Source organism: Nestor notabilis, unplaced genomic scaffold, assembly GCF_000696875.1.
Source record: "Nestor notabilis isolate BGI_N333 unplaced genomic scaffold, ASM69687v1 scaffold15103, whole genome shotgun sequence".
In the NCBI taxonomy this organism is placed as follows: Eukaryota; Metazoa; Chordata; class Aves; order Psittaciformes; family Psittacidae; genus Nestor; species Nestor notabilis.
Window position 1 is genome coordinate 4771 of NW_009923421.1, and position 72089 is coordinate 76859.

Below are 72089 nucleotides of genomic sequence, written 5' to 3' on the forward strand. Positions count from 1 at the left end.
TTCTCATTGCTTTAGCTGTACGAGACTTAAGATCAATGGGAAATCAAAGGGCATTTCCATGGTACAGGCTGAACTGGTAAACTGTGGGTGTAAATCAAAGAAACCTTTGTTTTTACAAATCCCCCTCAATAGTTTTCTCTGTCTGGCAGCATCACTTCTTTTTCAGTTGGAGCCAACAAGCTGTTTTTCAGGCATTAATTAGTTGCATTCACGTACTGAACTATCCTGGCAGTAGTAGTTTGTGGTGTTTGCATTAAATAGCCTACACTTTACCTGCTGTTTATTGCTGGCCTTATAGACATACTATAGATGCTTACACAGCAGCACCAGAGAGCTGTAGGGCCTTAAAAGCAAATTTTTTTTTCCATTGTGTTTACATGGTTCACCTGGTGGTGGAACCAAAGAATAAGAGAACTCTGATGAACACCTCCAGCATCAAATTCAGCATAGTGCACTTATTTCTGCTTGCAAGTGTTGAAAAGTCTCTCAGGTCCCTTCCTAAGAACCTTCAAGCAAGTTGTGCTGTAATGGAGGTTTGCTGTGACACAGAATAGATTCATTTACAGAATGGGTTTGAAGCCTAGTTTAGTGTGCTTGGGTTTGCTTGCTTGTGTTTGGGTTGGGGTTTTTTTCCTAGAATCATGGATACCATAATTTTAGAGATCAGTCACTCTGCAGAAACATTACCCTGACACTTCTGTGTGTTTCACTTCAGCCTACGGTTTGGCAATCACCTCCTCTTGTAAAAGTCAGTCAGACCAGTTCCCAAATTCCCTTTAAAGACTGTTGGAGGGGGCTGGGGGAAAAAGGACTGTCTGTAAGTAGTTGTAAGGTGTTATACACATGTCTACGTTCCTACTTCAGGTATGGATTTTCTGTTAGCTGCCACAGAGTGCCTTTAGCAATTACTTTGCCGTTGATGTTAATTCTCTCAGAGAAACATTTGTTGACAGATTGTAAGCTCATAAAAGCAGCACTGAGGGTAATATATGTATCAATAAATATTTTTAAATGTTTATGTAATTTGCAGCTTTTTTGACTCATATTGATCTGAAAAGCTAAAAGTGTATCTATTATAGGAGTATAATCAATTTAGAATGTATAGTGAGTTAAGTTGCAGTGAATCCTTTTTTTTTTTTTCCCCTGAAATATGTAGTGACAAAATTAATGGTTTAGTGTTAAAAGGTTCTAGATGTTCTTCTATTCCTTCAAATACAGCTTAAGAAAGAAACCAACAGTTTATAATGGTGGCTATGGAGCTTTAAATAGGAAGTACTATACATCCTATCCTTTTGCGATAGTGACACCTGTCTGTGCCAAACACAGTAATGATGCCAAGAAGTTTTCTAAGGAAAGTGGCCCAGGAATTCAAGGCATGTGTTCACTCTTCCACATACTGTCAAAAGTCAAACAGATGAAACTGAGAATCAAAGTGTAACAAGGACTTCCAATGTGTTTGTCCAGCAGGAAAAAGTGATTACTTACATTTAAGGCTGTAGTCTCATTCCTTTGGCTCAACTGAAACAATATTGCCATGTACTTTCCTTGTTCTGTCTCAGACTTTCTTTTCCCCCATTCTTGTTTTTACCTTGGATTACTCAGTCCCCTGCTTACTTTGCTTGATTTTGTCCTTGCTTTACTATAAAATAAGCAATTACTACTTGTCTAAAACTGTGAGTCAAAAGTGAAACAATAGAGATATACTTAAATATTTAAAATTCAAGCAATAATTAAGGATTTCTAAATAGCATAAAGATTTTAGCTTATTAAATTTCTGCCCTAGAATCGTGACAACACAGACCAACAACAATGCATCTTAGATTATATTAGGTGCTGCTGGATACTCATTGTAGTTTGTTTCTGAAATGCTTTTTAACTTCCTAATGGGGAAAAAAACCCTTATATATATATACATATATATATATATATAAAAGTAACGTGTGAGGCTTGACTATTACAAAGCTTTCCTTAAACTGTGCCTGTTCACTATCATTTATATATGTTTGGTAGCATGTGGGTCTTACATTCAGGGAAATGCCAACATATGGTATATCAAGTGTTAAATATTTTGTCCTGAGGCAGACTGTCAGGTTTTATGTTGCCTTAATGGGATATGCGTATTTATCTTATTAGTCTTTTAAAACAAGGCCGCTAGGTGGAGTCAAAACATTGAGATTCTGTGAACGTTGATGTCCGGTAGCGATGAATATGGTCTTCACGCGGTGCTGGCTTTCAGCATACGGCGCTGGTTCTCCTGCAGCCTGTGGACTAGGAAGTGTTGTTTAACTAAGATCTGCTGCTTCGAAAGCTAGAAAGACGAGCAATGTTTTTACTGTTGTTCTTAACTGTAAATTGGCAGCTTTTACAAAGCTTCATACAGTAAATTACTGATTGAAAAATGTTCTATGTTTGTTGTGATTTGCAAATTTTCTCTTACTTATACCGATGGGAATGTCCTCTGAAGTATACATAAGGCATAGCAAGAAAAACTTAGTTGTATTTATTTGCCGTTAGAGTATTAAAAAACTAGAAGAGGACTAAAGTATCTGAATTAGATACCCTTCTCTTTCTCTTTCTCTTTTCTTTTTAAAATCTTGGCTCACACTTCACCCATGAAGCTGTTATCCCAGCTCTTCTGTCAGCAAAGAACAGTTTTTCCATCCTGCATGAAGCTGATATACTGATTTTTGTACATCAAAATAGATCTGTCATATCTATTATCAAGTACAATAAACTGGTCTGTATATATGTTTGCCAGAAATACATTTGTTAACATACTTTATTCTGTAAAATTATACTTGTCATTGTAACTAATGCTGTTTACTTGGAGATTAATTTGAAAACTGCAAGTACTGTAAAAGACTCTTGGATGGAGTTACAGCTATCCATGTGCAAACAGAGTTAAATTAGGCAGAAGGCTTAAATCTTGACCATATTATAAAGTGATTGTCAGTAATAGGAGCATATTGTGCACAATTTTGCAGGGTTTTGTGTTTGTATTTTCTAAAGCTGGTCCTACCGTTTGCTGCTTCTGCTTCACAGAGTGTGGCTTTCTTGATTTATTTTAATAGAGTTGATGGAACATGCCAACAAAGGGCCACAAAATGATCAGAGGGATGGAGCACCTTTTCTATGAGGAAAGGCTGAAAGAGTTGGGGTTGATCAGCCTGGAGAAGAGAAGACTTTGGGGAGACCTTATCACTGCCTTTCAGTTCTTAAAAGGGGTCTATAAGAAAGATGGGAATAGGCTTTTTAGCAGGGCCTGTTGCAATAGGATGAGGGGCGATGGCTTTAAACTAAAAGAGGGGAGATTCAGGCTGGATGTGAGGAAGAATATTTTTACAGTGAGGGTGGTAAAACACTGAACAAGTTGCCCAGAGAGGTGGTGGATGCACCATCCCTGGAGACATTCAAGGCCAGGCTGGATGTGGTTCTGAGCAACCTGATCTAGTTGAAGATGTCCCTACTCATTCCAGGAGGGCTGGACTAGATGACCTTTGAAGGTCCCTTCCAATCCTAATCATTCTCTGATTTTATGTTCCACTCATGGAAAATGTTTCTAAGCAAAAACAGGCTTACTAAATGTTTAATATGTTTAAAATACTTACTGCACAAGTTGAAAACCAGTCTGTAAATTCACATGCTTTGTTTGTCTTTTCAGGAGCTATGTTAGCCACTGTATCACTGTAATTAGTATAAAAGTTCTTCTCCTCTCTAAAATAAACCAAAGTTGTATTTTCCAGAAGCAGCAAGTAGTCAAACTAGATTTGTTGGTAAAACAGATTACCTGACATTCTAGCAAAAGTAGCAATCAATGTAGTCTGTGACTTAAAAGCTTTCTCTTTCCTTCTTTTAAATGCTCTTTTAGAAGTAGCTACTAAGCTTTCAAGTTGTTATTCAGTTTACACTGCTTCTGGTAAAAATTACCGTTCTTGCTGCTTTTGGGAATGGCAGATTACTATCATAATTCGTGAAAACAGCTGCGTCTGTAGTAGTCTTTGTTGTAACTGGAAGCCCAAACCAAAGCTTGTGTGCCTCTCCTCCTGCACTTCTCATAGGTGGATGAAGCAGTACACAAATGCATAATATATTCCAACCTGCCCTGAATGTCATTCCACCGACATTATTGCAATGCCGTAGGACTCACCCATGAAAAAGGCTGGTGCAAACTGTCAACAGAGGCCATTTAGATACTCATAGTAAAACTGTAATGTAAATAAAGGTACTTTAATTTTGAAGGACCTCACAGGAACATAGGGTCTGAAAGGGACAGTTGTGGTGATCAAGTCTAGTCTTGATTACCTTAGGTAACTAAGTACTATAATCCATTTTATAAACTGGTCAAGCTCCATATTATAAATAGAGGTGTTTCCACTTCCTGGTGCTTATTGGGAAGCTGTTTCAAAATCTCACTGCCCTGATGGTTACAAACATCTGTTAAAAATCTAGCTCACACATATTCCTGACCAGTTTAGTCTAATTTGTTCTTATGTCAGTATTGCCTCTTAGGCATCAATAGCTCTTTTCACTTTGAGGCATTTCAATGGTATGCCTAATGACAGTAATCATCTTGAGACTTCTTTTGCTAGACCAAATCTATGCATTTCATATATGTTTCTAGCAGTAGTGTAGGCTTAAGTGGCTATTGACACTTTTGATCCTTCATTTATGCCAGCAGTTTTTAAGTCACGCATAAAATAGATGATGGAACTGATTAGCTGAAAAAAAAAAAGAAAAAAGATATACCCCCTGCATTTTTTTGGTCCACTTTATTTTTTACCTGTGTGCTGCCCTGACTCTTTTGCTGCTGTCACTGATGGCATGGTGTACAGGGGCAGAAATGAGCAGCAGAGGGAGGAATGGGAAAGAAGAACGTCTTAAGGTGATACTGCTGCTGAACATGAACCTTATCCTTAACCCAGGCTTGTTTAGATACACCTAGTGTTCTACACTGCACTGCAGGAAATTGAGTGTAATATCTGATACAGTTTGAACTAGTAATTTCAGGCATTAGCAACAGCTTGCCCATGGTCACACAGTATAATTGCAGTATACATGTAACTTTATTTACAGACCTACATTTGCTCATCCTTCTGTCTGATTTAAACTGGAGCAACTTCGGATTGCTCAGACCAAGCAATGGTTGCTACCATTTACCAAAAGCAAGCTTAAAGTAATAATTGCCTCCTGCTGGTCCAGTTGCTGTTTGAAGAAAGCTGTTTGCTGTTGCATCTGTTCCTACCATTTTTAATAGAATTTGTTTTCCTGCTCATATCTGGGAAGTTAATGTTTCTCTCACTGATACAATTTACTGTAATGTTTTCTTTCTAATAACATGGCAAGTGTTGTTGCAGAGCATTTTTGAAACAGTCACAATATTTTAGCTATACTCTTGTTTGTAGTCTATTCAGTCTTTAATTTTGGCATTGTTTCTTTGTTTCTTTCTTGAACAAATAAGATTAAGTTAGTAAATTACTGGTTTTATTGCAGTATGATACATGGAGTCGGGGAATTTATTTATTGTTTTATGTAGACAAAGAGTATGAAATGCTAAGCCTTGAAAGAAATGCCCAAGATTTGACCTGTATGTGTATTTTTGCTTTCAATTGTATTTTATTAATCTGATGTCAGCTACGTTGGCCCTAAGCACAATGTAATTGACTCTAGCAAGGTAACAACACATGTCTGTAAATGGTTATTTGAAGAGATGCATGTAGTGATTGCTTTTGTGTGTAATGTTATGTTACAGTTTTTGAAGGCCCATCTTTATTAGCCAATTAGAAAGACTTACAGGTCTTTCTGAGTTTGTACTGCCTTTGTTAATCTACATATATGAGTGTGTCCTCCTGTCAGCAGGAGGAGACAAGGCATCCGAATTTCAAAACCAAGCAGTTCTGTATTTTCTTGTCTCTAACAGCTAGACAACCACTTGCTGGATTTATGGCAGTCATTTATGTAGCTGCCAAATCTGTTTGTGTATACCTCAGTGCAACTAGCTAACCTACTAAAAAAATCAGGTTGCATCTTTTCTTTTGTATTTAAAATTAGTGCTCTGCACTAATCAGGGACCCTACATTCAAGTTCATTAAATCAGTTCAACTTTACTTATTAATTAAACTTGTTACACAGGCTGAACTTAATATCATCTGTTGGTGTTGCAACTGTTTTAGTCTTTGTTTCTGATAAAATAGTTGGTCAGTGACAGGGCTATGTTTTCTACATCTCTGTGTGAAGATTATGAATGACAGAAAGCTGTAAGCCCTTTAAGAGAGAGTATTTATTTCATATCGTGCACTTCCGCATAGTTGTCAGCTCTAACATTGTTCATGCTGTTGTTTTCCTTTGATTCTATTTTGCTTTTATTTTGACCATAATTTGGCACATTTCATATTCTTTCTGATTTTCTCGAGAGATGGGGGAGTGGGGTGGTGTTAGAGTTTATAGCTTTGAATCTACTTTTGAGGAGGTTCCCCTTCAGCTCCCACAAGGTTGTGCCAGAGATGTACTAGCAGCATGTGAAAAACTAGACATAGGGCAGTCCAGAGGGAAACTGTTCATGACTTAATGAAGGACTGTTCTTTGATGCATCTGTAGATTCAGGGTAGAATTCGGTGGTCTGGGGGGATGGGAAACCACTGCATTCTGGAATGCTAATACTTAACCTCTTGCTGTCATGAAAGCAGCTTCACTTATCATAAACTTCTAACTGCCATTCAAAATTTCAGAAGTCCAGTGGAGAAGCTACTGGGGCATTAATGTCATAACTGAATTGGTACCGGAGAGATAGAACAGAGGTGGAAGGAATATTCTTTATTCAGGCTTCATTTTCAAAGTTAAATCATCAGCATGCTGGACATTGATGTTTCTACACCCGTAGAAGGGAAAAGTAAACATCTTGCCTACACTGGTGTGGGAGGATTTGAAGAAACTGGTAAGAAGGAAAAAAAATCTCAACACAAAGATTAAACATAAATGTTGTCTTTCATTTTTGTCTTGCATAAAAATAGGTTTGTCTAGGCTATTTCTAGAGAATGCCTCTTATAGATGAGTGAGACTTTAACAAAAAGTCTTGCCTTCAAACAGAGCAGGCGGCTCTTTTCAGATTGTTGGCATTTCACTCTTCTGCTATGTTTTTCCCTCAGGCTAAAATTGCCTATCCTTTTATGCATGCTCCCTGCATTGTATGCCAAAACCTATATGAGCACTTACGCACATACTAGACTGGTTTTGCAATAAAATTAATACAGATACAGTGACTAGTGTTAAGAAAAAAGGATATTTGAGAAAAAAACATATTTAATTTAAAAATAGTGTTACGCAAACATCCCTTTCAGTAGCAAGCTCGGTGTTGCCCGAGTCTTGATCCTTCTCCTTCATACAACCAAGTTGAATGTTGGTTTGTTGGGGTGGGAGCAGATGCCTGTATTTCTGTAGCCAGTGTCTCCATAACTTGTATTTGGATTTGTTGCTCCAGATTCATGAGGTTTTTTTAAATATTATTAAAAAGATTAGTGAAAAAATTCATTGCTCAGCACAGTAAGATCAGCTACATATATAAGCTTTTCTGCTAGCTAAAGCTGAAAATATACTTCATTTATATAATAAGAATTAATAGTACATAAATTACAGTAAATTTATGTAGCTCTTCTGGCAATAGAATGAAACTGTATATTTAAAATCCACAAAAATGAATAAATTTTCAAGTGAGTAACAACTAGAATTTTTCCTCCTATGGCTGATTATGTGGCAGACATCCTGTATAAATGTAAAATTATTTGTTGTAATGAATCTACAAACACTAGGTGGGTTTTATTCCTTATTTCAAAAATGCAAATACTGTCTGCTTCTGTAGAGTTTCAGTAACTGTTACTATGTTTTTCTTAAAAGATTGAATAGTAATTTGATCTGTCTGGTTTTGCTAGTACCGAAGCTTTTATCCCTGTCTGTACTTAGTTATCCTGTAGATGGAAAAGGTAGAAGACAGACCTCTGGTTTATTTAAAATTAGACATAATTGTTAAGGGCAACAGCTGTGTATGATCCTGCTGGACAAGTTATGGCTCTAAAAAGGACTTTATTCTTTCTTCTAAAAATATTCTGTAATTATTAAAGATCTGTTTTCTTTTTTTTTTGATGTTTGCTATAAACCTCCTCTTGAACTAGAATCCTGCTGTGCAAAGATCATTTTTATACTTTCAGGTCCTTTGGGCCACGGCTTGTGTTGAGAATGACATTAGGAGCAGAAATTACTAGCCAGCTCAAGGCTTCTTCATACATAGCATCAGGCCGAAACCTTCTGAGATGGGACCTGTCACCAGAGCAAATTAGAACAAGAACAGAAGAACTAATTAGGAAGGCAAAGCATGTATATGACAGTGTCGGGATGCTTGATGTTGAAGAAGTAACACATGAAAATACTGTACGGGCTTTGGCAGATATAGAAGTGGAATATGCAGGTTAGTGTATATTTTATGTCATTCTTTCCATAGGGCATTCCATATGCACCTAAAGAAACATTGAGAAATGATAGTTGTTGCTTACCATTCTGATCTGTGCTGTTGTTGTGTAGAATGTGTAGAAGCCTCTCAAGGGTCCTCTGGTCACAATAACCTTTCAGGATCTCTGAATATGTAAACGTGATCAGCTAATGAAATTCTGCTGCCTTATTCTAGAGACAAAAATAAGCATTAGCAAAACTGTGCTGTGGTTCTCTTTGACACAACCAGGAAACTGTTCCACAGTCAGCTGATGTTGGTCACCTGTTTTCTTTTGACATGTGAAGCTCCACACAGTTACATTTTCTTTTCCAGCTGTGTACAACTGCCTGGGGACAGTGTGTAGCAGCGTAGATTACAGTGTCTGTAGTATGCATGGGTAAATTCAAACGTGCTCAGCAGTGCTTTTCGCAGACACTGCAGAATCTGAGACAAGCAAGTTAAATGGAATGCTTGAAAGCTCCTAGTGGAGAAAATGTGATGAAAATGGGGGCATTTTTGAATGCTTTTTTTGAAAGAAGACTGCTCTACTTGCTCATTTTTATGTTTAGCCTGCAAGGCGTTGAAGAATCCATGAAGAGGTGTTGGTCATGCAGTCACCTCTAGGCTGTTCTGAATGGATTATGGAGACATGCCAGTACATGGATGGAGTTTAATAGTCAAACACGGATAATTTAGTTGATTTGTTAATAATTATCAATCAGAGAACATGGGAAAATAAAAATGTGCCTTGGATGGCTTTGTTTTGAAAAACCTATCAGATGGTAGCTGTATGACTCTCAAAAAATAGTCAGTGTAATAAAATGTCAAGTTCTCTTCAGTCCTCTAAAAAAATCTGCAGTAGTAACTGAAGTGCTAAAACCAGCTACCTTAGCTTGGAGCAAAATCTCCACCTAGCAAGAAGAGCAGCCTCCAGCTCAAATAGTTGTACTGTAATATTAGTCTGGCTTTCACTGTGCTTAAAATTACAGTTCAGCCACATCTGGTGGATTGACTGGGATTGATGCTAGAAGAAAGATTGAGTAGTCTTCATCGAAACAGCTTCTTGTCAGATTCAGTTTTAATTGTACCAACATATTTGGTATAATTATTGTAAGCCTTTTCACCAAGGTATAAAACCCTCTGCTTTAAATTAAGTTAGAAAGAAAATCTGTTTGATTCAGAAAATAGTGACCATCAGCTTCTCAGCATAGCCACCAAGCCTTGCATCTTCCAAGATTTTTGGTTTTTTTTTCTTTACATGCTATTGCAGTAGTGGATCATATTTAAGCTTTTACTGCTTACCTTCAAAGCTGTATGTGAAATTATCATGATTATCCTGCTGGGGAGGGACTCTTCATTAGGGACTCTAGTGGTAGGACAAGGGGTAATGGGTTTAAACTTAAACAGGGGAACTTTAGGCTAGATATAAGGAAGAAGTTCTTCACAGTGAGGGTGGTGAGGCACTGCAATAGGTTGCCCAAGGAAGTTGTGAATGCTCCAACCCTGGAGGTGTTTAAGGAGGTGTTTAAGGCCAGGTTGGACAGAGCCTTGGGCGACATAGTTTAGTGTGTGGTATCCCTGCTCATGGCAGGGGGGTTGGAACTAGATGTTCTTAAGGTCCTTTCCAACCCTAACTATTCTATGATTCTACCTGGAGTACCATGGCATATGGTAAAGATGTATTAGCACAGCAATATTACCATTAGAACCTTCCATTTTTAGGGACTGTTTGTCCCTGTCACGTGTGCATGAAAGACCTATCTCAATAACTGGAATTTAGCCATCTGAAAAGACATAGATGACAACAGGCTGTACATTTCACTTGGAAGCCGCCAAAACTCACTTCATCGTTTTGGAACATCTTGGTATGACAACAGGAGTGGGGAAGGGAGTTTCCTGTGGACCTCAAGAAGAATTATATGCCCATGTTTGCATTCCAAGGGTTTCTGAAGAGTTAAGAGTATCTCAGGGTTTAATAAAACAACTTCAGATTACATAAAATTACAAAGCTTTATATCATTCTAAAATGTTGTTACATTAAAATATGCTTTTGGGGAGGTGAATGGGAGTGAAATTATAATTGGTTTTGAATTAAATTGATTCAGCTGGTCATAACAATTCGTTTCTATTTTAGGAGTTTCTATTTAATGTCTTTATAAGATGCAGTATTCCTTTAATAAGCAAGGATTTATTTAATCTCAAAAGTGTATTCTAAAAAACTAGTATTATTCTAGAAGTGCAAAATACACAGCATCTTTTATGTTTGCCTTATTGTTTCTCTTTAAACACAGAAGAGAAGATGGGAATTTGGGGCTGTTCTCGTAACATTGTAAAAATAACTTCAAGGTAGATGAATCTTTCTGTTTGAAAGGTTCAGAGCTTTTCATTTTGAATGCTAACATGGAAGCATCTGTGCCAGCTATGAAGCAACATCAGTCCACTTACAAATAGTTCATCTTTCAAAAATCACATATATTTATACATCTTTCAGTTGACTTTGTAGAAGAAAGAAGATGAGATAATTAGGTTTGGGTAATAGATAGTTTCTGTAAAATGTTTATTTATTATAATAGTGTGCAGTTCTGTCCTTTCACCTATTCATTTTTACGTTATCTGTAATCACTTTATTTGTTTCGAGCCTGACTTGAGATGTCAGGTTGCTTTGGGTTCCTGTTTCTTATGTCTTCTATAAGTATCAGAAGAGGGGAATTTCTTTATCCTTAATGCACCCTTAAAGTGTTTCTAGCCTTCTGTGTAAGTGTTCATTGCCTTTTATTTAAACAGTGGAAAGAAGCATGTTGGATTTTCCCCAGCATGTCTCACCTGACAAAGAGGTACGCTTAGCAAGTACAGAAGCTGACAAAAAACTTTCCAGTTTTGATGTGGAGATGAGCATGAGAGAAGATGTGTTTCAGAAGATTGTTTATTTGCAGGTAAATCACAGTGATATCTGCATAAATTATGGAAATGTAGATAAAATTCTAGCAGTGAAAAACTTCTCTAAAGAAGTTAGTAACCACAGTGCTTTTCAAGTGTTTTCAAACCCACTACTGTGTGTTTCCCCTGTGTCCATACCAGCTATATCTTTCCAGTGGAACACAACTGCACAAAAAAGCTATGGTTCCACAAAAACTTAAGCCAGTGTAACCTAGTGCTCCCGTTCTTTGCCTCTCATAGTCTATGTGTGTGTATTTCTCTCTCTCCATTGCAATAGCTTTGACTTTTGTCTAATATTCTAATGAACTGGTACAGGGAAACCCATCAGGAAAAATAAAAGAGATGGTTTTCTGCTGGTGGAGCTCCCTGAACTGTTTGCCTAGAGCATCACTAAGGGAGAGGAGGAAAAGAAAGAGGCCATATAGCAATGTATTTAGTGCTCAATTAGTATTTAGGAATGTATTTAGTGTATTTAATGCTTTATATTGCTTTTGAATTTGTGTCCAAAATTGTGCTTTATTGAAATTGTTATGAATTTTGAAGTTGAGTTTTAAGTTATGAAAGTTAATGAGAACATATAACTGGGAGTGACCTCTGAAACTGCCTCTTTTGATCTGCTAATTATAGGCGGCTACACTGCATACTCCTCCTCGAATGTTGCCTAAGCCTCAAAACTAAGTCAAAAGTTACATTTACTGTTGAACTAGTTTCTATCTCTTTTGTGGTTCTTTTCAGTTTCCCTTCTAATTGTATCTTGTGTTCTTCACTTGCACTGTTTAATTTGTAGCTGGAACAGAAAGAATGTTCAGTTTTGTTTAAATGCATCTAGTGACAGTAATAGTTTTCCAAAAGTCTAATTTAAAGATAATACAAGGAAGCTATCTAATTGAAAAATTTATGCATGCTTCAGATGTGAATCTTCCCTTTCAACCCCACTGATTTTTAACCTTCCTGAGATGCTGATAATATATTGGAACCGTATTTCTTGGAATCATTTGTTCTTTTTTTCAGTGTTGATTGGGAACCAGAATAGTATTTGTAGCACCTAATAAAGTGCCTTCCAGTACTGTTCTCTTCTGTTGCTGTGTTTTCTAGGCACATTTTCAAGTGTTATCCTCTAGCTGGGTATTGTTGTTTATGGGATGTGAAGGTATTTAATAGCTCCATTTTAAGGACCTTCTGTTGTGTGTTGGCAGATAGTGCCTTATGTTGATTCCCCCCCCTCCCCCCCCCCTTACTATTAATTAAATGGTTTGGTATGTATTTATTACTTGCTGTGATTTTCCCCACTCTCCATTTAGATACATTTAGGGTTAATCTGCTGTATCTATGTGTTTTTAATATACAGAAATTTCTGATAGTAGGTACTGAAAACTGATTGCTATAATTCACTACTATTACTTTCTTATAATTTTTTTTTAGTCTTTTTCATTTGGTGCTTTCCTACTTCATTTTCCTTTGCAGCAGTAGTTGGCTTTTGTAACAGTTAAAATTGTTGCTTAAATCTCCATTTAATTTTTTTAGAGATTTTTCCTGGCTTTACTGCAGCATATAAGCTTGATTTAGTATTAGTTTTCCAGAGATGCAGCCTCTGAGCATATATCAACTTCATAACAACTCTGAAAGTAGTAGCAGTTTTTGTTATAGAACATATGTGAAATTGCCAGTAGGGTCAGATTGGTCAAGTGTTGCTATTTCCAAATCACATATTTCTTGTTATTTTTTGTTACATTTCTAGTGCCTTCTGCTGTTACAAGAAGAAGGCATTAGAAGAAGTCTTCAACCTGACTTGGTTGAAAAGTCAGGTTGCAGGACCACATTAAAAAAAGGACTTCCACCAACAGAAATGGTATCCTTAAATCATTTTATCAGTTTAAATGAGCCAGTAAATCATTTTGATTGAATCAGTTTTTTCATGGCCTTAGTGAGGATTTAATAGTTCAGGTATATGAACTCAGTTTCATGATCCTGCACAGGGGCTGGTCTAAGACACATTGAGAGCAAGAGCCCTCACACTCCCATATTTTTCATAATACAGTCAGTCTGCTAAAAGATGAGTAAATCTGCTTGGTCTCAGTGACATCCTGAATGTTTTTCCTCCCTTTAAAAAGACTAAACTTTTCTACGTTAACAACTGTTTAATATTCTTTCTAAATTCTGCTTAATTTAAGAACTGTTGATGATGGAAAATGTGTGATGTTTTTGTATTTAATTAAAAAAAACCAAAACAACAACAAAGCCCAACTTAAAATAATCCAATCTCTTTTTCTTACACATTATGGAAAAGAATTCCTGCATAAATTTATATTTTTGAATATGCTTGTTAGAAAACTTTTATTTTGGGGTCTGAAACTTGGAATAAAGGTGAATTTAGTACTCAAACTGTGATTTTACTTTTTATTACTCCTAACATCTGCACATGTTGGCTAGCAGAGGCATGCTTAAGAATGTTGCCAATCTTCTCCAGCTACACACCCTCAGGAAACACAGCCCAATGTAAAGAGCTGCTGCAGTTTTTGTTCATGATATTCTAAGTATGTTTTGTTTCTTACTCTGCCTGAAGATTTCATGGAATAAGGTGGCATTGTTGAAAGCAAGTATTAAATGGTATACAAAATCATCAATGATGACCACTCTAAAACTTCTGAAAAGTTCCAAAATTTCATGTGTGTGGTACATTCTAAATAAGCACTTCTGTTGTGGAAATTCTTCATCAAAGAAACATAGGATGACATAGACCATCCTGACCAGACTGAAGTTCAGAGATGACCACAGAGCACCCTTCATTCCTGTGTCTCTGAGGGTGTCTACACTTCCTTATCCTTAAAAACCTGAAAGATCTTTTTGAATGTGTATCATCCTTATCATAAACATGTCTGTGATGCAGATAAAATTCATAAAGGCTAATATTAAGACTAGAAGCTATTTAACGTATATTTCTTCTGAAGTGTATGGAGAGATTTATAGTCATCAAGGATGAACACTAACTTAGTTTCTCCTTCTTTTTCCCCCAAAAGAATTTTTGTATTTCGTAGCTTTAGAAGGAGCCTTATTCACTGGCCTAAAGGGCTTAAATTTAGTGTTTGTGAATTCCCTTCTTCTGTCAAAAATCTTGGCAGTTTGGGACCAGGAGATTTTAAGGAGCATGACAGTTCCATATGCCCAACGGAGGGTCTGGGAGATCCCTCATAATGCCTAAATAACTCAGACTGAGTTATTCACAGTCCTCTGTCCTTAACTGTTACTGTGATAGAAGTAGTATCTTTTTGTAGAGACTGGAGTGCTCAATTTTTTTCTCAACCTTTCTGTTTTTGAGCCTGCAGCACAGATAACGCAATATAAATGTTAGTGTAGGGACAGCATCGGCATCTTTCACCTCTGTCATTTTGAAGTTGTGCTTTTTCTGTCACACAGTCTTGGGTCTGAAAAAAGAACCCTCAAATTTTGGGTTGTCCAGTGGAAAAACAGTATGGGAAAATTCTGATTGTAACAAATACTTTTGTACTCAATATCACAACATTGACACTCCTAGATGTAGTGCTTGACAGCATAAATATCTTCATAAAGCTGCAGACTTTCAGGGAGTATTCTTTGCCAGAAGCAGAGCAAGAAGCCCAAGTGTTGCAGGGAGTAGAGTAGTGGCATTCTTCTTATCTTTGTGTTGGGAAATACTCAAGTGTTGCTTGCCTTATGCTTTTATCACAAATGAGGATGGAGATGTGAGGCTTGACTTGGAGAGGACAGAGGGCATGATTTTCTTCACTTTCTTTCCTCTCAAAAGGGAGAATTCCACAATTTACATCCTTTTATTTAAAAACAAAGTATCAACAGCTGAAGGCTGAAAAAATATCGTAGCCATAGCGAATCCATGCACATGGATTAATTATCGTTGACTTCAGATGTGTGGTGACCTATAGTAGTTAGATCATCCTGTCGTGAGTCTATGGATTATTTGTTAAATTACCTGGAAAGAAGTAATAATAAAAAGAAAAAATATTCATCATTCATCATGTGACAGTATCAGTAAACTAAGTTCAATTTGCCTATTGCTTTAGAAAAGTTAGTTTATCATCAAGTGAAGTGATTGTTAGAATTGTTTTTCACTGAACGTAGAAATCCTTGCAGTTAGACTATTAGGAAGACTTTTAGGCACAACTGTACTAATGCCTGGCAGTCCTGCTGTAGCATAATGCTACTGGGACTTGATACTCTTTTCAGAGTGCAAACAAAGCTAAACCATTCTGAGCTCCTTCATGGTTCTAAAAACAATTTTCCATTAATTGTTTAATCTGACATGGAGGGCACTTGTATTTATGTGGTGTGTCGTGGGCTATTTTTAAATGACAGTTGGGAAAATATCTGTTTCAGAGTTTAGTACTTTATTTGTCTTCTCTTGGAATACAAATAGGTTCCTGTCTTACATTTTCTCTGTTTAAGGAAGAGAGGTAATTTGTGCTGGCCAGTCATTAGTTAACAGCTGTACACAGTTGTGTAACTCTTTCATAAAATCTGCATGTTTCAACATCCTTACTTTTCAGAGGTGCTAGTCAGGAATTAATTGTATGTAGTTAAGCTGATGAGAGGGTTGTTAAGACAAGTCAGAGCTAATTCCAACAGCTTCATATTCAAAGGTGAACTTAAATAGAATATGTGTCTTTAACAAGAACTATAAGTTAATACCTTTTTTAAAATGTTCACTTTTAGGTGAGGCAAGATAAATTTAAAACGTGTACAGCATTGTTTTCAACTTTGGGAAAAAAGTCAAAGTTCTGGATTAAACAGTTATGCTGCAGTCAGTTTTAAGGAAGACCCTCGTAGGGCCAATCCATCTTGTGTAATCTTTTGGGGATTTTTTAAATCCCCCTAAGTTTTAAGGTACAATGTTATCTTACAGCACTGATTTTCTTCAAGTACACATTTTTCTGCCTCTACAGAAAAAGCTTAATTGCACTGTACTATATGCTAAAAGGGCTTGCCATTATGACAGCATGTAAATATGTTGAGATAGTAAAAAATATTTCTAAAACATGCTACATTACTGTAAGAGTACTCTTGTATAAGGTAACTGTTTTTGGAAGGTCCTTCACACTAAAATCTGGAATATTCCTTTTTTACTATGGTGGCGTTCTAAAGAACAGCTCTGTTCAGACTCTTCTAATGCTTGGTATGTTTCTTACATGTTATAAATTCAATTAATTCTATACTGTCATTTCAGCAAACCTGTGATCTTCAAAACATAAAGCCTGAAACAAAGCGGTATCTAGAGAAATCAGTTCAAGTGGGAAAAAGAAACGGACTCCATCTTCCTAAAGAAGTGCAGAATGTAAATATGGACTATTAGTTTATAAAGTGAAGGTGACAAATTGTTGAAGAGATGAAATTGTGGTTGCATAGCTGTACTAAATGTATGTTTGAACTCTGTGCTCTTGGACCTCTTAATTAGTGCTCTGATCTTAAGTGTTCTTAGTTCCAGATCCACTCTTTAAACATTAATCACCTTAAAGTTTTAAAATTAATCTGTAGACACCCATGGTACTCAGTGTATAGAGGTGGTATGCATCACATCTCTTAGCCTTCCAGAGTAAAATAAGCCTATCTGGAAGAGGTTTGTTCTATATTCCAATTACAGAGAATGCCTAAATTCGATAGCCAAGAGATCTTTCAAAAATTTTACTTGTGAGTCGAAGCTTCAGAAGTATGTATAATTATTAAAAAGACACAACTATTTTAATTTCAGTTATTAACCAGTGTTGTAAAATGTGTCCGAGATTTTAGCATTTTGACTAAAATAACTTAAGATAGCTTAAAGGGACAATAAGCCACACTGAGAATTTTAGCTTCATTAAGGGAGGGTTTACTCAAGCATATAAAAGCACTTGTCACTTCTGAAAATCTTGAAGTAAAATTATCAGCATCTGAGATGCTGACATAATGATTCTTAAATTGAGTGATGTTGTGTAACAATCTCAGTTTGTGCCTCTTTTAACAGACTTTGCCCTTTGTATAAAATAATCATTCTTCATCCACTTCCTTCAGTTACAGAGATCAATTTCATGTGTATTTGCATTGCTACAGGGCAGCTGATGCCTCTAGAGGGATGTTGAAATACTTTATAAGGAGACAATCATTGAATTGCATTTAAGTAAAAACCCAACTAATGATAGTCTGCATATTTTTGTGTTTGGTGTGTATTCTTCTGCGGGTACCTACTGTGTTCATATGAACTTGGCAGTAAAGGGGCAGAGACATGCTAGGAGACCTATTAGAAAATTTTTCTGATGGATAAATATTAGGATTTTAAAAAAGATTTTGGAATGGTCTTGCCTTCTGTGGGTATTCTCTTCTTTTTGTCATAGTTGTACAATTCCAGGAGGGTGTTTTTCAATAGGTTGCATGCACTTTTACTTCCTTGATTCTCATTTATTTTAGTGGACATTTTTACACTTACAATTATAACTTAAGGGTTTAAAATAAAAGAATGTTAGCATATAATACTGTTCAGAGAAAGTGCTTATGTGTTCAGTCCCGTCTGAGTTGAGAACCCATTTGAAACGTTACCTAAGCGATAGCCCTAACCCAGAGTTCATTGTCAACTATATTGCTCAGGACCAAAAGAAAGATAAAAGGGAGGCTGAGGAAGAGTGTAATGGGATGCTACACACTTGCAGTGTGTTCCTGGCTCAATACCATCAGCTGGTAAGGAGCCTAGCTGAGAAAAGTGGAATACTATTCATGTGGAGCATAGTAATTGCCAAGTTTTATTTTTGTATTTCCACTAAGTCCAGTTTATACCCGATACAGGAAATAAAGACAATGAAGAAAAAAATGAGTGAGCTGTGTATAGACTTTAACAAAAACCTGAATGAGGAAAACACTTTTCTTGTGTTTTCTAAGGAAGAACTTGGTGAGTAATATGCTTGCTTTTTCCATTTCTTCAACCTTCCACTTTTACTGATGTAATGGGGTTTGGCCCAGTGAATGGTGGTTAGATCAAGTGAAATTCTGACAGATTTCCAGTCTCTGTTTACTTTTTAATCCTTTCCCAAGTCAGTTTAGAATTACCCTTTGCAAGTGTTTATGGTCTCTTCATAGATTTGTGTTTCCTGAAGTGCTTGCCTCCTGTCAAGTTAACATACCTGTCCTACTTTTTTTTTTTTTTTTCCGTAACTTCACTCTTCTCAGCTTCTTTTCTCAGTTCTTTGCCATCAGGTAATCCCTTGTATATTGTATTCATTGCAATTATTGGAAAAGCCTTCCTGTCCTGCAATATATTTTAGCGACATCAATCACTTGAACTGATCTATAGATTTCATGTGACGGAGACTTTGGGAATTCATTATCTGAAGGGCACGGCATAAAATGTGCTTCATAACACCAGAGATTTTTTTTCTGTGTCATATTCAGTTTTGATCTGGTAGCCTTAACATGTACTTCTCTTTTGATCACAACTGTTTCCAATTTCTGTATCGCTTTGTTGGAATTCAAAAAAGTTTTAGCAAATTTAGTTATAAAAAGTAGGATTGTATTTCCATGGAGATTTCTGATGTCATATTAGATTGCAGCAAAACAAAATGCAGTAATTTCACAAAAAGAGAGGGGAGTAGATAATTCTAGTAAACATTGTTTATTAAATTGTGTTCTATAGAAGGCCTTCCTGATGACTTTATTAAGAGTTTAGAGAAGACTGAGGAAGACAAATATAAAATTACTTTAAAGTATCCCCACTATTTTCCTGTCATGAAGAAGTGCTGCATTTCAGAAACCAGAAGAAAAATGGAATCTGCTTTTAATTCAAGATGCAAAGAGGTATGTTGTATATTGACTGTTCTACAAGGTAATGACAGAGATGAAAAATGGAGCTAGGCATTCAAATGTTAGATTTTACTATATATTGTCTCGAACTATGAAATCAAAACTTATCAGTGTAATCTTTAACAGTTCTTTGCTCCAGTTTGTTCTAATATCCAAAGACCTTAGAAAGTTGATGATCTGCTTGTGTGTGTGTGCATTTCTTAAACTTTCAGTGATGCTGTAAATAAAAGTAGGATTTTGATCTTTTGCCAAATTTCCCTAGAGTGTTCCACAGTTGCTTAATGGCCCTTTCCTCCCAGAGAAGGACATCTGATTGTAGCTTCTGTAGTACATCGAGATTCTTCTGAATGAGAGGGATTATTTAAGCGCACATATTAATGAAGAAATACAGGTGATTGAATATGAAATTAAGACATTACATATTGATGAGAATTTTAATTAGGTGTGGAAAAAATCTCCAATTTCATATAAAATGCTCATTTAAGTGTCTGAAAAAATAGCTGGAAGCTTGTGTTATAGAAAGAAATATTTTCACAAATAATTTGCTTGATGCTAATGACATTGGGCACCTAGACAGGTACAAAAACAATGAAAATGATGGGAAGGATAGAAGTGTCATTCAGGCGTTTGTACCAACCATTCATTAGAGAACAATGGCAGACTTGAGCTTTTGTACTTGAAGTGCTGGGAAATTTGAAGAGTACAAGATAAGATAAAATGGCACCGGAACTGAACGCTGTGCAAGTCAGTACACTTAAAGGGATTTGCTATTAAAACTGTGGGACAGTCTCTGAAACTAGTTCTTGGAAAAAAGGGTTTCCCCTGAGAAATCTCACTTTTCCAGAACTGGAGGTTATCACAGTTAGATTTTCACCTTCTCCACCACATTTAGGTCAGGGCCTGGGGTTGCTATGTTTCAGATCTCCTTCTCTGACTGTTCTTGTCAGTGGCAAAGGATGGAAATTTGCAAACAAGCTTTGAATGTTGGCACAATAGCTTTGCAGTCTGTCTTCCCCACTAACAAGCAATTACGCCAGCTGTCAGCCATTTCCCTGTTATCTTTCACGTTGAAATGATTGATAAAGGAAATAAACTCTTTGCAACAGTCAGAGATTTGTTGTTAGCCTTAAAGAAAATGGTACATCTTTTCATTAATTAAAACAGATAAAATAAGGAGAGTAATGACTCAGATTGACCAGAAAACTAGCTACCTGCAATCAAATGCTATGGTAAAAGATTACAAGAATCTAACTACACTTACACTATTCCATATTTATATCTTAAAATGTTTCGTTTAAAATTTTTGCTGTTTCTTGTGGTTACAGATATTCAAATAATTGTTTCAAACATGCATTTTCTGGTTTCACTTTACAAATTTGCCTCCTTTCTTTTTTAGGAGAACACAAAAATTCTTCAGCGATTGCTTCCACTAAGGGCAAAAGTGGCAGAGCTTCTTGGTTATAATACACATGCCAACTTTGTTCTGGAGGTAAACACTGCAAAGAGCACAGATAACGTAACAGCCTTCTTAGGTTTGTTCTTATTTATAAACAATACTTTTATATTTGGTATGGCAACTTGACTCCTCAGCCAAGATAAATTTAAACACGTATTGGGTCACAGTGTCCTTCATGTTTAGATAGAAAATGAATTGCTGCCTCTCTTCTGGCATATATTTTTTTTAGACCATAGCTGTACAAATACAATTGCTCCAAAACAGGAAAGCACAAGACAAAAATCTGAAAATAGCTGCTTTGTGACAGCCAACAGAAGCACGCAGTTATGCCTTTCTCTGCCCCAAAATGCAGCTATCCTAATTTAGAACCAGAATAACATATGCAGCCTAAGCAATTTTATCAGTTCAAGAGGCTGCATCATAGTTGCAGCTTTTCATTCACTTAGGTTAGCTGCAATGTTTTGTGCTTCTGTAGCCTTAATGCCTTTTTCTGATACAACCGCATTAACTATAACGATAGATTACAGTCTATGATGATGCAACTTTCATAAGCTGAGTTAAGGAGTTATATCTTGAATGATAGATTGAATCTTGAATTCAAAAGCCTTCTGATGGAATTTTATCTGAAAACAGAGCTATCTTGAAAATTTTTAAACTGAGCAGTTTACGAATTTATAGTCATCCTGTTGACCTCATGGTGCCCACTCTTGTGCATGGAGTTAACCTACGCTTTCTGGAATTATGTAGTTCCACAGAATAATACGTGTTCCCCTATTACTGTGTCCCAACTCCACTTAGCATTGTATATTGATAAATTGTATAAATAAACCCCCCAAAATAATTTAGTACGTCAATAGAGTCTGTTTGGTGGTAGTGAGTTTTGTGCACTTACACATTAGTAAAGAGGTTCAGATATGCCCCTTTTTTCACCTGTAATTCTGCCACATTTCTCCTGTTACGGTGTGAGCTCAGCTCCGTATTTGGCAATACCAGTTATCCATATATTTGTTAATAAACTTATACTTGATTTATAATTAAATGTTATAATTCAAGTGTACTTAAAGTAGTTTGCACTCTTTTCCATCCATTTTATTTTTGTAATTCTGAATGCATTTATGTAATACTGTAGTTTTTCATTTGTTTTGAAGCTGATACACCTCATAATTTAGCAGGCTTTTTTGTGACTGTTTACAGTATGACATAATATACTTTTCTATTCATAAATGTCATGTTTCAGAGTAATTCTCTTAAAGGGAGAATGTTATTAAATTAATTGTCAGCTTTTATTTAGTCTTTTCGTATATCCTCAGCTACAAGCATGATAGTATTATTTGCTCTGCTTTGTTGATATATATTCATGTTTTAAATCAGTATTCATAAGCTGATCTTATGGCTTGGGAGAAAAGCATTCTGTCATATCACATTCTGAATTTAGTATCATATGAGCTGTGAACAGTATTTCAGTCAAGTAAATGCATATAGTGCCTTACAGCCTACCTAGAAATAAGGGTGTCAGTTCCTAAATTTTACGCTCTAGGTACCAATAGTGAACACTAACCTGAATTCTTAAGGAAAAAGAAAGTGTCTGGTAGTCCTGAAATACTTACAAGAGAATAGGTCCAGTATGCACTTTAGTAAGTTTAAGTGTTTTATATTCAATATATTGCATTAATAGTGCTGTGACCCTTTCTTGTCCAAGAAAAGCTGTATTGGAAAAAAATGGCATCATAAACATTAATATCCAGTAGCACTGGTTGTCTAGAAGCTAGCCATTGTACAGGCAAGAACTCTTTCATCACCTGTCCTTTAAAGGACTTTAGCTGGAAGTAGGTCATAATCGTTTTGAAAAATCTTGGAAAAAAAGTGGTTTAATTTTGTGTTGCACTTCCATTGACTAGTAGTAGTTGTAGTCTTCAGCTTTTTCTTGAGAAATACATCAAGAGAACTGAGATTACATGAGGTAAAATCAAAGACTTCAAGCAAAAGTGTCTAGTCTTACTTTCTGTTTCTCATGTCTTTGAAAAACTCTAAATTTACCAACCCCCTTCACAGTACTATGTGGATTCCTGTATTATATACAGCACGCCTGCAATTAAAACTCATTAAGACAAGAAAGCAGACAATTTGCTTGCTGTTGGTAAACAAATGAAAAACTCTAGCATCCACTCTTGGGGCATGTGCTTAAAGTTATGAGTATGTATTATAGGAATACACATTATAGTAAGGAATACAGAATTTGATTCCAAGGCAATCTTTGTTTCAGATGATTTGAGTAAGAAGCTAAAGCCGTTGGCTGAGGAAGAAAGAGAATTCATTCTAGATTTGAAGAAAAAGGAGTGTAAGAAAAGGAACTTTGATTGTGATGGAAGAATCAATGCATGGGATCTTCATTATTATATGAACAAAACAGAAGAGCTGAAGTACTCCATTGATCAAGAAAAGCTGAAGGAATACTTCCCAATTGAGGCTGTTACAGAAGGCTTACTGAATATTTACCAGAAGCTGCTGGGACTTGTATTTGAGCAAGTAGAAAGTGCTCATGTTTGGCATGACAGTGTTAGTCTTTATACAGTAAAGGATAATTCAACAGGAGAAATGTTAGGACAGTTCTATTTGGACCTTTACCCCAGGTAAATATGACCTAGTGTTTTACTTACGTATTTTAAATGGAGTTGGTCTTAGTGGGTTGCTGGTGTCATTAACATTCAATGCATTTGGAAGTAAATACTTGTCCCACTGACAAGACTATTATTATGTTCATTAAGCTGTCCTCTGGACTGTATTCAAATTTTTTACACTTTCTTGTAGTACTACCATGTTTCTTGCTTATATTGAGCTTGTGAAGCGTTACTACTTTGTTCATTTTCTGTAGTATTGCTGTCTAGTCAGTTGTCCGTAATTTTTTGCCTCTATGAACTTTTCTCCTTTCTAACTGTAACACTGTGTTTTACTTTTCACTTATGTTGAACTGTTACTCCAGTTCAATCATATTCCTATCTGCCAAATGTTCCTGGTTTCTCCCAGTTTACCTTTACATTTTATGTGGGTATTTTGTACACTATTGTCCACACTGCTAAAGAAAATATCAAATAGGTCAGGACCAAGAGTAGACTCCTGTTGAGCACACCATGAAATGTACTTCCAGGTTGATCTCTATAGCTCTCCATATCTCTTTGTAGCTATTCACAGCATCATCTGTGTTCTGTCAGAGATTAGGAAATTAGACTGAATTTATTCTTAGCTAGCCCTTTTTGACTGTCACGGGGTGGGGTGGGGGGTGTATTTAATTTTTTTTTTAATTATTCTTTAGCAATTTATAAATTGCCTAATACCTTTCTAAAATATAAATTAATTTAAGGCTACTCAGGTTTGGAGAAAAAAAATATCTTTTTAACTTTTGGATCACTGAAAAATGCAATGAACTGTATTCTGAAGTTAAAAAATAACTGTATATGAAGTTAAAAAATACTGCTTCAGAGGACAGAACCTAGTTCTACCTACTACAGTAGCAGTTTAACTGCTGAAGTATATATACTTCCAGTATTTGAGTAAAAATCAGATTCTTGTAAATCCTGCTGCGAGTCTTAAACTGATGTGGTTTAAGTACCTTTCTGTCCCCCATTCCTTGTACTCTTAACAGGATATTAAAATTAGTGAGACTTAGAAGTTATGAAAAGATGTAATTTCCTTGTGTAAGGCTTTAAAGAGACACTGACTGATTGTCCCTGTTCTTGAATGGGCTTCACCATTTTTGTGAGCAGGCTTGTGGTTTGAAGATAGTGTCTGATATGCTTTCTTATACAGAGAGGGAAAGTATGGGCATGCAGCATGCTTCGGTCTCCAACCCGGCTGTCTTCTCTCTGATGGCAGCAGAATGATGTCTGTAGCTGCTCTGGTAACCAACTTCACAAAACCAGCATCAGATCGCCCGTCATTGCTGCGACATGATGAAGTAAAGACTTATTTCCATGAATTTGGTCATGTAATGCATCAGATATGTGCACAGGTTAGTGATGCTTCTATGCCAGTATAAGACTTCTCCACTGTCTCAAAGAAAGACCTAAATCTGTTTTGGTGGTTTCTAATTTTAGTGAAGTACATATGCAGTTTTTTGGTTATTTCTCAAAGTAGTAGGTTGAGGGAGTTTTTTGTTGAGCTTAAGTTTTAGTTAAAACTACAGCAATGTTACACCTTCTTATGAAAAACATTTTCATAGGAACATATACTTTTGCATTTGCACCAGGCAGGTACCTGTGACAAATGAACCGATCCATGTGTAACATAAAGAAGGTGCTCAGTGGTTGCTTCTGTTACAGCTGACAGAGGGCTTTTTATCATCTCTAGTAGCATGCTAGATATTAGAAGCAAAAAAAGGATCTAGGAATGCAAACGATTTGGCAATCCAGGTCACCTCCAGCATTTTGGCATTTAGTACTCTTGAGAGCTATCACTCTTGACATTAAAAGCATTAAAAGTCAGGGTTCTTCTCAGAGTGACCAGAAAGAACTGAAGCAGTCTGCAGATTTTGCACCAAGATGTCAATAAAGATGCAAAATTGCTGATTTTTCTTTTTTTTTTTTGTACGTGTGAAATTGATTCTACCATATGATAAATTTCTTATTGGCCTAATGAAGATTTTATGTTTCAGAGAAGGACAAGCCTCAGTATTCTTTCACCAAAAAATTTTAATGATTATCTACAATTCCAGATTTGTGTAGCGCTGCTTTCATCTTCTTTTAAACAAGTACCAAATGACTGAGTCAGAGAAATATGACAAGCATTAGATTTGTATTCTTTACCTTGATCCTAGAGACTAGGACTGCAGAATAAAGAAACAAAGTCATAGAAACCCATATATTACATTCAGAATTAAACAAATAATGTTCAAGGAAACTTCAAAACAAGTAGTTAGAGTTGCTTAGATGTTTTTGCATCATGTTGAAGATTAAAGTATAATGTTTATTTGATAATCTTCATCCTAAAATGGGTGTTTCTGAGCTCAAAAATTAAGAAATAAAACCTGTTCTTTCTTTTAAATTACCTAGAGGATGTTTATAAATGTGACACATTCAGCATTGGTACAAAATTGACCACAAAACAACATTTTGATAACCAGTGAGGATGTGCCTGGGTATTGCAGAACCCCTTCTGGGCAGCCCAAGCCAACAATTCCGATGCTTATGTACTTCACTTGCTGTGGAATTGCACACAGGTCAGGGAGGCCTACTTTCCAGTTGTTTTTCCCTCTGCTGATGTGGTTTCTGTGTGCAAAGCTACTGTGCTTACTGCTGTTTTATTTTATGTAAGTTGTTATTTGCACACCTGCAAATAACTCAATAGTTCCACATAAGAAAATCCTGTCTTCTGGGGTTTGTGTGTGCAAAGCCCTATCTTGTTTCATATTATGATTTTTTTAAGCATATTGAAACTTGACATTTAAAGGGTATGTGTGGTTTGGACTGGGTGGGGATATGTGAGCTGCTGGTAAAGGTCAGCTTGTGGGTACTGAAATTCCTTTTAATCTACTGGGGGTCTGCTGGAAAGTGATGTATCAGGGCAGGGAAGAGATCTGTTTATGCTGATGGGAAGGAGAGTTATTGAGGTACCTTGAACCAAATGTCTTAATTTTTTTTTATTTTTTTTTTTGTTAGCATGGTGTGTTTGTGTATTGGTAAATAAGGATATCTGGAGGCCAACAAACTCTTGCACTCTTCTTGCCTTTTGCTTTAGTCACTTTTATCACCATTTCTTCTCAGCTGATGCTTCCTAGCTTTCCTTCATAGCTTTTCTTCAGCAAGTACAATAAGAGGGGCTAGCCTGTTACAACTATGGATTTGAGTAACTCACAAGCGCAAATGAAGGCAAATGTTTTTCTCCTTTTCTGCTGTTCTTCTGAAGACATGAAAAGAAGACATAAGCATGCGAAACAATTGTCAGTTCAATCAGTTTAATAATATGTCCTGTGTTATACCTTTTTTTATTCCCCTGCAAAAAATTAAGTTCAAAAGCCAGTACTCCTGTGGGACGTGTGTTCCTCAGCAGAGGATGGAATGTAATAATATCTACAGCTCTTAGAAAGAGCATTTGGGAAACTAAGAATTCTCTTTTTCTTTTAGCACTTGAAATGTTTTGTTAGAATGTTGATGAAGAGGGAAGAACAATAAAATTGGATTGGCAAGAGCAGGTAGACTTACTAGAGTACAAGTGTGGAGTCAGACCAAATAATGCCTGTTGACAGATGAACAACTGTCTTTTAGAAGTGACTGTTTCTTTTTAGAAATATTTTGGGTTTGAAATACATTTTAATGAAGATTTTTAACTGTACAAAACTTTTCTTCAGAATTAGTAAGGGGGGGAGGGGCTATTTAAACATGAAGTTGTTGATAGTAAAGTGAAAAATAAAAAGCTCCAACGTGCTTGGCTTTCAGAAGGAAGATTCTTCTGTCAGTGATAGAGTGTCAGATTTGGAGACCTTTCATGGATAAAGTCACTAGGATTCGTGTATTTCAGGCCATCTATTGACACTGAAATTTTGGCATCTGAAAATTTATATTCTGCTAGAAATCATGACTTCTATTTTTATTTAATATAATGGCTTTTCCTTTCAGACTGATTTTGCCAGATTTAGTGGAACTAATGTGGAAACAGATTTTGTAGAGGTACCTTCACAAATGTTTGAGAACTGGGTATGGGAAAAAGAACCGCTACAGCAGATGTCAAGACATTACAAAGATGAGAGCCACGTTGAAGACATTCTTCTTGCAAAACTTGCTGCCTCTAGATTGGCTAATACAGGTATCTCTTGGCTCTTTCTCCCCACAGAATACGCATAAAAATATACCATCTAAAACACTAGTGAGAAATTAAAGACAAACATAACAAGCCCATTACATTTCTTCTGTGTGTACACTTATCACTGTCTGGGTTTATTTGCTTGGGTTCTCCATTAATAAAGGCTATGATGGCAGATGCCACAGTTTGCAGGAACAGTAGCAGTTCTGTTTTTCCAGGCTACCCACAGGACTAAAATAGCTTTGCATTCCTCTCCATGTGACTTTTTTACCTGCAAACTTTGCTCATTTAAAATTGGGAAGAGGGGAGGGAAAATCCCTGTTTCTGTTACTTGTCTTTTTTTCTGGTACCCCAGGGCAGGCACTGTGAATACAGTATCAGATTTTCTACATCTGTTGTCCACATTTGTTTTGCATGTGACACTTCACAAACACCAAAGTTGTTTGCAAATTTACTGAATATACATGGCAGATCCAGGACAGAAGTGTTGTAGCACTGCATTGTTCAAGCAGCCTCGTAAGTTCTCAGCCCAGAACCTTGAGTCTGTGTTCTCTACCTTCCCAATAGACACACTGCTTTCCCAAAATAAGGTCCCAGTTCTTTTCTCCTTCCACATTTTGTACCCATTTATATGTATCTCCAAACCAAGATGGTAATCTCATGTCATTACCTATCATCTCATTGTTATTCTGGCACTCTCACCCCTCTGTCCTCATAATCAGGACTCCCCATTATCATAGTCTTACCCATTTATGGTACAATTTGTCATTAAGCCGCTGCAGTTTATTCCAGAACACCTCCCTATGCTGAACAAGAAGTCCTTATCCTTGTGGCTTGTACAGGCAGTGTAGCTGCATAAGCATTTTTGTCTGAGTAAAGGTTCCTATCTCATAGCTTCTTCCAAAAAGCCTACAGCAGCTGCAGCAGCAGTTCTTGCTGTTCTTCTGCCTTAGGGTAGATACTACCATCTGTGCAAGCCTGAATGAAATGGTATACTGGAAGTGAAGACATCTGAAAACATAATTTTAAATACTGAACTTTTCTATTTAAATATCTGCTTTATTTTGGTTTTGATCTGTAAGGAAAATAACATTTGAAAAGATGAAGCTTATAAAGACAATTTTTCCATGAAAAATATGCCTCTCAACTTTTTGTGACTGAACCAATTCAAATGGAAATGACATAATTCCATATTTTTCCACGGTTAAAATTCTAATAATTTAGGATGCATGTTGAGATCTTTGAATAAGAGGTGCTAAAGCAACTCCAGCTGCTTTGATGCTAGTTAATTAAATGTTCTTACCCAATTAGGCCTTTTAACCCTCCGTCAGATTGTTTTGAGCAAAGTTGACCAGGCTCTGCACACAAAGCCATCTGTTGATCCAGCAGATGAATATGCTAAATACTGTATGGAGATTCTAGGAATTCCTGCCACCCCAGGTATGTCAGTGTGAAGCTTTCATAGAGCATGTCCAAATGGGTTGATTAAACTTGTCTTTATTTCCCAATAATGCTTGGCATACAAAAAGAACAGAGTTGTTGTTTATAAAAGAACCTACTTTATGAAGCTGAAATAATTACTTTGAAACCTGGGGTGATCTTAATGATCTCTACTGAAGGAAGCTTAGGGTAAATATAAAACTTTACCATTGGAGGTTGTAATATAGAGTGACATGATGTGAATACTACTTCAGATGTTCTGTCACATCTGTGTTGGATGTGCAACTAGCCTAAAATGGGAAATTGAATTTTACAATATGGCTAATACTTTGAGGCATACTCAGACCCTGTATGTTAGAAGTTTCAAAATAGTTGATATAAATTTGTTATTAATAAACTCTTAAAGTTGAAGTACTATTTACGTCAAAGAAAGAAATGCATTTGATTTGAATAAATTACTGTTAATCTACTTTTCAAGGAACAAACATGCCAGCTACTTTTGGACATCTGGCAGGTGGTTATGATGGTCAGTACTATGGATACCTATGGAGTGAAGTGTTTTCCATGGACATTTTTTACAGCTGCTTTAAGCAAGAAGGAATAATGAATCCAAAGGTAAGTGGTGAATACTTTTTAGTAAAAACTTTTGTTGGCGGTTTCTCTCTGAAATCATGCTTATTGCAACCATGATCCATAGGTATAACATCTCAAGTACTTCTTCTGTACCTGTCAAGTTCATATAAAAAAAAAAAGTGTATAAATAACTTAATTACTTTAGAAAATTACTTTAGAAAATAACCACAAAATTTCCAAGAGCACTTGGATTTAAAATAATTCTTACATAGTCATACGTTTAATATTACGGCACTTTTAAGACATTGTGACACATTGACTAATACCTTCCTCTTCAATTTTAGACTAAAAAACCCCTATATTCCTGCACTGCAGGAGTAGATGCATATTCTTCTGTTGTGAAAGTTGTATAATAGCTCTGTTTCCATTAATAGTACCTCAAGTGTGTGGTACTTTTATGTAGTTACTATTTAGAATATATTTTGAATAATAAAATAGAATTTATTTTAACCTTTCCCTTTCACAGCATAGCATAACTTATATTAATTTTCTTCTTTAGTTCTTCTTGTAAGTGGCTTTTTAAGTTCAAATGATTCACAGGTTCTAGATTTACTGGGCTTTTTTTTCCCCTGTGCAGTTGTCCAGCCTATTCTGCCTCCAGCAGAAATAAAGGTTAGCTAGTGATGTGGTTAGTAGTCCTGCCAGTTCTGGCAACCTTTCTTATTTTTCCGAGATCATAGTAGTAGACTTGTGAGTTGAGATGCTGCAGTTCTGTCAGGGGAAAAGAACTTCTGATTTTGCTGGTCCTCTTATCTGTCTTCTGGACTCAGCAGCCAGCACTTCCCTTGAGTAAACGTGTGTAAGGCAAGTGAAGAAGAAAATAGGAAGTGCTTGACTTTCCTGTTTCTCTCATGGAATTTGCCCTTATTCCTCCCTTTCCTTGTAACAGCAACCAGAACTTCTAGAACTGTCCTTCCCTCTAGAGGGTGGAGAAAATAAACAAGATAAGACTTTACGAAGAGAGGAGTCTGAAGTAGAAACAGGATCGGGGCTAGAAAACTGAGGCATTGGTTAGGCCTATAAAACTGAAAAAGGGCTTTAATAAGAAAAGCGGCAAACTGAATAGTTTGAGAGGAGGAGTGATGAAAGGTTTGGAGGTCAAGACTGATTCTGAAATTCCAGGGATTCATGACAGGTCCGTGTGAGAATAAGCATACCTCTCATTTAGTGGGAATGTTGATACTTCTAAATAAGAGCAGGAGAGAAGAAATGGCAAGTTAAGTGAGAGAATAAATTAACTTTTCAGTAAAATCCTGTTCATCTTAAAAATGTCATCTGGGGGGAGGTATCAGACTTGCTGGGATTTTTTAGCTGTTAGCAGTTGGAAGAGATGGGTAAGGGTGCTGGTGCCAAACCTGTGGGACTTTGTGTCAGTTCTCAGTTCTGACACACGAACACCTCTCCAGTGTCATCACAGACATTTTTTTTTAATGTTAGCTATACTTCCTACTCTCAAAATTCTTTTACGGGTAACGGTATAGTCTAAACCCTAAACTAAAATTTGGCAGAGTTGCGCTGAGACTTTCACTTCTGAGTGGTGAAAGTGCCTTTTATTCTATTTTTGCTGGGAATTTTTGTTTTCTTTCTCTGTGTGTGGGAGGCTTTGAGATAAATTAGTTATGCTAGGAATTAATACTTACTATGGTTCAGCTAAAAGGCAACTAGTGCTTCTTTTAATGTGAAGCCTGCTATCCAGGTTAAGTAGTAAGGTAGAAAAATGGTTGTGAGTGTGTGTGTCACTGTCTAGCATATGTGTGTGCACAAACACTTCGCTTGAATGCTGATACAACTTCAGAGCTAACACTGTGGAGATTTTCCCTTTCCCTTCTGAGCAATGCTGTTTACTCAAATTGGTTCTCTTTCAACTTGTTTTCCTCATTCGCATTCTACTTAAGTGTAGTAGAGTTCCACGGGATGGGACAATCTTTTATAAACAAATATTAGGTACCAATATGATTTTTGTAGTTACTCATATTTCATTATGTCTGGAGTTAGACTACTCTTCAAAACAGCAGGAAAGGAAATGGTTATGGTGTTATGACTAGGGCTTTTAGAAATTTGGCTTACCTCTTCCTGTTAAAATAACACCTCTCTTCCTGTTTTGAGCAGCAGTTAGAGAAACTAGTTTCAGAGACTGTATCTATAAAAATTCTTCAGCAAACACTTTATTGGTTGTCTCATTTCTTAATTCTTGCATGTTATCTGAAATTACTTCTGCTCTCCCTAGAACTGAGTAATGGTCTAGCTCTGGAGAGACCACAGCAAAGACTCAAGTATACTAAAATAACACTTTTAAACTATAAGAAACTGTGTCTTCATTTGCTCCTGATGTTCAGGAAACTAACACAAATAATGAAGTATGAGCAATGCTTCAGTGAAATTTCAGGGGAGGTTCTGTTTTGGTTTGGGGTTTGGTTTGTTGGTTTTTTTTCATTTTAGGTTTTTTTCCACTTGTAATTCAGACATTGCAATTGGTAATGCAATTAAGTCATGGAAGTCTATCAGTTAAAAAGACCTATGCTTGTTTTTGCAGTACAGCTATCAGGAAGTGGTCTGCTCCTGTAACCTCATAGCTTTGACATATGGGGAAGTATATATGTGTTTATACACTGACTAAAAGGAAAGATGTTTTCTTCTTTATTATCAGAAGCATCTGGGACATCTGCATGCAAAATAGTGTTTTCTCATGTCTTAGAAGCTCAGAATTCTCTAGATATCTTCTTTAAATTATGACATCTTTTCAAGGAAGTCCTCATTACTTACTGTTGTCTCAGAAGCTTGGTTCATTCTTTTTAAAGGAATCCATTCCTTCTGAAGTAATATTTCTTCCTGCAAATGAAACCTGAGTTAAGTTTCTGTTACTTTACAATACTATAATAGGAGAGTTAGATGTGTTTGTACATATAATGTATACCATATGTGCATATGTGCTATATCTGTCTATGAACTATCATCCTGTCCTCCAAACAGAGATTAAAGAAAGAGAAATCTTCAGTTAAGAGAGGATGGACATTAGGTTCCTTTTTCCTGCCAGTCAGTCATGGGGATAATCCATACCTGAAGACTGTGAAGATTGTGTGTGCATTATGCTTTATAGCATGTCTTCTAGACAGGTTGTGATTGTAGCTTCCAAAACAGTGTAAAACCACCAAAAAAATTATTTCTTCAAGAACAAGTTAAATTTCTGCTCTCTTGGGTTCTTCAGCAGATCTAAATTATACTTGTGTGTATCCTGATTTGATATTATGAAAATCTGAAGAAGGGAAGGTTATGAGTAGATTTTTAAATACACAACAAATACAGAAAAGAGGCAGTTCGCAAGGTGAGAAATAGTAATGTTCTGCTTTACCTTTTATTAGGCTGGGATGAAATACAGAAACTTCATTTTGAAGCCTGGAGGATCTTTGGATGGGATGGATATACTACAAAATTTCTTGGAGCGTAAACCAAGCCAGAGAGCTTTCCTATTGAGTAAGGGATTGTCTGTTCAGTAAAATTATGGTTCCTTTGTAATGGCATGTAAGTATGAAATGAACTTGAGATGTCAGTGTATTTCACATCTTAACTGTGTATCACTCTAGGGGAATTGGGTCACTTTTTGATTTTTTTTTTAATTGTATAAATAAAAATGTGGGGATTTATTAAATTGCATAGGACTACAAAATTCAACACAGCAGCGAATAAATTCTGAGATATGCAGAAGCTGAAGAATTTGGATGGCAATTTTTTTGAATTGTTATGAAATAATATTAATCAGTATGGGGAGCTGATGCCATGTTTCTCTTTTAATAGATGCACTTAAACTGTCCTGTGAATTAATTTTAAAACTGGAGGGGATAAAAAAAGCACACCACCAGCAATAAAAGAAAAAAATTCATTCTTATTCTGTGTTCTTCAGTAGTATTTATTGCTCATCAGTGTCTTTGATGGAGAGGAAGTATGTTTGATTTCATCATGGTTTGGGTTCAGTGTAGCTTCCTGACAAATTTCAAGACTGAGAATTTGCCCCAGACAGCTCTATAGCAGAAATATTTGTGTGATACTTTTAAACTTCATTCTGATGCACATTCACATCTATAATTTATAAACTTACACAGAATTACTACAAAGGAAAAAAAAACCCCTACCATTTGAACTACCATTTTCTTCCCTTCATTATGTAAAAAAAGCCAAAATCTATGACATTGGCAGTTGATGCTCACAAAGCAGGTCTTTGTTTTCCAAGTTACATCAGCACCAGCACTGAAAAGTTATACTTGAGAAATATACTTGAGCAGTTGGTTTGTGAAGTATTTTGAGATAAATGTAAGTAAGGAAGGGAAGATGATGTCCCTGGTGGGAGCACAAAAAGTCAATCAAAGTTTTTCTTATTCCTTTTCGGTGTGGCATGCAAAGGTGCTACAGAAAAGCTTCATAGATTTAATGGTTTCAGCTATGGAAGTGTCAAAGTAATCAAGGAATTATTTTACAGGGATTTTTTGCAAGATCAGGAAAAATGAGTCTTAAAAGCCAACTCCACACCATCCAAATAAAACTGCTAATCCAAGTGCACTTTTCTTGTCTTTAGACATCATACCTTACTTTCGTTTTGGTATTACAACACATATATTAACAAACTTTAATTTTGGTTACCAGTTAAAATATTTTAGACATTTGAACCATAGCTGTAAACATGGTTGGTATTTTTATTTGTTCAACTGCTATGTAAGAAAATGTGACTGGTCAACTTAACAGACTTCCTCTTTCTAGCAAAAGAAAACTGAAAGCATTCACTTTGGGTCACATCTATGTGTTTGAGGGAGAAAAACCCCACAATTGTGAAAGTTCAGTTGAAACTTTTATTTCTGTGTGATTTTCTTTGAAGCATTAAACTGGGTGAAAAAAGGAGCTGAATTAAGTCCTGACAAATTTTCCACTTCAGAAACTGTTTTTGAACCACACTAGTTATGGATGTAAGGATACATAAATATTTATAGCCAAGACATATTGAGTATGTAGTCTTACCAAACCTCATGGTTAAGTCAATTTTATCACTTGTCAGTTAGAGTTTTAGATCCCAGTTCTGTTGGATTATTAGAAGTCAATACATGAAAATCACACGTATGTGAACATCCTGAATGATACTCAGAGCAGCTATGAAGAAAAGCTGAGGAAACTGATGGAGGAAAGATTAAACCTAAAACCTGTGAATTTTGTCTGGATTCATTTCCCTTACATCCTGACTAGATGTGCAAGTATTTCGTTTTCGTTCTTGTGATTCTATCTTACAAATGTTTTTTTTTTCCTTTCACACTGTAATGATAGCTCAGATGAATTAAGATGTTGTAGAAAATATAGTAAGTGATATTCTTTCAAAAATGAATCTGCAAATCTAAGCAATAGAACCTGTATTAAGAAGCAAAATGCAGTTTATATTTTATTGCTGATAGGCAGATTTCCACATGAGGGAGACCTTACTCTGCATAAACGAGCAGCATCAGATCAAGGTAGATAATAGCAAATGTAGCAATTATAAACAAAAATAAAATGATGATAAAAACTTACGTTATGATTTGAAAGTTAGATTTAGGATAGTACTAATGCTAATGATGATAATTTGACTTATTTCTTTTCCTGTTCTTTAGAGTGTATGTGTTCTATGGTATATAGTAACTAAGATACTGAAGTGCAGGAGAATGTCTGCTATTACATGCATGTGAAAATGCCTGTATGATTGTACACTTAATGTACATCAGCTGGATACCCATGTGTGTAGGGAGGAGAAAAACCTAAACTACATTGTGACCAGACATGAAAGTGCTATGTCCCAAAGAATATGATTTTTTGTAATTTGTTTTTGTAGAAACCAGTTCGCTCAGTCTGTAGCAGGCAATAATTAAAGCATATCATCTTATAGCTAAAACTGCACTTCGACACAGAAGACTAACGGATATGTTCTGAAGTGCTTCTGAAACATCTTAATGTGGTAACATTTTATATTGGCTTCATGGACCTTTCTGAATCAAATAGGGGTTGGACTAGATGATCTTTAAAGCTCCCTTCCAACCCAACCATTCTAGGATTCTGTGAAATTCATGTTCACATTCTTATTGTAAAGACCTGATCTTGGAATGGAAAATATAACCTGGAGAAAGACATCTTTTCTGGTTTTGGAACTCTCCATCATGGGCATGAAACTTTGTCTGAATAGGAAACAACTTATTCTGACACTATTCCAAAGCTGTGACGTGAAGCCCCCCAAAAGACAGGGAATACTTCTTTTGCTTTGGAAACATAAGTTAATTGCCTTGACACTACACAGAAACTATTACATGTATTCAAATGTGCCAAGAGGTAGGTATTTGGCAAAACCCAGCCTATTCTAGAGTTGCTAGACCCATGCTTTCACTGAATTAAATTTCAAAACAGTTAAAGTCTGTGTTTATTCCAAACCAACTTTAAGTATTCACTGTAATAAAAAAGTAACCTGTAAACTTAGTCTGTAACAACCAACTACCTTTTCAAGTTAGTAATATATCTTTATAGAATTTCATTATATTTAGGATTTTTTCCTTTGTCAAAAATTCAAATTGGTCTTTGGTTGCTTCACAACAAAAGCTTCAACTGAAAGGGAAAGGGTAAAATGAGAGACAAGAGAAAGTGGTGGTAATCATTCAGGAAGTGGATAATAGGGTTTCTCATTCTGTTCCTTCACTGCAACAAGTATACTGGTTTGGTCATGCAATTGGGTCACAAGATGGCAAGGTGATGGCCTCAGCAGCCTCTTCCAGCATATAGGCTGTTTCTGGATTGCTTGCAAGTCATGTGGTCAAACCTAAATGGCAAAAGCAGTCTGAAGAAAAAGTTTAAACTTTATTCACTGAATAAAGTTGTTATGCTGACATAATAAAGAGAGCTTTAAGACATCAGGAGTTAATGTCTGTAGAGATAGGTGGAGTATTGACTGTCATTGAGCTTCTAATACTACTACACTTGGTGTTCCTATTGTTCTCTATGTTATTAATATAATAACATTGCAGAAAAAAGCTTCCTCATTTTAAATCAGTAATCAGGGTCAGTCAACTGCTGACCTTGTTTGACTAAGAACTTTGTTAAACCCTGTTTTAATAGATGATGAGGCAGCAACAAATTCTAGTGGCTGTAGTCATTTGGTTGGGAGAAGTAACATTACTGCAACAAGAAGTGAATCACAAGGTCAAGATCTCAGCTTCCTCTTTGAAACATGAAACAATTTCTAAATGCCTTCAGAGGTAGTGTGAGTACTTGGGTTAAATGGAGAGTCCTGGAGGGGTTTTCCAAAATTGAAGAGCTGGTTGCATGGTGAGTGGTTACTGACTGGGATTAGAGAGGCTAGACATCAGGAGGTTAAGTGCTAGCACAAGTCAGAGGAAAAGGAACGAAAGCAATAGATGGAAAGATGAAGTTGGAGAACAGTTTTTTGACAATAGCTGTACAAGGGTTGGAGTGGATGTCAGATGCAGATAGCAGGAAAAATGCGATAACTTAATGCATACTGATTTATGAAAGGCTACTAAAGGTTTTTCATTGTTTTTTGAATTAGAAATAAGACATGCTTGTCTATGAATAGATTTCTTACCTTCTTATTTGCCTGCGAAATAATACGAGATTATACACCAGCTTGTTGCTTGAATACTTGTGCTTCTTCCTGACATCTGGAGATTAATTTTTGTTTTACTACTATTTTCTTCATGATTGTATTTTAAGCAGTGGTTTCCCATGGTGGAAGAAAAAAAGTGCAATGTTATGGGGGAAGTCCAGTTTGTGGGGCCTATGCTGGAAATCCTGTATAGCTGATCATCATTAGCCATTGCAAAAAGTGTAGATGATACAAAAGACTTGGTACCAAACAACAATCAATCTATTTTAGACCTACTTAGGATAACTAAAGACAAATTAAGTAAATGAACTGGAAGTTAGTGGTTGCCTAGAAACCAATAATCATGACCTGATTTTGTTTAGTATTGATTAACAGAGGATAGACTCAACCTATACTTGCTCACACTATAGTCCTAATGAATTAAAAAGGCTAAATATATCAGTGCTAAGAGAACCAATGAGTAAAATTATTGGAAGAAAATTGTGAATGTGAAGTGATACATCTTTAAAATTCAATTGGCCAAAATCCCATGATTTTGCAACTTAAAATTACTGAGAACAGTTCTGACTAAGAACCAATCTGTTCACCAGTAAACCCAGCAATTAAAAATAAACAAAACAGATGTGAAGGGTCAGGGTAGGAAATAGTTATAAGTTGAGGAATTTTAAAGTTAAAAACTATAAAGAAGACTAAGACTGTCACAGAAAAAAAAGCATGGATGAGAGAACTGTAGCCAGTAAAAGGTATAACTTAATGTATTAAGAACCAATAAATCTCATTTGTGTTACAGACCCTTTGGTAGATAGAAATGCTAATACTGCAAGTTGCAAAAAAGGCAATTTTTAATTACTGTTTCTCTTCTGCATTTTAAAAGAAGCAGCGTGATGTAATCAAATCATATGAGAACAGTGAGGTACTTTCCAGTCCATTATTAAGTGAGGAAGATATTAAGCAATACTTACTAAATATAAATGTTTTTACATGAGTAGGATTGAATAACTTGCACTCTAGAAACCTGCAACAACTGGTGGTGGGGGATTTTTTCCCAGTGCTGTTGGTCTTGGGATAACAGCTATATGCCGTTATACTGGAACAGTACTAGTAAGATCCACTGTTCAAAAAGAGAAAGGTGACTATTGGTCACATAGCTTGAAATCTATCTTCAGCAAAACAGTGGGAAAGAATAAATGTGGCTCTATTGATGGAGAATGAAACAGTGAGTGTAATTTATATAGTGCAAGTGGTTTTGTGAAAAACAAGTTTTGTTAAACAAGCCTGATGTCACCATCTATGGACATTACAAGCCCAATGAAGGTAATTGTAGAGAGATTTATGTAAGGGCTATTTGACTTCATCCTGTATATTTTTACTGGAAATAACAGTATATGGTCTCAACAGAGAATATGTAAAATGGAGTAAGAACAGCTAACTGTTCTTGAGGAGTACTTATTCGTGTAGAATTGAACAGGGTACAGTGATCTAAGTGCTTGGGGATCAGTAAAGGCCAGTCATATAAAATCACTGGTGGTAGAATTTGCAAGCAAATTACCAGAAAAAGCAGTCAAACAAGATTCTTTGGATTGTTTGAAACCTTTGGGCATTAAGCCTAAAAATTTCTCTAGCATTGGCAAAGTAACATGTAACATGACTGTGGTAACTAAAAATGTAGATAAAAACTACAGCTTGGTGTGCTGTATTCTAGAAGGTACTGACTTCTTAAAGTATCTAGAGGCTGGTTACAGTAATCAGTTCAGTCTGAATTGTTACGGGACTGTAGTGAAAATGGTTAAGCAATCTCATGGTGGATGAGTACAAGAATATTGCATATGAGCAGGTTACTGATGCTATTTCTGTATACCGTAGCAGTAAAATGGGCACAGCAATTGCATATGATTTTGGTGTCCTTATTTTTAACTGGGGTTAATAGGACTTGTTATTTCAAATAAACACAGGTGGTTTTGTATGTAGAACAGTTAAACTGTGGAACTCCTTACCAAGCATATTGTAGAGATGATAGGTTTACAAGGGTTCAAAATAAGATTCAGCAAGTTCCAGTCTTAGAAGAGAAGCCAGTGGAAGGTATAAAAACACATAAAATCCTTTTCCTCCTCAGGAATTACCTGAAACATGGAGAGTGGAGATCAGGGTAACATTGAAGGAAATATATATGGTGGTCCTATTCATATTTCTTTTAGGCATCTGCTTTTAGCCACTCCTGGACTTGGGATATTGTATCAGATCAACCTGCTGTTTGATCCAGTGTAGAAACTGGAGAAAAAGCAGAAGATTGCTGCCACAGAGCTTACCTAAGAGCTGGAGAACTTTCAAAGAAAGACTTCTTAAATCTTTATCTTGTCAGCTGAGCAAAAAAAGAAAAAGATTCTGTGATGACTTAATCATAGTCTCTAAGAATTGCCATCACATATTAAAGTCTCTTTAGTCTTTAGTATGAGAATGTCAGGAGGAAGCTGAGGCCAGTAATTTCAAACAGAAAAGAAAAGCATTTTTAAGAGTGAGGGAGTCTACCTATTGGGCCAAACTGCTCACAAAATGGGTAGAATTGTCAGTTCTTAGTGTCTTCAAATCAAGACAAGTGAAAACTCTCCTGGGAGGTATGCTTTCAACAAAAACATTAGAGTTCATTCAGAGCAACTGAAGTGAAATAGAATGGCTGGTGATACACAAATCAGATTGTTTTCATGGGTCTTTTTCCCTTTAAAACTTTCCATTAAAAAATTCCATAAACCTTATCTTAGCAAAAAAGTTTGTTGCATGTTTATGCAGGGCAGAGGTGTAAAACTACCCAGTATAATTCACTGCCAAAGACTTCTTGCCTTATAAACCACTAATGGAAAGCAAAAGCAAATGGAGAAGGTACTTTTAAATTAAGCAAACATTTTAACCTGAAATAGCTTTCTTTAACTGCAAAATTGTGAGATTTATAAGCTTTTATAAGAACACTGAGTAGACAGATGTTTTTCTATGTGGCAGAGAGTAGACATATCCTTTCATTTCTGGTTAAAGAAGGCAGTATTTTTCTCTGTGGAAAATTAGAAACTGAGTAGTATTCCCCAGTTATTGTTACAAATAGGATTTTTAACTAGACAAAGTTAATTACTTTTTCTTCATTGAGTTGTCCTCTTTGGATTTCCAGATTTCAGTAAGGCTTTAACAGATGACATGTTTTTGCAGACCTAATACTTTCTGAGTAGACTCACTGTCATGCCAGAAACTTACCCTCTCCTCCTTCCTTTCCTTCTCCTATCCATTAAAGTATTGCAGTCCTTAGGAATTTAGTCAACCTGTTAGCTGAGATGTATGCTTTAAATCTGGGAGAAGCACTTAGCAAAGAACTCAGCAATTTGTATTTCTCCTTATTCTTTCATTAAATTCTTCATTTGCTAAGAACCAGTCGAGGCTCAACATCCCCGGTAAGTTTCAACCAAAATCAGTAAAAAAAAAAATAAATTGTGCCTTGAGAGGATACACTGAGAAGAATGCATTTGAGTAATCCTTACAGTTTTTTAGAAGTGTAGTTTTGTATTTCAAGCCTAGTCAAGAAGTAAGTAAATTTTATCCTACTGAAACTTCAGAATTAAGACCCATGGAGATTAAAGGCTTTAAATCAGCTATCTGTAAAATATTCATGAATATAGTGCAATTAAACTTACTAGCATTAATAGCATTTGCCCCTTAGAGTGAAATTTTATTTTTATACAAGTAAGCTTGCATTCTCTACAGCAAAGGAAAATCATCAGAAGTTTCATTTTTAGCAATCTTTTTGTACCATCTGCTATCCTGTGTGATGAGTTCTGAGTAAAGCTGAGCCTGTGTGCCATGAAGACAAAAAGAGAAGAGGTCTTCTTAAATGATCTGTTCAGCCTGAATAGAAAGATAACGTGATGTCTGGGCTGGAATGCAGTGGATCAGGTTTTTCAGGAGAAAAATTAAGGGGGTGGGGGGTGGGGGGTGATACTCTTGCCAAACATAAACATGGTGTACAGGATAAGCTTTCTGTGGTGAAGGAATGACTTGTTACTAAAGTGGTTGTTCCACCAGAGATGTGTTACAGGAAAATTCAGAACCCCTTGTGAGATAGGATCTGTGAAGGAAGAAAAAAAAAAACAAACCAAACAACCAAAACCCATCATCAGTCTTTACAAAAAACTAATAGTTATGACAGAGAGAACTGGGTAATGAATTCCAAGACATGATCTCAGAAAGAGACCTTCATTACAGGGAAAGTTTTACCTGCACACCAGACAAAAATCTAGTCAGTTTAGTCACGTAACTGTGTCTCATGGACTTTCTCCTGGACAGAAGCAGATACAGTATAAAACATCCATAGGTTTCAAGGCAAAAAAAAAGTCAGTCTTCAGTGGAAAATCCCACCCAGGTTCTAAAGCCTGGGACAGGGGCTGGCCATTGTAAATTTGGCCACTATAAATTCTCAAATGTTAACATCTGCCCAGGCTGGAAAGTCAAGAGCTACGTTTTCTGTATCATGTACTACCTTAAGCATCTTGAAATCAGAAGATGCCTAACAAGGATCCAAGAGAGAGATCAGTTCTGCTGCAAAGGGGTGCCATTTCTTGTTGGTGCCCAAAGGTAGTAGGGTCCACCGATCTTGAAAGTGTGACAGAGTATCTTGTGTTTTCAAATTTTTTTGCTTTGGACATTCCACACCCAAAGTGGAGACTGAGACTGAGTATCTCAGATAAATAGAGGAAAAAGAGACCATTCAAGCCTCTTTAAGTGCTTATGGGGCTGGAGAAGCATGGGAGAGTGGGAATCCTACTTGCCGGATACACATACTTGATTAATATGGGCTCAGTTCTGTAACGTAGTACATTGTCTGGGAAGCTGCACAGGTGTGACTTCTTATGCCACTGTAGAATGGTTTGCCAAATAAATTCCTAATATGTATATTAGAGTAGCAGTCATTTAGTTACCAACAAAGTTCATAAAATACTAAAAATGGCTATTGAAACATTTTTATTATTATTGCTGACCCACATCTGTGCCAAAAATACGCCTCATGATTACTTCCTCATGGTAACAAAGACATTTCAGTGGCTGATAAATTTTTCCTGTTATTTAATTATGTACAGCATTAGTTAAATGGGAAGTCACATCAAAGGTGTAAAGATATTGCTGACTTCATTAAAAAGAAGGCAGTTTTATGAAGAAGCATTGTGATAAGGCAGAATTTAACATAAATATCAAGGATAATAAATTTAGGCAGCAGCAGAATTATAATTTTCAGAAGCAAAATTTTAGATGTAAGAAAATAGATCTCTTAGTTGTTTCAAACGTTAAGTATCTTACTCAGTATTTTATCCCAGAGCTTGGAATCTAATTGGTATGATGATACCTAATTTTGAGGTATTACACATTTTATATTCGCTTTTTATCTTCTGATTTATGCTAGTTACCTTCAGAAGGAGAAATTTTGGCTGAGGAAGGTTCTTCATATAAAACAAATACTGACTTTATTTGTATAACATTGCAGTATGTCATACAAATAAAAATCAACAAGATGTCTAAGAAAATAACAGAGACAAAATTTACTTTTATAGACTTAATGGAAAATAATTGCCTTAGTTTAAAAGAAAGTACTACAGTATCATTTTATTCTTGATGTTTAATGAGATTTGGCTACTGCATAGTTTTGCCAGTAATAGGGTAGTATTATGAGTTCAGGCTAGTGAATTCTGAAATGGTTCTGCCAGTGTTTGAAAACTTCCTGTACATGACTTGCGAATTGATACCTCAGTTTAAGCAACAGCACACCTTTGAATAATATATGATTCTTTCGATTTGTCTTTAATACATCTAAAAAGTCTTCAAAATAGAGAGTAGTTTAAAGGAACATTTCTGAATCCACTTTTAATCAGATTGTCATTAGAGAACCTTAATCTTCTTAAGTTGCAAATACAGGTTGAACGTGAAGGTTACAAGTCCCACACATCTTTTCAGAAGTACTGGCTATGTCTTATCTTCCAGTACAGTTAAGCCTGTGTTGTGGCTACTTCCACCTTGAAATGTTTTGTTTATAAGTACTGTGTTCATTCTGTTTGCAAAAAAGGAGGAAGTTAATCTAAATAACCACTTTTTTCCCCAAGTCCAAAGCATAGCTTTTATGTATGTAACCAGTATTTATTAACAGCATTTTATGGCAACAATTTTACATGTTAAAACAGAGAACCCAAGCTTAGTTATTTGAGTGGAGTTGATTTTCAGACAATGAAGAGCTACTGAGCTCAATGAGAGCCATACAACAGAGTGCTGACAAGTCAAACTGTAGTAACTTGCCTAACATCCAAGAAGTTTTATGCTCCTCTTACTGACCATTTTTTGTCTAAAGCATTTTACAGAATGGATAGCAAGGTTAAGAATATCCTTCTCTATGAGACCTAGTAAAGGTGAGTATTTTGGCAACTGTTAAACAACAAGTCTCTCAAATTTGAAAATGTAACCGGGGGCAGGGGGGGAAGAGGAATAATATTCACCAGAAAAATAAAAGGTAATCTGATATGACTGCAGGAGATGTGAATATGAACAGGGAGATAGCAATGTGATGATAAAATTTCTCTTCAATGGAAGTACTGTATAGCGATAACTTTTCACCAGAAAACACAAATGTAAATGCATCATTATATACAGAAAAATATAAAAGTAAGTGTCAATATTTAGTATCTATTATAAGAAGAGGCATATAAAGTACTGAGTAATTTCATATGTGGGAAGCAGCAATATTTCAGATTCTTTCATGCTCACTAGTACAATTTCAGTAACCAAAATGCCCAAAAGGAATTGCTGTGAGAAGAATGATCTACTCTGCATTCTCTCTGCCTGATTCAACACGCGCACCAACATGTGTTCAAGTCTAACCCTACTTTGAGAGCACTCGAGCAAATGCTCTGCTGATTAAAAAGCCTAAAACATTAAGCCTAGTAATTCATTGCTTTTGGCACTGAATTTTCCTGTAACAAAGAAGCTGATGAGCTTGGGTGAAGAGAGTTGGAGCCCTTGAAGCTGAGCATTACAGACACTAGCGCTATTAGTTTCACACATCTTAGGTGTTTGTGCTGTTCTTGCTGGTGAGGGACTAGATCATCAGATTTTGTTAAAAAAAAGGAAGTCTCAGACATGGAGAGAAATAATACCTCTTTGAAATACGTTTCACAAGGTCGCAATGATTAAGTTACACAAGGAAACACATGGCACAAGGTACATCTTGGTTTTGATTGTATATGCACAGTCCACTGAACATAAAGGAAATAATGAGGTACTATCTAGAGAAGCTTTTCTACAACACTGATTTATGTGCAGCAATTTACTGTAGCTCCAATCTACAGTTTGTGTCTTAGATTTAAGATCTAGAAAATTGTTCAGCTGATTCCGTTGCAGATTGTTCCTTCCGTGTTTGCATCAGGGAGCTCCCCCCCACTTCCTTATCTCCTGCCAGAAAACCAGTCACTGAGGGCACATGAGGGACAAGCTGCACTTCCACAGTTCTGCTGCTATGTCTAGCTGTAGTCTGGATGGGTTAGCAGCTGTTACTATGTTCTGCTCAAATTCAGCCCTGTGGTTGTGGCCTGAAGGGAACTCTTGCATGGGATGAAATGGCCTATTTGCAGTTGAGCCTACTCTAAGCCATAGGAGATTGAAGCATTTCAAGGAATTTCAGAGATTGTTAGGTATATAACTGCAACAGTCTACTGAGCAAGTTTTTAGGGAGCTGCATATTCTTAGAGTTATATATCCTGGGTAAACGTGTGACTTCATGGCAACACCGAACAGGACATGTCAAAACAAAATTTTTCTGTGCCAAGTTTCAAATCTTACACTAAACCATAGATATCAAATCGTTTTAATTATTGATTAACATTTGATAACATTAATTATTGATACACATTTAATAATATGTGTAATACCTTGCTTTGATTTCAGAAGCAGCCAAAATAATTCAGCTGAAATTTTCCTCACCAAAAGCAGCCTGGGAAGTATATTCAGCATGGAAAGTTCCAGCTCAAACAGTTATAGTTTGGCAAATTTAAAAGCAATTGAAAACAGGTTATTATAATAGGAAGTGTTGAGCAACCTAAATTGCAGGCAGGTCTACAAGCCCAAACTATAATTTACCACATGGAGAAAGTAAATTGTTAAGATGTCAAGTTATAAAATTAGGTGGAGAGTTTCCTGGTATGGTTTGTCAGAGTTGGTGCTAGTTAAAGTGGTTTACTATTTTTAATGTTGCTACATATGTATTTTGAACTCTGGATTTCAATAATATCATTTTTTCCCCCCAACATTTGTCTCTTCGGATATTTTTGTATCATTTAGGTCAGTGTAGGGCTTGTTGAAAAATTCCCTAAGAGTTTTCACTGAAATGTTAGTGGAGAAAATTACTAATTTTTTTTAGATTAGATGCTTACAGAAATATTCCTTTCCACAAAAAACATTATTTTTATAGAATGGTTAGGTTTACTGTTAAGTTTTACTCTAACGTGTAAGATGTGTTTTGAGATGGCTAAAATATATGGAAATGAATCTTCAGCAGGGATTCACTGATACAGGTCTGCTAAATGTCAGTGGAGTTAAGTGAGCTGTCTAGTCAGCTTGCATTAACAGATTAAATGAACTGTGAGGATCATCAAATATTTACATGTCTGCTAAGGTAGCCTTCTTGTTAACTTTAAAATGGGGAAATACTGTGTTTTGTGTAAGGGATACGTTTACTTCAGCAGTCATAATATTCAACTGATACTAGACCTGAAATCTCATACTGTGGAAAAGCTGTAAAACAAAAGCTTGAAAGACGTAGAGATGCTCTGTCTCAGCTAAGGAAACTATCAAGGCAGTTACTTCAAACAGTGGTACGCTCAAAGATTGAATGAAGAAGTTAGAACTATCTTCCAGAAGTTAACCCACAAGACAAGACATCAAAGCCAGCATTGGCAGTTATGGGTGAGAACAGCTATTGACGAGGATTCTGCTGCTGCAAGTAAAATGGGCTAGATACCCATGTGGCTTCTCCTCTTTTGTGTAATGCTTGGAGATGTGTATAAAAGGGTGGCAGGCTGACAGATACAAATGTAGATGTCACAGACTAAGAAAGGAGCCAAGGACAGGAAAGCAACTTGCCAGATGACAACAGTGTGTGCTTCATTGGAAGATGTGTTGAAACTGAAAGTGGGATGACACTTGAATGGATAGTAATTATAGGAGTAAACAGGCAGGTGACTGTAATCTTCAGAGTTAATACTTCCTTGATAGTAAAATCTGGTATCATGATGTTTTAACTTTCAAAAGTGGAAGCACACTATCACCAGGAGTATGAACCTCCTGTATGAGTATGAATCTCATGTAAATGAGATGTTGGTAAGATAACTGTATAAGTAAGAAAAGGATTTAAATAAAGAGATTGAGCTTAAAAAATGTTTATTGCTGTGAGAGGATGGAGGAAGGGAATTCAACCTATTAAAACATGTGTTTTGTTTCTAGATACATAGTAAGATCTTTAATCTTATTTACCCAGGTGTGATGTAATATATCAGAACATTTTCACCAGTTGTTCCAGGGACACTGAACCATAACAGCTCTGGATTGTCCATTGTGTTGAAAGGAAGGTAGAAATTGTTCTGTTCCTGCTGCCAAAAATCTTGCTGACATTTTATTGATGGAACTTGTGGTGCTGAACAAGATTGCCATGCCAAGTGGTCTGCTGCAGGAAGGCATATACCCTCACTGAGTTGTTTCTTAGAATGGTTTCCCAAGTTGGTCACAGCAAATTAAAAATAAATTAATTCTGAAATCTGTGGTCTCTTCTTGTTTGGGTTCCCTTAGTCAGTTTGTACCTCATTTGCGTTTGTCTGATAAATGCGCATTTCAAATTTCTTTTTCAGCTCTTCCTATTTCAAAGGTTAGATAATTATACTGCTAATTAAACCAAAATAAGGCCTTCATATGCTTCACCTAGTGCATGGAATCTTGAATTTTCAAGTACATAAACCAAGCTCCATGGTTTAGTTGCCCAGTTTTGCATTATAGGGAGATACATAGTTTAATGGTATCTTTTTATAAATCAGATTTAGGTTGACCTGTCATTTGGGACTGTGTTTCAGTACCACCAGTGTAATTGCTATATAGATCATTTACCCTCATTTCAGAGAGACAGCCTAAGATTATGAATAGTTAAATTTCTGTATTGTCTTTGCATTAGTTCTTCCAGAAGTATCACTGAAACTATGATTCTACCATGCTTCAAAAGCATGGAGATGTTAATAAGCAGCAATTATGAAAGATTGCTGTTAGCTTCTCACAATGTAAATATTTCTTCATGATGCTGACATGTGAGTGCCTGTAAGAGACAACTGCGCTATACTGCTTTCCAGCATGCACACAAAGATCTGCCAGGTATATCTGAAAAAAACCAGCTCACTTTTCCCTGCAAGCAACGGTAACAGCCTTTCAGTCTGTCATGCTGTGTGCATACATTTGTGCTATGAATTGAGAAATGGCTCTTGCGGAGTTCTTCCCGTTCATTTGGCTGAACTGAACAATGCTTTGGCAGGGGCGGGGTGGGTCAGCATGTACCGGAGGCATGTTCCTGCTTCCATTTTAGTCAATAGGAATTTTACCACGGAAATAGAGGCTGGATAATGTCTTCTTATATGAAAAATTTCAGTCCAAGTAAGTAATTGCTTCTCCTATAGTTAAGAAAGCAGCTCATAAAGATGCTGCGTATCAGCAGAGACTTATAAATACAAGCTTTAATAATACGCAAGGCAGACATGCAAATCTGTACGTTTTTGCAAATCTGCATGAGAACATTTTAAGTTGTGAGCTCAGACATCTCCTAACCTTCAGACATCTCTATCGCAAGCACAACTTCACACAAAGACTGACTGGAGAGAGCACAATGCTATTGCTACTGCACTTCCCAGTGTCCTAAATGGCATGTTTAAAGGCAGTTTGGGCAATCCTGCAGCACTGTGCCATGGAGTCTGTCCTGACACAGGCAAAGATCCCATAGGGAAAAGAAGAAAGGAGGCGGTCATGTAATTGAAGACTATATCATAAAGCACAGTCACCAGTGGGTGTAATTATGGTTGAACATAATTATGCACCTCTTAACCTTACGTACCTTAATTATAGCACCTCCTTACTCTTTTGAATGCTTGTCTTGGAACTGGGTCTGGTGTAGCCCTGCTGGCCTACAAAACACACCATGGTTGTATTAGCCATGACCTTCTTACTGCTAAAGACAGTTACTTGGTTAATGCAAGCGTGGCTGGGTTTTCTCTGTGTGTTTAACTCTTTTAAGCTAGTAAGCGAAGAAATTTGGCAGTAGTCTTTGAAGAAAGTAAAGCTGTTACAGAGGGCTTTGGCTGTCTGGTTTTTCTGGGGAATGAGAGCTGTTCACGAGGTCTCAGGGTAGCAGTGAGGGAGCTCGGGAATCTTGGAAGCTTCTCAGAGCATCTGGAGCAGACAGCGTCATTTTGGAAGTTGTCCAGGCTGTGCTGGAGCAATGCACGGCTCCCAGAAGCCACGGTACCTCCTGCCAGAGCCACGGCACAGCAGTTCCCTCCAGCACTCTCCAGCCTGGGTCATCTTCACCACTCTTGCCCCTGCCTACCTTCCTGTGTGGGATCACACTCTCCCCCCACCATCTTCTCTGAAACGAGCCATGACAACATGTGTGTCTTTCACGTGCGCAGATGTCTCATGGGTTATTGGAAGGAAGCTGTCCAGCCAGTTAGGTCTGTGTCGTCATGGTGAAAGCAGAGAAGTGTTCCACCCACAGTGATGTTCTGCCCTTAATGGAAGAACTTAGCCTAACCCTCACACTTATTTGAAAACACTTAAGAGTGGTAGGCAGGGAGACAGACTATGACAAATGCATCTGGATGATATAATCTTTCATCTCAACTGTATTTTGATGAAGAATAACAGCAACTTTGGATTCAGTGTCTTTAAGAAAAATTCCTGCACTGAATAAGTAAGAGAAAATTGTTTACCATCTTAAAGGGTCCTGAAAATCCGGATGCATGAGAAACAGCTGTACAACAATACATAACTTAAAGCAGAAATCCCCAGCATTAAGCTAAAAAGTGAAAGATCACCTAGTGCTATTGAATCTTGCTACTTTTTGATACAGGTGGGAGGTACAAAGAAGCTTTATTTCCTCTGCTGTGCAGTCACTAGCCTGTGTGACAGCACTTAAGTAACAAGATGCTCCAAAGGGAGCAGGTTGTGTAGAAATGGACATGCTAGTGAGTGGAACTTGCACAAAAGACATCCCCAGGGACACATCTTCATTTCAGATGGCTCTGTCTGGAACTTGGACCTGCAGCCCAGCCTGACAGAATAGTATGAGATGAACAGAGGTAATTGGCATTATTTTATTTTTTTTTTTAATTACGATATGTGTTTAGAGATTGTTAAAACCCACTAGTAAACCAGGAAATCTGCAAAATATTACCTACTATCTTGCCCTAATTTTTTTCTTCCGAGCATTCATCAGTTTCTTCTAAAGGCACATCTCTTTCTGCAAAATAACCATAGCCAAAACCTTTCAGGCTGTATGCAGCCAGATGTTAATGTTAGAAGCAGTAATAACTATGCAAGCAGTCACTTCACTGGTCACTGAAGGTGAGTTCTGTATTCAACCTGAATACAAGCAGGCTGTTGTGCTTTTAGCAAAGAACTGTGAAATTACATATCAAATGTAACCAAAACTCCCTTCTGACTCCCCTATAGGTAAAAGAGATGTTCCTGGGAATAAGGTGGCTTTTGCAATGTGTAGAAGCTGATGTACATCACAGTGTACTAAGCGATGCACTTGCTGCCTGGAGGAGAGGTTCCTGGTATGCATACTGGTTAGGTTGCACTGCTCATATGAGAATTTCATCGTCTGATGCCTTTTGCTCAGACAGCTGCATTGTAATAAGAAAGACACTGGTATTTATATTTCCCGGTATGGCTGCTGTACAGCATGTCTGTTGACGCTTCTTCTTCTCTATTATCTTGAGATATAATGACTTCTTTCACCTCTCCCTCTTCTGCAAACTTTATTGAGCCATCACTGGGGAGCTTCTCTTCATGTTAGTGCCCTTTCTCTTGACTCCGAATTAATGAGGGGTGAAACTGGAACAGTGACTCATAACAAAGGAGGAGAGCTTCTATTAGTAATAAGCAAAGAAGGCCAGAGGAACCTACTGCCTCCCGGCTCGAACAATGCCTTCTTTTTTGTGTCTTTCTGACACTGACCATGTTAACTGATGCTTCTTCAGACACTAATTGCGGTACTCAGACACTCAATGTGTCTGAATTGGATGGCTTCACTATTTGAGGTCTGGGGGAGCCAATCTCCAGAAAGGTGAAAGTGCTAATTATTTTGGTAATTACTTTAAAGCTCTTATCCTACTTTTGCCAGTGTCCATTTCCATGGTAACAGGAGCAGGTACAGCAGCATTCAGCCGGTGGCTCAGAGCTCTTGGCTATGTCAGCGGTGTCTGAGGTTAGAAAGATGCTGCACAAACTGCGCATACAGATTTTCCAAGACTCCAGAGATTTCCTTGCCACAAAACTCACTTAAAATATGAAAAAGCTGTCCTAAAAACGAGAGCTGTTCTCTGTAGGCTGTACAGGCTGTGTTAAAGCTTTGATTTCACCCTTAGGTGAGCTGGCTGGTCTTCTAAAGGCTGGGCTGCAGCCAGAGTCCTCGGGGGAAGCTCTGTCTGACTCAGCAACTATTTTTTTCTTGCAGCCTCCTGGGCTGAGAACAACATCTTTGCCACTTCCTGACTCTCGGGCCTTGTCTGCTAGGCAAATCTCAAACACGAAATTCCCACCAGCACTTCGAGTGTGTCTGAAATTGTAAACAGACTGTGTTTGGAGTGGTTTATGTCACTGACTTACAGTCAGCACTAGACTTACTTAGACTGCCATTAACTACTGCAACTTCCTAGATATTCAGGCTTTCAGCACGTAACTGTGGTATTTACCCACATGTTGTAAAAGCGAACTGTTCATGTTTCTTTATGAAGCAGCAGCAATTCCAAGCTGTTGTGGCTGGTTACTCACAAACTCAGCAAAGCCAAGCGTGACATTTCCGTACGCTGGGGTGAAAGTTCTGAAGTGATCTGAGTGGAGTTGTGAGCCAGAGAAAATCAGGAGGTATCCTGCTTTCTGCCTGGGTGAGCTTTAGAGCTCAAAACAAGCTCCAACGGGCACTTCAACAGGGAGAGCAAAATGTTTGGCTTTACAGACACGTGCCTCCATCAGGTGTTGTAAAAAATAATATCATAATGCAGTAAGGATCATAAGGATGCTGTAGTGTAGATTCCTTTCTTGTGCTTCTGGAAATCTTTTTTCTGTGACTAGCATGGATATATTTTAAAAGAAAATTCTTTGATAGCTAAGGCATTTCTTTTTATTTAATCTAAATGAAGTTTATTTAATTCTGCAATTGATACTAAATTTCACTATCGAACAAGTCTGCTGTCTGCAGTGAGACTATACCTATCCTGTTTATTTAAAAGAAATAATTAAAAACAATAGATAAATCATAGATAAATAGTCTACAGTGTCTTAGAATGTAAGGAGGAACTGAATGATCATCAGCTTTGAAGACTGGGCATTTTAATGAGTCATGTCAGAGTGTAGAACCTTAAATAGTTGCATTTTTTTAATTTATTTCCATTTATTCTTGGCATTGCTTTTATGACACAGGATCAGTTTTCTAATTCTACATATCTAAAATAAGTGACAGTTAACATTGGGGCATGTTTTATCTTCCCTAATTTCAAGGAAAGAAAGATTGATTTAATTTCATAGGGCTTTTCCATGCTAAGAGATACCACACAGCTTTATAAGCTGTGCTGTCCTGGAGAAAATACTTAATGTACTAGTAAGGGATAAAACTCAAAGTGGTGGGTCTACCTTTTCTAGAAAAGGAAATCAAAAGTGGTTTTAATAGCTAGCAATCTTGGGGGCAGGGGAAGGAGAAAGAATTGTCGGTAATAACATTCATACAATGGTGCTCTTATTTTGCTGGCAAGTGGCATGGTAACTAACTACAATTAGTCCCTGTATTTGAAAGAGGAAAGACATACTCTCTTCTCAGGATGTTTATGGTATGAAGCCTGCTTTCCTTGGATCCTTCCACTTACTGAAATAAACCATGATTTTGAGTACCAAAGTTCGATTCTTTGTTTACACAGCGACAGAAGTATGAGGCTAAGACATCTTATGACATCCTCTTGTCCTCATTTGGCTTTTTTTCATTTTACTGATGTCCTCACACTCGGGGTTAAAGGGCTCCTGTGTTATTATTACTCCTGTGTTTTCTGTGTGGTTGCACATGAGCTACAGATTGCTTTGTTATGGGGGACATGTCTGTCTGACAAATGCTCCAGCCCCGCAGGAGAAGGACTAAAGCAGAGGAGGTACCTCACTCTCTGGCCTCTGTCATAATGCTTTAAAGCAATCTTCTGGGAAGAGAAATGTGAGAAAACTGATTTGTTACAAATCTGCACAGCTGCAAAGACAAAAAGGCTCCTCTGCATCTGAGGAGGCCAGCTATGGAGCCGATGTCCTGAGAACACAGAGAGTTCTCTGCAGTTGGAAAATAAGCAGGCTAAATGAGAGCGTATGATATTGTTTTGCACCCTGGCAGAGACACGGCTGTTATCCAAATTTCCCTCACAGAGAAATTTAGCAGAACTTTTGGACCAGTGTCTAGGGTGAACTGGGGATAGCATAACTTACAAACATCTACATAAAGAAATACCAGAGTTAAGGATGTTTACCCTAAGTGGGTTACACAGAAACGACAATGATCAGAAACTGAAAAACTGAAAGAAAAGCTGTCCTGACTATACAACAACATACTCTGTTATTTTCAGTTGCATTCTGCAGAGTCGACAACTGGCATCTGGAGATAGGATAACTAACAGAGCAAGCCTGCAGGCTGGTGGGTCAGAGAAATGGACAGTTGATCTGGTTTGCCTGACAATTAAAATATATGTGCAGAATATTTTACAGTTTTACTTAATTCTAAGTCTCTGTATTTGAAATCAGAACTCTCATGAAGCAGAAGTAGAGGAGGCTGAAGGCAAAACAGGAAGGAGAGGGGAGAGAATCAAGTGAAAAGCAAATAGAGATGTTCTTTGGTGAAGAGGGAAAGCATCTGGGACAGGGAGTAGGAGAAGGTAAGACTTGTTCCTAGCACATGATGCAAATGCCTCAGACTGGCACTTTACTGAACCGTTTCCACACACTGGCACTCATGTTTTAAGCCCGCTTTGTGGAAACAAGCTGATAAAGCTATTACAACTGATCACAGATGAGAGACATCGATTCTGCCCATGCTGCAGGTTGTATCCCACTGAAACGTGTTTCCCATGTTTGGATTTGCGTTCATTTGTTCCTCCAGTAATGAGGCCCTGGAGCTGTGTTGTGCTGACGACAAAACCATTCACCTGGGCTGCTTCTGCCCTTGGGTTTGTCCCCATGTAATTTTATTTATTCCCTTTGCGCTTCCTTGGCTGTGTGGCTTTTTGCACCTTTTAGAGCAAGCTGTGCAACCACCTGTTCTTATTGGCAGGCTAAATTGGTGAAATATTTGTTTCTTCTAGGCCTGAGGCTGACTTAAGGGAAGAAAACAGCAAAACACAACCATATTGTGCCCTTCATCACCCCTGAGAAACAAAGCGCAGCATCGCAGGCTCTTGTAAGGCAGGTGGCATGCCAAAGTCCACATGAGGGCTGTGCCAGCCCTGGGAGTTTTTGAATGGATAAAGAAAACATGTATGGTTGTTCTTCTGCTGTTCTACCGGTGCGCTATTACCATCATGTTTAAATGTCACGAGCCTGCAAGTACAGAAACTCATCCGGTTTATCAAGCTGAACTGCCTGTTGGTCTGATTTATCTCTTCTTGTCTCCCTGCTAGGTGTGAGCAGTTTGTGGTTTGCCTGGGGCCCTCAGCGGCAAGGAGGGGGGCAGCACGGCAGCTCCGCTGTCGGTCAGCAGTTCTTCAGGACTTAGTCACCAGGTCCCGAGCTGAAGGTACAGCTATTTCTGTCCCGGTCACAGCGCAGCGGCCACCACGCAGCCCTGCTGACAGAAGAGGTGCTGGACCTGGTGTGCCGCTGCAGCCTCACCCGTGCTGGGTAACCGCGCTGCCTCTGCCAGTCACATTTCCTGCAGCGGTTCTGCAGATACCGACACATGACAACAAGAGTTCAGCGACTTCGACAGGTTCCTCTCACACTGCAGCACCTATTATTTGTATTACAATGGCGTACCGAGTGCTGCAAATAGTAAATAAGGGAGGTTCCCTCTCCCGGGCTGTGTATCCGGCAAAGCTGGAGGGATTACGGCACTCCTGCTTCGTGTGGTCTGTGGCAGACTGGCATACAGAGTTCAGAGCTTCTGAATCCTAGATCAGCGAATTAACAAGACTATCCTTTCACTCTGAAAACAAGATTAAGAGAGATTTCGGTAACAGCATGCCACCAAAAACTAAGTTACATTAAGTAGCCTGGAACTGTAAAACATTTAGATTTTATATTGCATGGATACGTCAGAAAAAAACCCCACAGCTTGGATGGTAAACTGTAAAAGTGACACCTTTATCGTATAGATACAGTCACATGTCAGGTGTGAGGCTGTTTGAAAGTTATACTGCTGACATGTCTTTTATTTTTAATAGCTCCCATGACATTATCAGTACTTCCATAATTAAAATAACTTGTTCCATGAAAGAGCAGATGTCCTGGTACTTAAATACACAGTCCTGCCACGCTGAAGTCTTCTGCTTAATGGCATTAGAAGCAGTAGTTTGTCCCGATCAACAGCTCTGCTGACGTCCTAGATGCCACTGAAAGCCAGAACAGGTGGGTCTTCCGTAAACAAGAGTTTTAATGGGCCAAGGTTCTTATGAAAGCCTGGGTGCATACAGTGCAGCTCCTGGCGTTGAAGGGCACTTAGGCTGGTCTCTGAATTTCTATACACTTTTTCCTGATGTTTATGACCTGTCTGTACGAAGGATTGCTTTACGCAGAAGCCGTACTAGATGAAGCCAGGCCAAAATAATGACTTGTCCCAGGGAAAGAAAAAGTCACAGACAAACCTTATGTTTAAAATACATCTTTGTCAAAGTAACCAAGTCCGTAACCCAAAGGAGACTTCAGCTGGTCTCTCACAAAAATCCAGCCACACGTTTTCCCTAGCTTCTGTTGCACCTGAGGTAGTCCTGCCCTATTCCTTCCCTTTCACCACTGTTTCTAACAGACACGTTCCTTCCTTCTTTACACTATTGCCACCTGCAGCCTCTGTAGTTTTTTGGGTCTCCTGAGGATGCAGCAAGAGTGGTCCCTCTGAGACCAGGTTCTTGCAGTGGTGATGAAGTTGCAGCACGTGTGTGCCTGACTGGTGTGGGGATGCCTACAGCGTCTGGCCTCCATCCGGCTCCTCCCCACAGACCTTGCTCAAACCACAGCAGCACTTCAGTGCAATGACAGAGGTCTCAGGGCAAGCAAGGGTCCAGACTGCTCCTTTCCTTGCCCCAGAACATGGTGGACGGGGTTCTGTTAGCATCATACAAATCATATAGCAGTGTACCCTCCTGATTGCCTGGTGTGCAGGGGACACATGACATATCCTGCCGTGGGAGTACTTATGTATCCTTTGTGGGGCCAAAAGCAGCTGTCTGCTGTTGTAGGGCTGGATGTGCACTCAGCATGTGGTGGAGTCGATGAGGGGTTTGGTCATGTCAGATTTAAATTCTGTAAATGCCATGGAAGGGACTTTGTCCATGTGTCCCTCCAGTGTCTCCTTAAGAGGCTGTTGGCCTGGCCTGGTCTCAGAGTGCCTCATCTCAGCTCTAGACACCGATTTCTGAGTACAGGGCTGGCTGTTCGCAGGATCTGCCAGCACTGCATAGCACAGCCTTCAGGAGGGAGGGGAGAAAAGATGACCTAATTGTAGACGTGTTTGCTTGAAATTTGTGTGTTAAGAATATGAGCAATGGAAAAACTGTCTTTAACATGTTTGCAGGACTGGATCTGAGCTCCCATTATTATATGTCACTTTGAGAAAGAACACCCATGCTATCCAGTAAAATTAAATCATAATAATAATCTGTCCTAGCCCAGTTCTGTGGTACTGCATTGCTGGATCATTTAGCTTATTAGCATGACTTGCATTTACAGGAAAACTCAGGCAGACAATGAGGATGAAAGAAAGCAGAGCTGTACTGATGGTTAATGGAAATCTCCCAAGTGTCACCATATTCCCAGAGAAAGGAACTCCCACTTTCCCATTGAAATCCATTTTTAGCTGTTTAATGTTAATATTGTATTATTCCATTATTTTTTCCTGATGTTTGTAATTTGCCTTTTTTCATACAGTGTATGAAACCCACTGTAGGTTAAAGTCAGAAACACACAGTATCTAAACTGCCGCAGGAATGTCCTTACTCCCGCAAGGGGTTTTACAGATTTGCAAATCCTCCTGCCCTCAGCACATCGCTGCACAGGTCTCAGGACTGAGCTCCAGCAGAGTAGCTGTCAAACGCCAGCCCTTCCCCGGGCTGTTTCACGCCTCTGTCACTGCCTGTTGGCCAGCAACAAGAACGAATGTCACTCATGTGCTATGCTGCAGCCCACGCCTTAGCCAGGGCCAAAGTGCAAACCTCACAGCCTGGGTCGGGAGTGGGGAGAAAACGCCTGTTGCTTTCTTTACGCGCTGACACCAGAGGCTCCGGCAGTGCAGTGTCACTGAGTCAGTCCCGCTCCCGGCAGCCAGGACCCCTCTGCCTGCTCCGTCCCGGGAACACAATTGCCTCGGGTATAAATCACGGTGACAGCTGTCTTCACCGAGAGGCTCCTCTTGCTGTTGCAGTGCTCTGTGCACGAGCCTGCCTGCGCTGGAGGATTGGGAACGTTTCCTTTTGGTTTTTATTTTTTTTTTTCCCCACACTGTATTATTTTGAAAACTGTGAATCTACAGAGAAAAAAGTACGCAGATCTAGCTACAGTAGCCAAGTCTTTACACCAGATTATGTGATATAGCATATATGCCTTTAAAGTTTCACCTCATTATGCTCATTATGGAACTGTTTGCATGTGGACACTTTTGATTCTGCATGACTGGATAAACTGTTGGCATGAAATTTCTTTTCTTCTTTTCCAAACCATTGTTACACGTGGTATTAACACTGAATCTTACATTACCCTACATATTTGTCTGACAATTCCGTATTGCGTTTTGGCCTAAACTTGTCTTAATGTCAGTCTTTCTGCTTTCAGTTCACTTGTTAAATTCTCTCTGCCTGGAACATGGCACGTGAGCACTGGGGAGAAAATCCTCAGTTATTTTAAAGATAAAAATGATTTTAAATAGAAGATTTTTAGAGCTGAACACATACGCCAGAACCAAAGTTCAGTGGGAATTTTGTTAGATATTACTCTTAGCTATCAAAATTAAAATGTTAAAACATGTTTCTGAAATTATCTAGCACAAGGATGCACAGTCAAGATTCACAATAAATTCCTGCAATAAGAATATCTAGAAACTGAGGTTAACAAGCAAGTGGGTAGGAGTATTGCAAACAAATATGCAGAGCACTAGAAGTATGTATTCACCAGTTTGACTTTGGAAAATTTACATCCTCCTGAACATATTAGAAAAACAAAACATCAATGAGCCTAAGAATTCTCAGGGAAATCTTAAAGCTGCTTCACTGGAGCCCATTTTAATTACATATTCAGACTATTCTGCTTGTCTGACAGGCTATTTGCTTATTGAATGCTCATTTTTAGTCTACCACTTCCACAAGGTCTTTTTCGCTTTCAAAGCAACAAAATACACTAGTGATATGTGTAACATGGTTAGAACATGGTCAATAATCCTGGGTGTTTATCACTGTTTTCTGCTTAATTTCTAAGGCCTCTACAAGTGTCTGCTATTTTTCCTTGGAGGTGAAGTGCCACATCATTGTTGGAAGTAATGGTGGAAATGATACAATCCCACTTAGCAGTTAATCAAGCAAGAAAACAGTTTAGAAAAAACAATTCTCAGTGCACAAAGACAGAGGAGTAATGAAAGCAATGGTGACCTGTCTCCAGTGCTGCAGTCTTTCCTGGACTGAAGGCTAAGAGATTTTACATTGATACATGTTTTTCAAGCCAATAAATAGTACAATTTAATTGTGAGCTTTCAGTATTTTGATGGAGCTGAGTGACTGAGAAAAAAATCTTGAATCTCTTTTAAATCTGTGATAATTCTACAGCATGAATTCCCTTCCTTAAAGCATTTTCCACAAGTGATACATGGAATGACTACTGTACAGGCTGCAGGTTTGGAACAGAGCTCTATCTGTTTATTGTATTCTTAAAACCTCCTTTCCTGTGTCCTAAACAGTTCTTTCTAAATAACCTATGAAATCAGATTACTCACAAATACAAAAAAAAAAAAAAAAAAAAAAAAAAAAAAAAACCACCCAAAAAACACAACAAAAAAAACCCCACCCAACCTTATTCCCTTATTCTGCTTTCTTCTGCTGATCAAAAAAGGAATTCCTGTTCTTATCATATTACCTAATTTACATTAGCATTCATACTGTAAACCTGTACTTTAGCCAAAGTGAAAGAATTACCTTAATTATCTTTGAATTTCTTCAGGTAAAACATTGTTCAAATGATACATGCATCCAGAAAAATATTTTGCTGGAGAAAATAGTACTGGATCTTGGGTAACAAAACCAACAAATGGAATGGAATTAATTAATTGCCTCTGCTTCTTTTAGCATATCATTTAGCTCCCCTAACTTCTGAATGATTAGCCTGTATTTTAGAGTCAAAATGCATCACACACAAGAACTCTAAACAAAGGTAATTATACTCTCACTGTATCATGCTTATCTTTATTACACTAAAAAAGCACATTCCATCCCCATCCTAGACTAAAGAAAATCAGTTCTTTACAATCTAAGCATCCATTTTCAGTAAGAGATCTAAATGAGTCTTTTTCCAACTAGTAATGGGGTTTAGAGATTCTTATTTATTGCATAGATTCTTATTATTTTAATTCTTAATTTAACTTGAGGTTTAAGTCAGTAGGAAATTCCCAGCACTAACAGGTGCTGCTCAGAATCTCAGGAGCATGGTTTAAATGAGAAAACCCAGCATACCTTTTTCAAAACAGAATCTTAGCTGCTGGAAAACATAAAATTACCTGTCTCGTGTTTGATATAAAAAGCTACGCTAATGATATTTTAAGGAGTATTGGCTTTGTCTTTTCTGCATGAAGACTGATGTATAATATTCACAACAGTGAATTTATTTGGAACTGAAAACATTTTTAACTGGTGTTTTAGAAAATATGAGAATCTTGTGATGATTTTGTTGGTCAGAGAGTAGGCCACTCTGTGACCAACCTCCCATGGGTGGTTGTTGTTTCTTAATGTGATCTGACTGCCATTTTTAGAACTTTTTTGAGACTATTTTTAATAGAAAGAAATGCAGACTTACAGTAAAAGTCTATCTTTGACCTTTGTCCTGGTGTGTTTAGCAGAACTGAAAGCTTTTCAGCTTCCGCCTTCACCTCTCTTCGCCTGTGCTGTGAAGCTGCTGCAGGGTAGTAACAGTTTTCTGTACTCACTTGACACACGTAAAGCTTTCTCTTTCACTTTTTGTAAAATAAATCTGTGCTGTAGGTAAACAGAAGATCAGCCTCCCACCACAAAACAGTTAGAACTGCTATCTATCTTTTTTTTCCTCAAGCTATACCTTCTATAAACACACATATAGGAGATTTACCTTGTGTTTGTTTACTATGGAACATCCAAACTGAAAAATGATGGTTGTGTATTGTAGGAAAAAAAAGAAGAAGGGGACGGGTTATATTTAAGCGTGATTAAATCAAGCTCATTTTTTCACTGCTGTCCCTCTGTAACTGAAATCTGAAATCTAAGCAGAAATACCAGTGTGGGAGTGGGAGAGGAAAATAGGAAAGGATTTCTGTAAGGTATCATTTGCAAAGCAGCACAAGAAATTAATTTTCACTTAGGTTTGTATTATGTAAATTGCCATCAATGGCAGTGGGAAACTAAGATGGCAAACATAGAGTGTTCCAGGTACTTTTTTAACTGCAGTGTGACTTGTCCACTCTTTTAATAATTTTATCTACAAAGTTTGACAAGTAGTGGTAGTATGCCAAAGCACAGTATGCATTAAAGGTGGCTTTTACAATGGTGTCAGCTACATAGCATTAGCAGCCTTCTTCAAAAAGAAATTGTTCTTTAAAAGTCAACTTCAAAATATATGAAAATATTCCTTAAAAAACAAACCAGACAAAAAACAAACAAAAAGGAATACCTACACAATTTTCTGTTTAAAAACAACCAGTGAATAAATGCCTCTTTATACATAAAAAATTTTTTGCTATTTAAAATCTAAATAATCAGACAGCAAAGGTCACATGAACTGAAACGACATTCAGTAGTCAAGTAAGGAGAAATAAAAAAGTATGCAAAACAAAAAATAACAAGTCTAAGAATTTATGTATACTTGCAAAATGTTTAATACTCCAGACACCTAAAAGGCCACAAGTAACATAAAACAGTAGTTGAGTGCAATATGATTCATTTGGAAGCCTCAGCTTTATACTTCCAGCATTTGACACCTAATTAATTTTAAGCATTACAGAAGTAGTAAAATATATCCCAGTTTAATTCTTTAAACTTGGCACCGGATTAACGAAGTATATTCGGAGTATATTTTACTAAATACAAGCAAAATATCATTAATTCAGGTGGGTTGTGTTTCGTGAAATACATCACTAGCATACTTGATTTTTCCTGCATCTGTGATGAGAATTATCAAGTGGGATAAATTAGCAGAGCCCTAGGACCTCCATTGTAACTGTCCTTTTCGTGAGCAAGAAATGCAGCCCACATCAGAGGAAGTATTTACAAATCCTACTTCCCTTAAAACAAATGGAATTAAATACCAAAATACGTTTATTCAATCTAAGTTCTAGCCTTTTATTCAAAAGTTTCTAGTACATATTCAGTTTTCCATCCTCAATTGGCTGTAAACAACCACAAGGCTCTGGCAGGGCAGTGTAAGGCTGAAAATCAGTAAGTACTGAAAGTCCATCTAAATATCTTGTCAGAAGTTCCAGAGACTTTAATGTACATATTCATTAAGTGAAGCATTATATTTGCATAGGTCTGGGGTTTTTGTTTTGGATGTGCTGGGCCGAGAGTAGGTATTTTATTACCTCTTCATCTCTTCTGTCCTCTCCTCACCCTTCCTTCCTCTCTATCCCTTCATTTACTGATCTCCCCCTCCTTTGTAGTCTCCTCCACCCACAGACTCAATGACTTCTCCTTTCTCCCAGTCTTTTGTTTGTCTTTACCTCATTTTCCATCAGACCATCACTTCTGCTCTTCGGTAAAGTTGTAAGAGAATAAAGCAAATTACCTTGAAGAGAGACGAAAGAGATGAAAGGGTAGTATGACTGTTGCCACAGTAGTAAGAAACTGGACATGGCAGCTTTCTGCCTAGCATGATGTTTACCCTAATTGCATTTCCTTGCTTCTTCTGCTGAATGATTTTGCAGAGTTTCTGTATTTTCCAGCCACATGTGACCGCTAACTTTGAAAATTAGTTCACCTCCTTTCACTTCCTTTTTCAACTGCTTCTCCCAAGGCTTTAAGAGGACCACTGGATATCCTTCTGCTCTATTCAATAATATTTATTTTAACGTATGTCCTTCTTCTCTTCACAGTTGTACATTAATTTGAAAGTACATACTAACTGCTTACATGTATTTCGTCTGTAGTCACCAACAGGCACTACTTCCTAGGTATTACTCCTCATGTTTCTCAGTGTCAGCAGCTCCTTCTTAAACAAATCTTTACTTGCATTTCTTTCCTAAAGAATAGCTCCCACAGTTTTCAGAGTGCTGATCTTTCCTTTGAAAGAGAACTAACATCTGCTTTTTCTTCTTCATATAAAAAAGCATGTGTACACAGGCAGCATGACTGGAATTTGCCAATACTTCACACAAAAGAAAGTAAAGTGACTCTTGGAGCACCTACATGATGTCTGGATGTGGTAAAGTTGTCCTCTTTTCCAACTCACTCCACCATGGTCTGCCTGAACTTACATTCATTTTCCCAAGGCAGCACTCTTCTTCACCTGGGACCAAAATATCTCTGTTTATCACTCTGATTTTCACCTTTCAGAGGCTGGCCTTCTCTGAAGGTCAGCTGAATTACCTCATTCAGCTCCAGGAAGAGTGTAAGGTCTTTAATATTTAGTAGTGGCTAAACACTCCCCTTTTTATTGCAGCCCCATAAATAGGAAACAGAATGCAGCAGTGCACTCCAGGTGATATCCATCTTCATCCAATTAATATAGGGAAAAAGAATCCATAGAACTTTTCCCATATGTGGTGGAATTGAAGTAGTCTAATCTCCTCTGGAAGCATAGTCACATAGGACTGGGAAGGCATTGCTTTAAATGTTGGAATGAGGGACAAGACAGCTGTAAAATAATAATTTCAACATTTAAATTCAAGTTTTATTCCCCTAAGAAAAGCTTCAAGTTTCCAGTGAAGATTAGTCATTCAAAATTGCAGTAGCTAACAGCAGCTTTTTTTATTGGTGAGGGGTGATAGCAGAAAGCTTTGACTTGTTTGCTGCAATACCCAGACTTAAGGACTCCCTCCTAAATTCAAGCCATTGCAGGGGAGGTGAAGAAAACAAAAATGTGTGTGGTGGGGCAGGAGAACAAGGGAAAGAAGGAATGTTTTCTGTTGAACAGCCGAGCTTGAGTAAACTATTGTATTTGCTGAGACATCATTATTTTTAACTAGATCTTGAAACTTCCGGCATGGTCACTTCCTGGAACAAAAAAATGGAGGCAGTTGAAATGAGCAGTTAGGGAAATAAAAGGTCTGCAGAGGTACAGCTGGTTATTGAGAGCAGAGAAATTTAAAATGCCTACAGCAACACTGCAAGTCATACCACCTGACCTGAGAACTACAAGGCTGATACCTCTTGTGCTACTTTTCACATTAATGGCATACTAATCATGCAAAACAAGGAGATTTACTGGCTGATGTGGCTTTCTCAGGATTGCCAGCCTGAGTAGTCCATAAGATGGGCAAATTGAACACCCATCCTGATACCCTTGAATGTATCCAGCCAACGAGGCTCTCGGTCAGGCACTCAGGCAAAATGCTTCTGGCTTTTATGTGAGCCTTCTCCACAGCAGTGTGTGTCAGCCTCAAAGTTCTCACAGTGTACACTAGTGCCAATGCTGCCTACAGCAAACTGACTTGGATATGTCTTTCCATGACAAAATTCAGCCAGGCTTTTTCTAACATACACATGTGAAAGGAGGATTGCTGATTACCTACTTTTTGTTCTCCTGCAGTGGATTATGATACTTTATTTGACACAGCAACAGGAACAACTGTGGTGAGTTGTCTATGGCAGCCAAAGATAGATGTGGTCCTCATTTCAGCAAGGTTTGAGCTCCTCCCACATTGCAGTGCATGAGAGAAGAATTTGTCACAAGGGTCCATAAGTACTCTCTGGGGCTCTGTATCTGATTTCAGCAGAGCAAGGAGATGAAAAGAGCTTGCAGTGCTGTATCATGAGTCCTCAACACTGTAATTCAGGGGCAAATAGGGGCTTTCTGACCTTCCTAACCCCTCAGCATATTCTCAATTTGGGAAGGGCAGGAACACAGTAGCTCAGCAAAACATTACACATGTCTCAATTCATAAGCTTCAAATGGGTGTAAAGGCTTTATGTTATCTCAACAGCTAGTACGTACTAAAAACGTATCACATGAAATTAAGGTACACAAATTTCAATGTACGTAGAGTACTTTTCTGATTCAGTGTAAACAAGCCCTCAGGTCACAGCTCTAGAGTCAGGTGTACAATTCTATATCTATTAGCAATCTCATTGATGGTAATGAGCTTACCCATATGAAAAATATCTCTGCCTTTGAAAAAGAAGATCTTCATATTTTAAATCTCTGTGCCAGCATAATGCCTGTTAAATTACCTAACTTTCCAGGACATCACTCATTTTTTTTCAAACTCATGTGCGATTCACATAGCTTTCATGTCCCTATATTTTTATTGATGTTTATTTGCCTTAAAATTGAACTTATGTCTGAGGTGTTTTATCATATAAGGGTGAATGCTTATCACTTAAATATTCCTGCATACATATGGTACATATGACTTATTTACATACATGTCTTACATAATATTTCAGATCTAGGCTTTACCAGATTTGTGTGTATATATATATATACATGTATGTCCAGACCTCTATGGTTGTATTGAAACATAAATACGTGGCTGAACTGCAGGCAAAACAGCTCATATAGAAAAACGGATACGTGATAGAAAAGAATGCAGCCATACCCTGGTTTCTTCCTGTTTCTTCAAAGCTACCATAAGGAAGTGTCTGTGTAGTTCTACCTGCAGCCCTTTTCTCCCACTTTTCAAACAACATTTCTAGCATTAAATTCACAATCCAAAGCAGATTTTGCCTGTACAAACACTCATTATAAACAAACCTTGCTGGCACAGCAAATGCAAAATTAATGAATACTGATGTATTTAACATAATTGATGTCAGTGCTGAAAAGAATTGTTAATTTCCATGGGTCTTCTTCACAGACTTTTGAAAGTGTGATATATTACACTAAATACATCACATACCCTCATGAGAATTATGTGCATGAAACTAATCAACCGTTACTCACTACAGTGAACTTACAGAGTAACTGATCAAGGACAAAACACAGCAAAGGATGGAAGAAGAATATTTTTTGCATAACGAAAATACTCCATCTCTTGCTTGATCCAGGTGCTCACAGGAGACCTACAAGTCATGGTTAAAAAATAATCCTGGGAATTAAATTCTCAACAGTGGATAAAAAAATAGTGGGGTCAGTAATTACATTGTTTTTTAAAGCTCAGTTTTCTTGCTTATTCACCCCTGCACACTCATGTTAGCAACCGCTTTCTCTCCAGTGGTTTAACTGATTAAAATAATTTCATTATACTATGAACAATCAAATCCCACTTTGTATTTAGTTTGGGTCTTGGTACTTGTCAGATCTCATTAATAGATGTCAGTCAAATACAAAATTTTGTTTGTTTTCTCCAGTTCTATCAGTTCATCTAATTAAAGATATCACCTCTTCTACAAACCTTGTTTGATTTGTATCACACAGTCTAATAGCCATGGCATCATGACTGTGCTCTTGAAATGTACAGAAGTAAGACAAACTTTTAATTGAAGCACTTCTCTCCTACTTTTACAGCAAATGAAATGGGTAAGGGAGGGACTGGAAAATTACATAATAAATTTTAACTTCAGCTGAAGATCACCATATGAAGGTTTGAAAGCAGCACCCTAAAGGCCTTGTAACAGCAACTGTATTTTACACTAAATGTTTTTGTGTGAATTGATAAGTTTCTGTGCCACCTGCATTTAGATTTAAGTGGATTTGTTTCACCAACAGTAAACAACAAGGCTATGGGTTTTTTTCTTGATGAAATCTTTTCTGTGCAAATTCAAAGGCAGGGCATTATCACCAGAGTTGTGTGTCTGTTTAATCTGACTATATGCTGTCTAATCACAACACTTTGAAATACGCTCATGAAAATGTGTTGCGTTTATGCTGTCATGATGCTCAGTTGTAGACTCTGCTATGTTGCTAATAGCATGGTTAATCAGAACCTATGCATTTTAGCAACCTTAGTTTAACAAATTAAAATTTTAAAATTATTTTATTTATAGAAATCGTAGTAAAGAGTAATTACAGCTGTAGACTAAAGTGCACTTCTCAAATCATTTGGTAAGGCCACTTTCTCTGTTAACAGCTTTTGCTGGTTTGCAGGCATGGAAATGAGTTAATAAACAACTTTTTCACCTTTATGGCCTGGAAAGTAACTATTTCTTTATTGATGTAGCATAATACTTACACCTGCCATGTAAGGCTTGTAGTAAAATATCATTCTGATGGAGAAAATCAATAGATTAACCTTGTGAAACAGGACATTAGAAACACTTCTAATTTTACTGTTTTCAACAACCATGCCTTAGAACTTAGGACAGACACAACTGAAAACACATTTATTTTAGATTTTAAAAATCCACTCTGAAACATTCTTGCTAAAATAAAATTAAAAATATCAATAATGGTTTTCAGATTTGCTAGTTGTACAAGCGCAATCTTTTGTATTTTGTTTGTTCATAGGAGAAGGGATAGAATACTAAAAAAATGAGAACATTTTTAGCACTTAGAACTGTCATTTGCATTTGTTAGGTGGGCAGAAGAAATGGAAAAAGTAATTAAAAAAAGAGAACTGAAGTCTTCATAAAGAAGAGAAATGTCAAAGACAAACTGATTCTTGTTTAATTCCACTTAAAATTTAATTTCTTACATGATGGGAAAAAATCTACAATTATTTTAACAGGTTCTGAAAAAAGATTACTTTTCCCGAACATAAAATTGTCTTTTATCATGAACTCTATTTTGCAGACAGAGGACAACTGAAAGGATTGGTTTTTGGACTCTCTTAAAAATGTTCCATGATAGCTTTCCTACAAATCAAACCCTCTTTACTTAAAGTACAATCTATGAGTGTAACAGACCTAAAGACCAGATAGTTCTTCTCACTGGACTGTTGAGATCTCATTGTTTCAAAAGGATTTAACCCGTGGTTCCAAATGTGGTACTTTATAAGAAATTCAACTATAAATATCATTGACCCAAGAACAAAGTCAGAAGTTCATATGGTAGTCTTCATTTTTACATGACTGACAATATTCACAGAAAATAAGATGACAAGGAAAAACTAATGACTTTGTTAAGTGTGCACATATACAAGTGTTGCTAAGAGATTTGTGTTGTCAACGTTAGCCCTTTCTAAGAAAAATTAATGGTAAGAATAGACATGAGAGAATTATAAGATAAATGCAATTCATCCTACAGTTAGAGAAATCCAGGTTTATTTAGTGGTTAGTGTGATAGATAAAATCATAAAAGTGCCTATAGAGAAAAATTCTGGAATGATACTTGTGATAATATTTGAAGAGTCTATTTATAAATCATCTATTCACCCTCTTGTTATCTTGTTACTCCAGACCACATTCTGATGGGTTTCCATCAGAAAAAGCTAAAAAGAAAAGAAAAATTAAGGGGGAAAAAGATCAAACAAACTTGCCACAGAAATTCTTCTTTCCCACCAGAGGAAAGATAGAGGAGTAAGATAGTTTTCCTACAACATGCAGCACTAATAACTGATCTTGGAAGAGCAGTGTAACCAGTATAAAGCTACCACTGAGCTATTACAGAGCTACATAACAGATTTCCTGCAGAAAAAGTATTCCAGATTCCCAATCTGATTAGAAATTGGTAGAGTATTCTTTTAGGATTGCTATTTGGGCACAAATATCCCCAGCAGCATTCATTGTTACCCTTTTGGACCCAAGAACCTACCAAAGACAGGCCAAACCTATCATCTGTGCATAGATGTAATAGTGAGCATGACTTATTCTTGGCAACTGCATAGTTGGCTCTTTTCTGCCAATTCCATGTTTAACTCTGTGTCTGCAGTGTGGCCAGAAGGAGCCATGAAGGACCTTGTGAGCAAAGGATTGATGGTTACAATCCTTAGATATCCATGTCCTCACATGGCATGGCTGCATTTTCATTCCTTTCTGTTTATTTTGACCAGCACAAGATTTATGTGAGGGGATCAGCTGTCAAAACAGACTCTTAGGCTAAAAGGCTGCAGCATAGCTTAAAGTCAGTGTTAAGGAGACTGTCTGAGAGCAAAGCAGTCCAAATCAGGCAAGAGTAGAGTTGCCTTAACACCACCTTTTTGTCTTTTCTCGTCCCTGTGAAACAGTGCCAAGTGTTCCTCAGTCAGAATTCAGGAGCTCACCCATGGTAACCAAGGAAGAGAAATACAAACAAAAAGTCACAATAAAATGTTTAAAAATAACTCTAAAACATTCCTAACCATTTCTAGAACATAGCATATACAAAATAGGTTGTGGTGTTACAGAGGTTTTCTACTGGTACTTGCATAATACTCCAAAACTTAGTCACACAATATACTTCAAATTATCACAGTTTGATTTTACTGCTTGAAAAATAATGCAACCAAATACAGAGAAAACTTTGTATGGCATAACACAATATTTAATGCAGTGTAAATTTGGGGTTGTATCAAAGTTAGACTGAACAGAGGTTGTTTACTTAGCTTCTCTTTAATCATAGTAGATAGGCAATATGTATTTAGCAAGTCATAGCAATGTACTTCTAAGACTTAATAGCCAGTGAATTATACTAGTTTGGTGTGAATTTCACCAGCATAAATGTGGTGTAATCCAGTTGTAAATCAAATCAATTCAGACATGTTACAGTAAGACATCTTTATAGACCATGGGAAAATTTAAATTATAGAGTATCTAAAATAAATTTATATATATACTTGTTAAAGAAAAGATTAATTATTGCCTCCTTAGGTTTTTCAGGCAATTATTAATTCCAGTAATTATTGTTTATTATTTATACTGCAATGATGTCCGAAAGTCCCAATTCAAACCAAGTTAAAATCCAGCATTCAAGTCACTACCTGATCATTAAATAAGCAGAAGCGCTTACCTTGGAGGCCTTTCAATCTAGCTCTCGGGCAAGTGAAAATGCATGAACACAACCAACAGTAGTAACAAAAGATGTGATTAAATTCTGTTACTCTGAAAAATTATATATACATTGTTCAGAACATTGAACTCTTGAAAGGGACAAATATAGAGGTGGGTGTTTCAGCAACTGTTCTTTCAGTTCAGCTGCATGTTGTTGCAGCATTTACTAGTGTAACTGTTCAAATATAAAAATAGAAGTTTGAATGAGAGGAGTTTGGGCTTGGTGTCTGCTGTTAAATTGTGCACAGAGAGTTTGTTTAAACTTTCAGTGGGATCAGTTCCATAGTCTTACTTGAAAGACTCATTATGTAACTCTATATTTCGTATGTTGTGCACTTAATCTGTAATTATTTGGTAACTGGGTAACTGGGATACCAACTCTGGGAATTAATGTTGCTGGGGACTCTGTTGAAGCTGTAATCTAAAAACTGTCTTGATATTTATAGCACTTTTAAATCCCTGAGATAACTCCTGGTATTTTCTCAATTTGTATAGATAGTTGTATCTTGTCTGTGTACAATGTCTTCAGGAGCTGTGGTCTAGCTAGCTACAGTTTCAGTAGGCTTTGGCTAGGCTTTTATTTTGATGGCTAAACCCATAAGTGAAATAGTATCATACATTGAAACTAAAGTTACTACTGAAAATTCAACACAGGAGCAACAGTAGCTATAAATTTGCCACACCCATCTATTGCCCTGCTGCATTAATAAATGCATTAGGCAATTTATAGCATCATAGAATGGTTTTGGTTGGAAGGGACCTTAAAAATCATCTAGTTCCAACCCTCCTGTCACAGACAGGGACACCTTCCACTAGAGCAGGTTGCTCAAAGCCCCATCCAACCTAGCCTAGAACACTACCAGGGATGGGGAAGCAACAGCTTCTCTGGGCAACTTGTTCCAGTGTCTCACCACTCTCATTGTGAAAAACCTTTTCCTAATATCTATCTAAATCTCCCCTCAGTCAGCTTAAAGCCATTCCTCTTGTCGTGTCCCTACATGCCCTTGTAAAAAGTCACTCTCCAGATTTCTTGTAGGCCCCCTTTAGGCACTGGAAGCTGCTCTAAGGTATCCCCTCAGACTTCTCCAGGCTGAACAGGTCCATCTGTCTCAGCCTGTCTTCAAAGGAGAGGTGCTCCAGCCTCTGAGCATCTTCGTGGCCTTCTCTGAACTTGCTTGAGCAGGTCCATGTCCCTCTTGTGCTGGGGGTCCCAGAGCTGGATGCAGCACTGCAGGTAGGGCCTCATGAGAGCAGAGTAGAGGAGCAGGACCGCCTCCCTTGACCTGATGGTTGTGCTTCTTTTTGGATGCAGCCCAGCACACGGTTGGCTTTCTGGGTTACGAGTGCACACTGGCGACTCATGTTGAGCTTCTTGTCAACCAACACCCCCAAGTTCTCCACAGGGCTGCTCTCAATTTGCAGCAAACATTGCCAAAGAACATTTCCTCATTAAAGAGTTATGTTACTTTACACATGAAAGAGATGCCTTGAAAAGTTCATGATGGAGGACATCAGTTACAGAAAGCCCTTCATATTAATTATGATAGGGATATATTATTGTGTATTAGGCAGCAATAATCAATAGTTTGCATGAGAAAAAAATAGTAATTTTATTATAACACCAGTGTAGTGGACTATAGAGAGAAATTCTAAATCTGGTGTCGGTGGCAGTGAAGTTCTCATACTTGGCCTTAGTCCAAAGCTGACTCATTTGAAGAAAATGGCTTATCTGAACTAGAAAAAATGGAAGTGATTTAATGTTTTGGGAAGTATATGTAAGTATATAATCTTATTTTTTACAAACTCTGATGGCTGTCTTTAATTTAGTTTAATGATTTATTTCAGGCATGTAAGTAGTCCCCAAAGAGGGTGTATGCTCTGTAAAGATGGAGAGAGGATTCGTAGAAAAATAAAGAAACACAGTAAGTGAATATTATTACCTTAGTAGAAATACATGCTAATTTTCTGTATCTAGATACAAACTGGATACTCAAGCATACAATTCCCATACACAGGCAAGAAGTTTTAAACAATTAACAGTATTGCCAAAAACAGTGGACTTACATAAATGTGATCAACTGAACATTTTGTTGCCAAAGATGAAACTTACTTCATCCAAAGTACCATACAAAACTGGATGAAGCAACTAATGATCCTGAACTGGAAATATCAATTGGAGTTACTTTCTGAGAGCGGCGAGGGTTAAAAGGACTTTTCATATCTAGTTTCATGCTAAAATCAGGGGCAGGTCAATACTAACCTCACACACCATTTTACTTTGTTGTTCAATAGCTCATTTAAAATGACATGTTTTAGAATTTTGTCCATTTCTCAGTAAACAGATTATTATAACAAAACACTATCCCATCTTAGTTGGTGGCAGTCTCAGCAGAGCAGCCAGGGATTAAATGGGCATGAGAACAAAACTACCTCTGTCCTTTAGACGTGGTCTCTGCAGAACACAGTTAAGGAGCATAAGGTGAACAGCATGTACAAATCCACCCTGCTGTCATCTGTGTGCCGTTTTGTGGCTGAGCAGAACTCTGTGCTCCAGGACAGTTAAAATGGCATATTGTGTACACAACAGGTATTGTTGAACACCCATTTCAAGCAATCAAGGAAATTAAACAGAAAAACATTTCCATCAACGTACCGTTGAGATCCAACGAACACCAATAGTGAAGTAGTGTGACCTACAGTTAACCCACTGGCAGCTTTTCAAAGATATTTGTGCATGACTTGTAGTTAGCAGCATTTTCAGTACCATCACTTTGTACTGAGGAAAATACAACTGTATTTGGAGGTTTATGTGAAACACAGCCCTCGGGCTCCCAACATAAGGACATGGATCTATTGGAGTGAGCCCAGAGGAGGCCACGAAGATGCTCAGAGGGCTGGAGCACCTCTCTTGTGAAGAAAGGCTGAGAGAGATGAGCCCATTCAGCCTGGAGAAGAGAAGGCTCTGGGGAGACCTTAAAGCAGCTTCCAGGGCGTAAAAGGGGCCTACAAGAAATCTGGAGAGGGACTTTTTACAAGGGCATGTAGGGACACAACAAGGGGAATGGCTTTAAGCTGAGAGAAGGTAGGTTTAGATTAGATATTAAGAAGTAATTCTTCACTATGAGGGTGCTAAAGCACCGGCAC

At 37.4% G+C, this 72089-nt stretch overlaps 1 protein-coding gene across 2 annotated transcripts; it reads left to right on the forward strand.

Annotated features, from left to right (window-relative positions):
- Positions 1-2705: 2705 nt before the first annotated feature.
- Positions 2706-33262, forward strand: NLN (neurolysin (metallopeptidase M3 family)). Of its 2 annotated transcripts, none has more exons than XM_010012130.1 (13): positions 2706-2737; positions 8199-8455; positions 11261-11409; positions 16629-16736; positions 18215-18317; positions 19059-19219; positions 20622-20757; positions 22945-23311; positions 24486-24687; positions 27290-27476; positions 28785-28913; positions 29392-29528; positions 32906-33262. In XM_010012130.1, exons 2-13 carry the CDS (start codon positions 8227-8229, stop codon positions 33038-33040), a joined length of 2043 nt encoding a protein of 680 aa, XP_010010432.1. In that variant the 5' UTR covers positions 2706-2737; positions 8199-8226; the 3' UTR covers positions 33041-33262. The 2 variants fall into 2 exon arrangements, with proteins under 2 accessions (XP_010010432.1, XP_010010431.1); XM_010012129.1 differs by lacking the exon at positions 2706-2737 and adding an exon at positions 4063-4070.
- Positions 33263-72089: the final 38827 nt, after the last annotated feature.

Excerpts from the sequence above, each read along its gene's own strand:
- NLN (XM_010012129.1), top strand. Across the intron at positions 20,758-22,944 it reads TAACGTAACAGCCTTCTTAG|ATGATTTGAGTAAGAAGCTA; the intron begins GTTTGTTCTTAT and ends TCTTTGTTTCAG. Across the intron at positions 23,312-24,485 it reads TATTTGGACCTTTACCCCAG|AGAGGGAAAGTATGGGCATG; the intron begins GTAAATATGACC and ends TTTCTTATACAG.